The sequence below is a fragment of the Phocoena phocoena genome, chromosome X, assembly GCF_963924675.1.
Source record: "Phocoena phocoena chromosome X, mPhoPho1.1, whole genome shotgun sequence".
Lineage (NCBI taxonomy): Eukaryota > Metazoa > Chordata > Mammalia > Artiodactyla > Phocoenidae > Phocoena > Phocoena phocoena.
In genome coordinates this window covers 123,816,245-123,888,333 of record NC_089240.1, presented here as the reverse complement: position 1 = coordinate 123,888,333, position 72,089 = coordinate 123,816,245, and the positions used below count along the sequence as shown (strand labels likewise).

The 72,089-nt window shown below is 40.4% G+C and overlaps 1 protein-coding gene across 1 annotated transcript; it reads right to left on the bottom strand.

Annotated features, from left to right (window-relative positions):
• Positions 1-35,745: 35,745 nt before the first annotated feature.
• On the bottom strand, positions 35,746-69,860 carry FMR1 (fragile X messenger ribonucleoprotein 1). Its single transcript, XM_065901329.1, has 17 exons — positions 69,561-69,860; positions 61,081-61,133; positions 57,497-57,590; positions 54,840-54,911; positions 54,418-54,566; positions 53,125-53,218; positions 52,922-53,038; positions 50,454-50,624; positions 50,278-50,356; positions 46,793-46,902; positions 45,964-46,098; positions 45,395-45,457; positions 42,770-42,856; positions 40,072-40,267; positions 38,346-38,528; positions 37,767-37,849; positions 35,746-35,907 (listed from the first exon to the last, which is right to left on the bottom strand). The coding sequence occupies exons 1-17, from the start codon at positions 69,609-69,611 to the stop codon at positions 35,746-35,748; spliced, it is 1,899 nt and encodes a 632-aa protein (XP_065757401.1). The 5' UTR covers positions 69,612-69,860.
• Between the last annotated feature and the right edge of the window lie 2,229 nt (positions 69,861-72,089).

Here is a 72,089-nt window from a genome sequence, read left to right as displayed (position 1 = left end):
AAAGAAAAGATTGAATGAAATATACAAATAGTAATAAATGCTGAAAAAATAAGAGTTAAATGAAAAGTTACCACAAAGTTACTTAACATCACACATTTTCAATTCTAGATAAACTGCAGAAAAAGATAAATTGTTAACAGATCATTGGTAAGGTAGTTTTTGTTTTTTTGGTTTTTTAAAATTTATTTATTTTTGGCTGCGTTGGGTCTTCGTTGCTGCACACGGGCTTTCTCTAGTTGCGGTGAGCTGGGGCTCCTCTTCCTTGCAGTGCGCGGGCTTCTCATTGCGGTGGCTTCTCTTGTTGCGGAGCACGGGCTCTAGGCGCGTGGGCTTCAGTAGCTGTGGCTCGCGGGCTCTAGAGTGCAGGCACAGTAGTTGTGGCGCACGGGCTTAGTTGCTCTGCGGCATGTGGCATCTTTCCGGACCAGGGATTGAACCCTTGTCCCTTGCATTGGCAGGAGGATTCTTAACCACTGTGCCACCAGGGAAGCCCGGTAAGGTACTTTTAAAATGACTATAAACATAAGCTGAGTAGTAGTGATGCAAACATACAGAAAGGGCTAAATAACTAGAACAGGCCAAATGCCCTTAAAACTAACACCTTGTTAAAAGAATACCACAGATACACTCTCACTCAATTTTACTAAGCTGCAGAAATGCACTGAATCCATCAGTGAGACTGAATGTAAGTAAAATTCACACAGTTTACTGCTAGAGAGTAAAATAAGTAATACTACTGGCATTGACCTACTTTCTGTGAACACTTAATCATATTGGCACTGCAGTATGTTTTAAGATTCTTCCTTTTGGCCTTAAGTTACAACTCTATAATTTTGAATAGGCAATGATTTATGGCATGAACACCAAGATTCATGCAACTGTAAGAAATTCATACATATCTGAATCTGTAAGATTCACAAGCTGAAACAGCTGATTTTTTAAACATCCTGCTTTATATGAAAAACAAGTGACAACTAAAAACGCAGATATCAGATTTTTATTTGAAAAGAAAACCTCTACAGTATGGCTTAAGGCCAGCATAGATTCAGTTCAATCTCCAATACTATCAACAACTACAGACTTAGAAAAGAAATAAATGATGTTTTACGATCACTCTGAAGCACTTCAACATCAGCAAAGAATAATATAATGGTTATAAGTATATTATTACCTCTTGGTATATTTTATTATAGTCCTCTACTTTAAAGACTGGCAATTCCTGAAGCTCAGGTAAGAATAACAACAGCTACCATTCATTAGTCACCTATTTGGGCCAGGTATCTTGCTTTACGCACATTATTTCCAATCTTCACAACAAACTCTCAAAATTAGTTTTACAACCTCCATTTTTAAAATGAAGAAATAAAGGATCAAAGTAACTTGTGCAAGGTCACAAATTTAATGCGTTACCAGTTGGCCTGGATATTCATTTCCCAAACATTTTAGACATGTGAGAGCTTAGCCTACTTTGTTGTTATACTCTAAGCAATCTGTTCTTCAATTCTGCCAGGCCCAGAGTGACTCTCCTCCCCAGGATGGGCTGCATCTAGGATACCATGTTCAGTCCTGGACATCACACACTCAGGGAAGGGTGACAATTGTCAGGCCCTGGTCAGAGATCGGATGGACTTCCTGTGTGCTGAGTTCCTCACTAAAGATATTGTTCAAAGACCACTTTCCAGGAATGAAAATCATACAAGAAGAGATTTTAAATCATAGAAGAGACTGGACTAGATGATCTCTAAGGTCCCTTCTAATGCTGTGCTTCTGTTATTTTATACCTAAATTGCATCTGATGGACTTTATGCCAGATACTAAAATTAGCTTTTAGACTCAAATTACTAATTTTGAAGAATAAAAAGGGTAGAACAATTTTTATCAGGTTTAAGTGTATGATTTTATACAAAGGGAGAAGGATTGTGTGACCTCTCAAGCTTCCCTGCCAGTCTGTCTCAAGGTTATCATTTTAATCTGCAAGAGATGAATCTATTACTAACAACAGTCTAATGATGAGAAGATGGTCTTTTTGTTAGTGCTTAAGTTGGAAGAATATTCATTTTTAATTATATAAGGAAGGAAATACATTGGTTAAAAGTACTTCACATTTTATGAACTTGTAGTTATTCTTTTTCAAGAATACAGTATATAATATTTTATAAATATTTAATCACTGTTGAAAGAGTTGAATCAACCTAGGTATGATATTTCTCTTAAAATAGAATGGTCTGATTGTTTTGGGCAAAAACGTCATCTCATAAATTGATTTTGGCTCAACGTACTGCACCAGGTTGGAGGAGTATTTCAGAAATGCAGATATCTTTTTTTTTTTTTTTGCAGTACGCGGGCCTCTCACCACTGTGGCCTCTCCCGTTGCAGAGCACAGGCTCCGGACGCGCAGGCTCAGCGGCCGTGGCTCACGGGCCCAGCCGCTCCGCAGCATGTGGGATCCTCCCAGACCGGGGCACGAACCCATGTCCCCCGCATCAGCAGGCGGACTCTCAACCACTGCGCCACCAGGGAAGCCCAGGAATGCAGATATCTTATTCAGACTATTTTTAAAGGTGGCGTCAGTGTTTGTATAATGTACTTATTATAGGTAGCTATGGGACAGTTTACATCTGCTATCTTCTCAAGCTCTAAAGCTTAAATCATCATTTGTTGTTTATGACGAACTCCGGCGCTCACTATTCTTTCAGCTTCACAACATACGACCTTATCAGACTTCTCTTTCTCCAATCGATTTGACCATGGCAGTATTTTTAAATAAATTATTTAAGGAGTTTGTTTATTTTGCTATTCTCATTGGTAGTAGATGTCATAATGCTTGTTTTGAACTGGAAACCTCTTAGAGAAACATGAAGAGATTTATGCAAAATCACAGAAAAATTCAGTGGTAGAGTCGGAATTAAACAATGGATACAATTTTGTGCCTATATATGTACATCAGATTTTATTAGAATTCTGCATGATTTTTAATAAAAGCTTCATCTTTATAATTCACATATGTCAATTTATTTGAACCTTCTCCTTGAAAGGGCACCACATGCTGTACAAAATGAAATGTGTTTATTTGTGGGTAATCTCACGGGCCATCATGTGCTTGATAAACACATTATATTCAGAATCACAAAAAGACAGAGATGATGTGACTTGAAACCTGAACTTTTTATCATTGAAACAGATGGGAAAACATCTGGTATATTCCATAACATTAGAGCTACACAGTACCCTGATTAATGCCACAGAAGACACTAATTTCACAATACTGGATCAGTGACTAAATTTCAAGTAATGCCATTAAGGTAAATTTTGAAAGGTTTAGAGATTTGTAAAGGAAAAGTATTCTGTAAAGAGTAACAAATATTTATGGAATGACTTAAAATACTGTCTCAGTTCATCTTCGCAATTTTTTCTGGTAAATATTTTCATTTTAAAGATGAAGACGTTGAGGTTCAGAGGTTATCTTGCCTAAGGCAAAGGGCAGAGTCAGGATTAAAACTCAGGTTTGTCTCACTCCAATGCCAATAGACCACACTGCCTCCTAAACATTTAACTACTGTTTTCAAAACAAGGACATTGGGAGGAATAAAATAAAACAGGAACTTACTTGTTGGAAAGAAAAAACTAAACAGAGTTTCCCTGGCAGTAGTTTCTTCCAGAGGTTCCCAGGCAGCAGTTTCTTCCAGAGGTTGTCCATTAACATTTTCATTGCTCCACAGAATATTTTCACTTGGAGACACAGAATTCGAGAACCCTTAAGAAAAGTGAAATTATTAATCCCAACATATAAAGTATTTATCATTTTCTTTGACCCTTTAAAAGTAATTACCTGTGCTTAAATTAAATATGGAAAGTCTAAGAGCTAACAGACATTGCATTTAAAACCCATTAACAGCTTAGGTACAATTAATAATCAGAATATGTTTTTGCTGTGAAACTGAAAAATTGAGTATTAAGTTTAAATAAATTAATTAAAAAATAAATAAATTTCAAAATGCTTAAGCTGTAGGCTGACATCCCATTGTTGCACTGTAAACTAATTTACAATAGTGAACTTGCCTCTGACAGTCTTGACATTCGGAGGCCCAATCAACTAACAACATGGAAACAGTATGTATTCCAACTAAGTCAGGCCCCATCACAGAAACTCTTGGCAAATATGTTGGCTTCTTTATTTACGAATAAAAATCAAGGCCTTAGACACTGTAAACCTTCCTTATCCCTCCTCACTACTTCAACACAACTTGCTTTTAGTTTTATTTGCATGATTCCCTCCTATATAAGAGGAGAGGATATCTATCCTCATTCCCATGACATGGATTTGTCCATATCATTAAATATTTTCCAACACTATCTTTAATAATCTTACAGTATTACATTCTACGGCGCTTATTATAAATGAGTTAATAATTTCCCTCATACAAAGACATTTAAGTTTTTTACAATTTATTGATATTATGACGAACACTGCCTAGAAGAACACTCATAGATACAGAGAACAGACTGGTGGCTACCAGAGGTGTGGGGTGGGGGTAGGGGTGGGGTGGGAGAAACGGGTTAAGTGGGTCAAAAGGTACAAACTTTCAGTTATCAATTAAATAAGTCCTGTGGTAATGTAATGCATATTTAAAAGTTGCTAAGAAAGTAAATCTTTTAAAAATATTTATTTATTTATTTATTTATTTATTTATTTATTTATTTATTTATTTATTTATCTGTATGTGGGATCTTCATTGCAGCATGCGGGATCTTTTAGTTGCAGCACGCGGGATCTTTTAGTTGTGGCATGCGGGATCTAGTTCCCTGACCAGGGATCAAACCCAGGCCCCCTGCATTAACCACTGGGCCACCAGGGAAGTTCCAAGAAAGTAAATCTTAAAAAGTTCTCATGACCAGAAAAAAAAAATTTTGTAACTGTGTATGGTGACAGATGTTAACTAGACTTACTGTGGTGATTTCACAATTTACACAAATATCAAATCATTATGTTGTACACCTGAAATTAATATAATGTCAGATGTCAATTATACCTCAATAAAAAAAGAAAAAGAAAAAATAAAGAACTCTGCAATGCAATGATTTATCACTGTAGCTATATATTTGCAGATATTCATGAAAAATTCCTTAGGATAAATTCTTAAGGAATGGCTCTTGACCTTGGTCACACTACCCTCCAGTAAGGCTGCCCCAAGGTATACATCTACCAGCAGTGAAGGCAAGTGCCAATATTCTTGGACCCTCACCTTTTTTGTTGTTTGTCAGTTTGATGGCCAAACTAATGTTACCCCTTGTTTTAATTTGCACCTTTAGTCATCAGTGAACTGATCTCTTTCATATATTTGTTGTGTAATAGAGAACTTAACCCTTAATCTGCCACATATATTGTAAATATTTTTCAAGGTAGTCAGCTACGTTTGTGTTTTTTATGGTGTTTTAAGAAATTCAAAAGTTTAAAATGTTTTATGTAATCAAATGTATCAATCTCTTCCTTTACTATTTCTGCCTTTCAGGTCATGTTTTAAATGGCATTGTGGACCTTTTAAAGAACGTCACCTGCCATTAAAGTAAACAAAGGATGTAGCTGGCCACATACACCAAGCCATAAGTCACTGAGCCTCCACAGATGGTGCACCCTGAACGGATTCAGGATGGAGAAAAGCAGGATACTGGCCCTAGATAGTTAAGATGCATATCAAGGGAATGATTTCAATAAGCCCAGACTCTTGCATCTTCCCATACACAGAAAAGCGCTAAAGTCATTAACTTGAGATGTCTGGTTTTTCTTTAATTAGCAGTAATCTTTTGATCTTTGACTATCTGGGTGTTTTTTTGGTTTTTGTTTTTTGCCAAAACTCCTATATCCTGGCTCCTCCCTTACCTCTTTGGAACAGTCCCTCAGGGCTAATCTGAGAGGCTGTTTCCTGGGCTTAAGTCCTCAGAAAGTCTGCCGAATAAAACATAATTCTCAAATTTTAGGTTGTGCATATTTTCAGTCGACAGCATTCTACACTCTAATATTTCCTTCTAACACTTTTATAGTTTCACTTTTTATATTTAAATCTTTAATCCACCTCGAAAATATTTTGGAGTATGTTATGAAGTAGGGACACATGTTTTCCAGTTTTCCTAATACCATTTATTAAATCTATCCTTTCCTACTTATGACATCACCATCATATTCTAAGTCCTTAGTCATAGATTTGTTTCTTGACTCTCTATTCTGTTCCACTAATCTATCTGTTCATGCACCAATACCACTGTTACAATTTACCTTGTATTATCATATGTTTTAATAACTGGATCTGGCAATCTTTTCATTAGTCCTCATTATCAAAATTTTATTCTCAACTCTGAAGAATATTTTAGATGAAACTTAGAATCATTCTGTCAAATAAAAAAATCCTAATAATATTTTTATGGTAATTATGTTCCTTATTTAACAGTCATTCAAAAAACATTTATTGTGTGCCTCATGTACTAGGCATGAATTTACTTAAATATAGACTCATTTGGAGATAATTGATAACAGTACAAAATTATCTCACCCAAGAATCTCACTCATTCAAGTCTCTTTTTATCTCCCCGAGTATAGATTTATAGTTGCATTCATATAGGTCCTGTACCGTTCTTATTACACTTATTTCCATATGTCAAATATATTTTGTTGTTATGTTATGAATATGCTGTCATAAGAATATTCACTTATCATTTTTAAATCTCCTTTATATCAATGATAATATTCTCTTTCTTATTTTAATGAGACCAACTTCCATACATATACACTTGAATGTATATTCTCAGCCTGTAGGGTACTTTATTATAATATGAACTTTATTATATGAATATGAACTTTATTATACATGTTAAATCAAGCTAACTTGTATTATTCAAATGGTCAATATCTTTATTTTTTCTGTCAAGGACTAAAATATATGTATCATAGTCTCCCACTACGACTGTAGATTTGTCCATTTCTACTTGAAGTTCTAAAACCATTTTTTAATATATTTCAACACTATGCATAAGTATTCATTCATTACAGTTTTATCTTCATTGTGTAGTACATATCTTGACAATAACCCATTTTTTCCTGTTTGTTTTCTCCTAACCCCTACTCGTACAATAACTATGTATTTAATGCCTACTATATTCGAGGTTTTGGGGATGCATCAGTGTACAAATCAGATAAGATCCTTACCCTCATAAAGCTTACAATATAGTAGAGAAAACAAACAAAAAAGTAAACTAACAAATTAAAAAATTATAAATTGTAATGCATGCTATGAGGAAAGTGGATACCAATACAATATAAGGTAGGGGACCTACTTTAAATAGGGGCTGGCCTCTCTGAGATGATATTTCAGCTTAAAAAAAGAAAAAAGATTAGAAGAAACTGGCCATACAAAGGGCTTGGAAGAGTGCTTCCAGCACAGGGAACAAGAAGGGAGACTAATATTGCCAGCTATACTTTGCCAGGTTAGCAGGCTCACTGCCCTACATTATACAGGAAAGGAGCTACAGTTGGAAGCAGCCTTGACAGGACCTGTGTTCTGTACTGCCATTTGTTCACTCAGTGCCCCCCTCGCACAACTGACTGTTCTTGTCAACACGCCATCTGAAGGAAGTATTGGCTGGCAGTAGCACACAGTGACCTGAGTCTCCATACTAGGTTATCTTCTGCAGGGGGTGTGCTCTCTGGAGCCCCTCTAGGATGGAGATTCATCTCCAACTCAAAGTACCCTAGCCTCTAGACCCTGCCAGACAGGCTTGGCTTTAGCTAAAGTGAAACACGGGTTGCTGCAACTTCTCTCATTAGTGTCTGGCCTGGCCTTCTTTCTATCTTTCAGAAATCCCTCCAAATTTCTAGCATGTCAATAAAGATAGCACCTGGGACTTCCCTGGTGGTCCAGTGGTTAAGACTCCATGCTCCCAATGCAGGGGGGCCCAGGTTCGATCACTGGTCAGGGAACTAGATCCCACATGTGGAAACTAAGAGCCCGCATGCTGCAACTAAAAAGATCCTGCATGCCGCAACAAAGATCCCGCGTGTCGCAACTAAGACTCGGCTCAGCCGAAATAAATAAATAAATTTAAAAATTAACAAAAACAGGATCAAACTACACATTAACTAAAAAAAAGTTTTTAAAAATAAAATAAAGATAGCACCCTTCTTGGTTCTCTGGGTTTTCAACTATTACAGATCTTTTGGTCACTTTGATGGGTACAAAAGGAGGAGGCAATTAAACATTTACTCAGAAAAGCACCATCAGCAGCAGCCTGAACCCAAAGCCTCCAGCATGTTTAACCTGATCTCTACCACTGGTTTCTTCCCTACTCTGAAAGACAATTATTTATAAATTAACTTGAGCACTATTTCCCAAAGTGTGGCGTAAGTACCATCAGCATTACATGCGTTGATTTTAGGTGGAACACAGTTGAATATTTATGGATGTATTTAATTTTTGCTATTTAGGTATTTATTATGAAAAGTGTAGAAAAAATATACATGACTAGTATATCAAAACTACCATGACACCAAACATCATTTACCATGTGGCAAACCTTTATAAAATCCCCTTTGACATTCCTGTTCTTTCATTACTGGAAGCAACTGTCCTTTCCTCTCTCCAAAATCTTCCAACAGCCAGTGCCCAGGTCTTTTCAGAGCTTCCTCTTCACCTTATTAAGCTCCAGCCTCTTTCCCCTCCCCCACTGTTATTCATATGCAGAATAATTCCATCCCCTATGCTTCTAATTTGCATCTGTACACTCATTAAGCTCAGCAAATAAAAGACTAGGAGGCAGCATCCCTAGATGGCAGCAAGAAATGGTAAAGAACCAATTATGTTTCCCTGTCACAAAGAATTTTTATTTTTTAATTTCCCTGTTACCAAAAAAAGACTGACAACCTAACTACGTTTCAAAGGAAAAAAAAAGGCAGACTCAAAGCTGTGGGCTTCATGGGCATGTGACCTATGCAATGTACAGAATGTGGCTCTTAGAACGGTTCCACACTTGGTTTAATGTTCTGCTATCATCTTGAAATTCGTAATACATTTTGAACAAGGGACCCCCACATTTTCATTTTGCAAATCATGTTGCCAGTCCTGCTCTGCAGTGAGGTCTCTCAGATGAGGAACTGAATTAAAGGGCGAAGAGACAGAATGTGAACAGTAGCTAACGGTATCAGCTTGAAGAGGATTCTGCTAAGACTTAAGTTGAGGGTCTACCTATGCCGCAGTCTTTTCTGGGCCTTGTGCTCAAACAGACCTGAAGTTGCATCTTGGCTCTGCCACATACTGGCTGGTGAACTTGGGCAAATCAGTAAACTTCTCTTTGCCTCAGTTTACTCATCTGCAAAATGGGAATGATACTTATTTTGAAGAATTGTGAGTATTAAATGAAGTCATACACGAAGTGCTTAGTACAATGTAAAACAAGTAAATATTTTATCATATATCTTTCATTTTTTAAAATTGTTTCTAATTTTAAATTTAATAACATTACTTTGTTTTCACGATACTTATTTTTATAAATAATTCTCTTAATCGCAAATATGACCAGTTTCCCATTTATAACGGTGCTATAGTTTCCTTTTAAAATAAATATATTTATTTAAAAAGTGAGGCAATTTAAAGAAAAATATGAATAACTGATAGCATTAAGATAACAAAGAATTGTGAAGGTGCTATACAAATGACTGAGGCAGGAGAAACACCTGTCTAGTGAAATCTCCTCAATTTTTAGACAAGATAACTGAAGCCTAAAGAGGCAAAATGCCTCATCAAAAGTCACACAGCAAGTCAGTGGCAGAATCATGACAACTCAGGTCTCCTAACTTCTAGATCAGGGCTCTTCCAACTACACCACATACACAAATGGTTAAAGCAAGACCAAACTTGGTGCCTAGTGTGGTACAAGGCAGTCAATCAGACCTATCTAGGTGCACTGCCTCATTCACTCCCCAAAATAACAGATAAATGAAGTATTAATATAATAATATAGAAACCAGTCACGTGGTTTTTTCCTATGGAGCTAAAGCATTCTGAAAATATTACCTATTAGTCAATCTTTATTTCTCTCTCTCTTTTTTAATCTCCCCAAAAAGGATGTGCAATAACGGCTGACCCAACAGGTTACAGAGAATTGGTGGAGGAGGTGGGATCAGATTCCTAGTCCTGATCTACTACTCTCTTCATCCTGTATGCTACTAGTCTACGTGCCTTATGCATAAAAGTAACCTTAAAAACAAGGTCTAAAAGACTATACAACCTGGAGCTCTCCCAGAGTTAATTCAGATCCCTCAACCTCAATTCTCCTTGGTGGCATTAAGTCTAAGAGAACTCAGAAGGGTCTATCTAGAAAGAAGGGAAATTTTAGCTCTGGGACCAGATGCCCTGCTTTCACTGCAATACTCCAGGGGCATGGCCAAATTATTTTACCCCTCAGTGTATTAGTTTGCTAGGGTCACTGCAAAAAAGCACCATAAACTGGGTGGCTTAAAACAACATAAATTTATCGCCTCAACAATTCTGGAGGCCAGAAGCCCAAAATCAAGTCCAAAATCAAGATCAACCAATAGGGTTGGTTCCTTCTGAGAACTGTCAGGGAAAGCCTCTCTCCTTGGCTTATAGATGGCTGTTTTCTCCCTGTGTCTATTAGTATAGTCTTTCTACTAACAATGTCTATCTCTGTGTCCAAATTTCCCCTTTTTATAAGGACACCATTCATACTGGACTAGGGCCCACCTCACTTTAACTTGATTACCCCTATAAAGACCTCATCTCCAAATAAGGTCACATTCTGAAGTGCTAGGGGTTAAATGTCCAACATTTTTTGTTGTGGGGGGGACACAATTCAACCCATAACACAATGAGTTTAGTTACATTAATTAAGTTAAATCATTTTAAATACAAAATAATATTTAATCCATCCAGTCACATATTACCTCCTGAGAATCTGGGACATCTGACAACATTAAGAATGAATCATGGATTATTTTAGGAGAAAACATGTTAAACCTATATTGGAAAAAGTCCTCATGGAAATAAAGAAATCACACTGAATAACAGTATTCTCTTTTTATAACAGTTCTACTCAAAATAGGAGTAGAAAATGAAGAACTCACGGACTAAGAAAATAACACGTACAATTTATAGTTTTGTTTCTTAAATTACGTTTTCAGAGAATGAAAAAGCTCTCAGTTTGTAAGGTTCTCAGTTTTATTTGTAACTAACATTTACAAATACAGTAAAACTAATTCAGAAATACATTGTATTTTAGATGAACAGTAGGAAAAATAAATATGGATAATTCAAAGTAATATGATTTGTAGATGATCATTTAAAAGGCATCTTAAAATGTTTTTCAAGGAGTAGGAATAATATTTTTCTAACTTATTTAAAATAGTTGATAAAAGAATGCATAACATATACTTTATTTAACACTGAATTTCATCCCCAAGCAGCTGGGACACAGTGTATAGTGGTCTCTGTTCATTTTACTTAACAATGCCTCTGCCCAGTTTTTACTTCCTTCTTTGACTGTGGGAGGACCTTGGCTGAGGAGATGGAAGGCCTCTGGGTATGGCAGGGAGAGAGAAGTCATTGAGATTAGAGGTGGGGATGATGGAAAGTCTTTGGGCTTGAAGCTGGAGCTTGAGGGAGGGAGAGAGGGAGGAATACTATGGGAGAGCCAAGTCCTTTATGCGGAGGAGGAGATAGAATACCATTGTGAGGGGACTGGGAGGCAGGGCAGGTCAAGGGAGGTAAGGTAGAGAAGGCCCTTTTTTTGAGAAGGCTATCTTGGAGCTAAGAAGAGAAGGCTGTGGGGAAAGAAAAAGTATTTGAGTGGGGGGGGCAAGAAAGATCTGGAGGAGGTGGGAAAGACTTTGAGTGAGGAAAGTGAGGCAGCAAGAGCATTGAGTAGAAGGAGGAAAAGAAGACTTCTGAGGAAGGAGAGAATTAGCTTTGGGTAGTGAGGGAAGAGAAACCTGTGACTGGGGAGAATGGGGGGGCCTTTGGAGGGCTGAAACAGGCATCTGAGAGGGGGGTGAGCAAAGGTCTCAAGGAGGGTAAATAAGAAGGGAAGGGAAGGATTTTGACTGAGGAAGAGAAGGCCTCTGTGAAGGTAGGTTAGAGAGAGGACAATGTGACATAAGAGAATGAAGGCATTTTAAAAGGAACGTGAGGGGGACTTCCCTGGTTGTGCAGTGGTTAAGACTCCACGTTCCCAATGCAGGGGGCCCAGGTTTGATCCTTGGTCCTGGAACTAAATCCCACATGCATGCCACAACTAAGAGTTCACAAGCCACAACTAAGGAGCCAGCGAGCCGCAACTAAGGAGCCTGCCTGCCGCAACTAAGGAGCCTGCAAGCCACAACTAAGGAGCCCGCCTGCCTCAACTAAGACCCGACACAACCAAATAAATGAATAAATAAATAAATAAAAGGGAGGTGAGGGAGTGAAGACCTTGAGTGAGGGGAGTAAAGGGCTTTGTGAAATAAGGAAGAAAGGCTTTTGAGTGACGAGAGAGAAGGCCTGTAAGGTGAGCAAAGGAAAGTCATTGTGGGGACGTGAAGAATTAAAGGACCTTGACTGAAAGTTAAGAAGAACTTTCGGAGTGATGATGAAGAAGGGAAAGCATTTCTGAGAGTAAGAGAGGAAAGGGACTTGTCAAGTGAGGTGACAGACAGAAGGTCTTTGTGAGCACAGGTAAAGGAGGAAAGTTCTTTGAGTAAGGAGGTGAGGGAGTTTAGTACTCTGTGAGGAGAGGGAATTTCCTACTTTGTGAAAGGACTGGAAGGAAGGAGGTCTTTCAGGGGAACAAGTGAAGAAGGGAAGTCATTTGTGAGGGTAGAGGAGGCAGGGAAGGCAACCATGAAAGAAGGGAAGGCCTCTGTGAGAGGAATTGAGCAAGGTAAGTCCTTGAGAAGGGAGGTGATGGGGAAACGAATTTGAGAGGTGAGGTAAGGAGGGTTAGTAAGGTGAGGTTAGAGGTGGAAGAGCTTTAAGAGAGGAGGTGATGGAGGTCAGCACTTTGAGTGGTGCGGTGAGGGAGATTAGTACTATGTGATGGGAGACAATGAAAAAGCCTTAGGAGAAATGAGGGATGGAAGTCATTCGTAAGGGAAAGAAAGGTATTTGTGTAAGTTGGTGAGGGGATTTAGTAGTTTGTGAAAGGAGGCTAGGGAAGGAAGACCTTTCAGAGAAGACCTAGTATAAGTAGAGAGACTGAAACACTAATCAAAACCTCCCTGAAAAGAAAAGTCCAGGAGCAGATGGCTTCATTGGTGATTTCTACCAAATATTTAAAGAAGAATGAATACCAATCCTTCTTAAACTCTTCCAAAAAATAGAAGATGGAACACTTCTTAACTCATTCTACGATGTCAGCATTAATCTGATACCAAAGCCAGACAAAGATACTGCAAGAAAACTACAAACCAGTATCACATATGAATACAGATACAAAATACTGGCAAACCAAATGCAACAGCATATTAAAAAGAATATACAAAATGATCAAGTGGGGTTTATCCCAGGAATCCAAGGATGGTTCAACCTAAGAAAATCAATGGAACACACCACATTTATAGAATGAAGGAAAAAAACTCACATGATCATCTCAATTGGTGCAGAGAAAGTATCTGGCAAAATCCAACACCTTTTATGATAAAATCACTCACTCAACTACGAATAGAAGGGATTTTCCTCAATAGATAAGAAGCATTTATGAAAAATCAACAGCTAACATCATAATCAATAGTGAAAGGCTGAAAGCTTTCCTTCTAAGATCAGGAGCAAGATAAGGATGCCCACTTTTACCACTTTTATTCAACATTGTACTGGAAGTTCTAGCCAGAGCAATTAGAACATAAAATGAAATAAAAGGCATCCAAAATGTAAAGGAAAAATACAACTATCTATTCACAGATCAAATAATTATATATGCAGAATATTTTTTACAGTTCACAAAAAAACCTACTAGAGCTAATAAATTCAGCAAAGTTGTAGGGTACAAGATCAACACGCAAAAAGCAGTTGTGTGGGCTTCCCTGGTGGCGCAGTGGTTGAGAGTCCACCTGCCGATGCAGGGGACACGGGTTCGTGCCCCGGTCCGGGAAGATCCCACGTGCCGTGGAGCGGCTGGGCCCGTGAGCCGTGGCCACTGAGCCTGCACGTCCGGAGCCTGTGCTCCGCAACGGGAGAGGCCACAACAGTGAGAGGCCCATACACCGCAAAAAAAAAAAAAGCAGTTGTGCTTCTATATACCAGGAATAAACATTCCAAAAAGGAAATTAAGAAAACAATGCCATTTACAATAGCATCCAAAAGAATAAAATTTCTAGTAATAAATTTAACCAAGGAGGTTAAAGACTTGTACAATGAATACTACAAAACATTGCTGAAATAAATTAAAGAAGATATAAATAAATGGGAAGACATGCCATGTTCATGGATTGAAAGACTTAACATTCTTAAGATAGCAGTACTGCCCAACATGATCTACAGATTCAATACAATCTCTATAGGGACTTCCCTGGTGGCCCAGTGGCTAAGACTCCGCGCTCCCGATGCAGGGGGCCTGGGTTCAACCCCTGGTCAGGGAACTAGATCCCACATGCCACAACTAAGAGTTTGCGTGCCGCAACTAAAACAATTAAAAAGACCCCCTCATGCTACAACTGAAGATCCCACACGTAGCAACGAAGACCCAGCACAAACAAACAAATAAATAAATAAATAGAAAAGTGCTTTAAAAAAAATACAATCTCTATCAAAACTCCAGGGGCCTTTTTGCATAAGTGGAAAAGCTAGTCCTCAAATTTATATGGAATTGCAAGAGGCCTTGAATATTCAAAACAATATGAGTAAGGAACAAAACTGGAGGAATCACATGTCCCAATTTCTCAACTTTCTACAAAGCTATAGTAATCAAAAGAGTATGGTACTAGCATAGGGATGATCACACAGACCAACAGAACTTAGAGTCCATGAATAAACCCATAGGTCTATGGTCAACTGCTTTTCAACAAGGGTGCCAAGACTATTAAATGGGGAATGAGTAGTCTTTTCAACAAATGGTACTGAAATAACTGGGTATTCACATGCCAAAGAATGACGTTAGACCCCTAACATATGACATAAAGAAAAATTAATACAAAATGGGTCAACAACCTAAATATAAGGGCTAAAATCATAAAACCCTTAAAAGAAAACCTAGGCATAAATCTTCATGACTTTGGATTTGGCAATGGATTCTCAGATATGACATGAAAAGCACAAGTATCAAAATTTAAAAAAAAACAGATAAAATTGGACTTTCTCAAAATTGAAAACTTTTGTGCATCAAAAAGCTATCAAGAAAGTGAAAAGAAAACCTACAGAATGAGAGAAAATATTTATAAATCACATATCCAGAGTATATGAAGAACTCTTACAATTCAATAACAAAACCACAAACAATCCAGTTTAAAATGGTCAAATGATTTGAATAGATATTTCTGCAAAGAACATATACAAATATCCAGAAGCACATGAAAAGATGCTCTACATCATTAGTCACTACAGAAATACTAATGAAAACCACAATACGATACCACTTCACTCACACTAGGATGGTGATAATCAAAAAGAGGGGGTGGTAACAAACACTGGTGAAATGGAGCCCCTCATACACTGTCAGTAGGAATATAAAATGGCTCAACCACCCTGGAAAAGTTTGGGACTTCCTCAAACAGTTCAACATGGAATCCCCATACGTCCCAGTAATTCCACTCCTAGGTATATGCCGAAGAGAACTGAAAACATACTGACACAAAAACCTGTACATGAACATTCATAACAATATTATAGCCAACAACTGGAAACAGCCCAAATGCCCATCAATCTGATCAATGGATAAACAAAATGCAGTATATTCATACCACAGAATAGTATTCGGCGGTAAAAACGAATGAAGTACCAATACATATACAACATGCCCAACTCCCGAAACCATTATGCCAAGTAGAATAAGCCAGACACAAGGAAGGACAAATATTCTATGTTCCCATTTCTAGGAAATGTCCAGAACAAATCCACAGAGACAGAAGTAGACTGGCGGGGGCCAGGGGCTGGGAAATGAGGAGTAACTGCATTCTCGGTGGGTGTGGGTTTGAATTCGGGGTGATGAATGAGATAGAGGTGGTGGCTGCTCAACGTTTAAATATCTAAATGCCACCGAATTGTTCACGACCAAACAGTTAATTTTAGGTTCCGAGAATTTCACCTCCGTTTTTTAAAAAATGGCGGGAGGTGAGGGGGTAGGGTTTTGTGAGGATAAGTGGGGAGGAAGGGAGGGAAGGTGCTTCTGAAGGGAGATAAGGAGGGAGGCTGTTTGTCGTCGGACGGACGGGAGGGCAGACGCAGTGGGAGAGACGGGTGGCCTTCGCGCTACCCTGCAGAGCCCCGCCCTTCGGCGCCCTCCCCTCACCCTCCCGTCCCCCTGAGGGGCCCTCGCCCGGTGTACCCCGGGTGGCACTCACTGGCACTCAGGTAGCAGTAGCACAGCAGCACGAGCAGGGCGCAGACGCCAAACAAGAGCAGCCGGGAGTGTCTGCAGGCCCACACCTTCACCAGAGAGTAGCAGGCCTGGATGCCGCACAGAAACGCCTGCGGGCCCGGCTTAGGCTTGTCCGCCATGATGGCCTGGTGCTCGGGGGCACTGCCGCTAGTGGACGAGAGCATCTCCGTGTTCTTCTCTTGGTTCCCCGCCTGACAACTGCTCTGCTTGCGGTGCGACGCCCGCAACGCCCGAGTCTTCTGCCGTCTCCTCCCCCGCGCCAACTGCCCCTTGGAAGGCATGCCTCAGAGGGCCCGGTAAGCTGAGACGCTGCCGCTCAGTCCGCGCCCGGTACCCAGAAGCCCCCGGGGCGGTGACGCTTACGTGATACCCCCGGCAGCACGTGCGGCCGTCGTGCCGGGCCCAGGCCTCGCCCCTTCGTAATGGCCGGCTTTGGTGGCTTGTGCGCATGTACCGCTCAAGGCCTGCCCCTTCTAGGGTTTGTCAAACGTTATCCAATGAATGAACGGGGCTCCCAAGGCCTGAGCCAGTAGCGGGACTGCTTGTCACCCATCAACTAAATGGCCTCGCTGGAATCATACTCCAGCCATGGCTGCTAATTCCTCCTCAAATTCAGTCCTCTGACACCACTATAGCCTCTACGGTCACCACAGGCAATCACTGCAGCACCGCCAGATAAATATGGCTTTTTAAATGTAAATTTTCGTTATTTAAAATGAAATGGAATTAAGAAATCCCTTCTTCCTCAGTCCCAGTAACCCCATATCAAGTGCTCGGTAGCCACACATGGCTCAGGCGACCGTATCTGACAGAGCGAAAAAGGAGCATCTCCATCATGGCAGAGAGTGTGATGGGCAGCACTGGATGTGAAGAGTGACGATCGCGAATGTGGTCGATGTTCAATAGGTTGCTACACTGTGGTAGGAGCTCTTAAGTGGAACGAGATCGTATTTGTCTTTAGAGACCTTAAGGTTGAGTCACAAATAAATGAAACAATAGGACAATATGAGGACAAGGAGTGTGTGAGGAACACAAAAAAGCGACTCAGAACACTTCGATTTGATTCCCATCATTTGTCACCAGTGAATTGGGTGGCCTTAAGTGCCTTCCTTCTGCTGTGCCTTAGTGCAACACGTGTAAAATAAGACAGCGTTGTCTCAGAGTCCCCTTTTGACTCTAAAATCTGACCCTTGGGCAAAATGCCATTAACTCGCTTTGTGTGGGCACATCTGCAAAAGCACTTTGTAGATGATGCTGGAACACTTGTTCATCTACCTCCGTCTAGTTTTCAAGGGATGTGAAACGACCCCCTTCAACTGCATTTCCATCTTTCTTACTACATTTTACTCTGGCTTTCCAAATGGTTTTCTACTAATCATATTCTATTGTTTTTATTGTTCTTTCCAATGTTAATAAGCATTCCATAGGGGGAAGGAGGAAGGAATTTTTCCTATGTAAATAATTCTTGAAATTTAGCGCACTCCACTCTACCACCACATCTAGGAGCAATTCATAATGCTCTTTAGTTTATTAAAGGAGCCGGCAGGAAAAGAAGCTGCTTTCCTTTCTTAATCTTTTTTTGGGGAGGGAGGGCCTCAGCTTTTCCAAAATTAATTTGACCAGAGGACGCCTGTATTAACAGCTTTTGAAATTACTGCCTTCAACTGTAAGGAACAGGAAAGTGTCTGAGATTTTACTGTACTTCTGAGTAACAAGGCAGCCTGCCACAGTTTTGTAAATGCTGGCAGAAGATGCAAGACTACTGGGTCAGAGACTAAAGGACAAAAGCTCCCCTAGACATTCAGACACTCGAGAGACCCATGAACAATTGCCTCCCAACAGCAAACTTGTTCATGTCATAGAACCCGTGGAAAATGACCGTATGACCAGGTACCACGCAGCTGCCCTGAGGGCTCAGGGATTAAGCTAGAGCACACGGGTTGGAAACTCAGCTCTCTACCACCTCATGGGTTGTGCTCTCTGAGCCTTAGTTTTCCCTTCTGCAAATAATGGGCTGTGGACATACTGATTGTGAAGATTCTTTCCAGTTCTGGCTTGCTGTGACTCGCACTTGACTGTAGCGTTTGGGGTTGCTGTCAAGAGGCAAGGCATGACAGTTTATGGCAACAATGCAATACTCGTGAGCAATCCACATTATGCCGCTAGAAATACACATTACTAACAAAAACTCGGGGACAAAATCTCTAAGATTAAGCCCGAGTACTTCCTGGTTTACAAAACACTAATTCGAGATTGGGGGGGCAGGGCACAAAAAGCCATCCACTTTGTAGATTGTCAGATGTAGATTTAAATCCTGCCCTGGATTTCCTCTTTCATCCTATATTTTCAAGGGAACTAAATTTGATACTAGTCAACCTAGAGCTAATTAGGAAGGAAAATCTGTTGCATGAGCATGAATCCAAGGGACTGCTTCACAACATGGTACATACCACTGCTCAGAATGTAACTACCATTCTTGTGGAAAATTGACAATTGACACTTTTTTAAATATCACTATAGGCAGACATGAAAAGATGTTCGACATCAGGTAATCAGGGGAATGCAAATTAATCAACAATGAGATAATTTATGCTCATCGGATTGGCAAAAATTAATAAATACTCACAAGAATGTACAGAAATGGGAACTCAATCATTGCTGGTGGAGGTGCAAATGGATACAACCACTTAAGACAGCAATTTGACCACAACTTGAAAGGTTAAATATTCACATATTCTGTGACACACAAATTCCACTTTTAGGTATCTATCCTCTCACCCATGTGTACAAAACAACATGTACAAGGGCATTCATTGTTATAATGAAAGCAACATAAAGGATCTCTCAGTAGGGAAATGGAAACAAATTGTTGTTCATTCCTATAATGTATTAATATATAGTACTTAATGATGGTTAGGATCAATCACCTTAGCCGACATAGTAATTCTTTTTTTTGGCGGACCTGCCTAGTGGCATAAGGTGGAAGTTTCAGCTTCTAATTCAGTGGAACCACTGTTGTGTTCCCTGAAAGAGATATTTCTCTCTTGAATAATAATCTTCTAAAATAGCAGAAATCAGAGAATGAGAAGCAAAGTGCAAACATCTGTATAAGCATGTCGTTAGGCATCATTCTCACCATCACTCCCTTAGTCCTTAGCCCCACGTATTCTGGTTCTGGGACAAACAGTGCCTTATGTTGATTACTGGTCCTGGTTCAGAGTGCACAACACATCCTGCAAGACAGCACCACAAACTTACAGGGTGTTTTCTCCTAGGTGGTGTCATAGCTAGGTTTTTACTAGGTGATTTCATTGTTCTAGTAAGCCAACTTATTTTTTTTCCAGCTTTTTTGTGGTATAATTGACAAATAAAATTGTAAGATATTTAAAGTGTACACGTGGTGATTTGATATATACATACATTGTGAAAAGATTTGCACCATCTAGTTAATTAAGACATCTATTACCTCACAACTCTCTCTTTTTTTTGGTGAGAACATTTAAGTTCTACTCTTAGCAAATTTCAATTATACAATACAGTGTTATCAACTATAGTCACCATGTTATACATTAGAACCTCAGACCTTATTCATCTTACAACTGAAAGTTTACCAACCTCTCCCTGTTTCCCCTACCCACCAGCCCCTGGCAACCACTTTTCTACCCTCTGTTTCTGTTTCTGACTTTCACTTTTTTTTTTAAGATTCCACATATAAGTGATATCACACAGTATTTGTCTTATTTCACTTAGCATAATGCCCTCAAGTTCCATCCATGTTGTCACAAATGGCAGATTTCCTTTTTTCTTATGTCTGAATAATATTCCAATGTGTGTGTGTGTGTATATGTGTGTGTGTGTGTGTGTGTGTGTGTGTGTGTGTGTATCTCACATCATCTTTGTCCGTACTTCTTCAGGAGACCTTTCCTGACCCTCAGACCAGGTTAGAGCCCCTTCTTATACTTTCCTGTGAGGTTAGTGTGCTCCAAGCACGAAGAACAAGATAAACTCAAAGGGCCAATATTGCCAGAACAAAGGGCTACAGGACTCCTATCACTCTGTCACAATGTGACCGCTGCAATGTCCCAGAGCCCTCCCAAGCAGCATGCCCTGTCCCTTTACTGTCCCATATAGGGAAAGACATTTGCCCCGTTTTTCTCCCGCTCAGCACACTGAAAGTATACATACTCTGCCCAGTCAGCAGATGACTTACAGGTTCCCTGCCTATAAAAACAGACAAGCAGGGCTTCCCTTGTGGCACAGTGGTTGGGGGTCCGCCTGCTGATGCAGGGGACGCGGGTTCGTGCCCCGGTCCGGGAAGATCCTACATGCCACGGAGCGGCTGGGCCCGTGAGCCAGGGCCGCTGGGCCTGCGCGTCCGGAGCCTGTGCTCTGCAGCGGGACAGGCCGCAGCGGTGAGAGGTCCGCGTGCTGCAAACAAACAAACAAAAAACAGACAAGCAACCCATGCTCATTGTCGACTTTCCCTGGCTACCAGCAAGTCGGCCCACTGTTCTTGCAGCCACCCTTCCCTTTAATAAGCTCTATCTTCCTTACATTCTGCCTTGTGTCTGGAAATGCTTTTCCAACCCGCGCTCAGACCACGACAGGTTATAACATCATTAATCCTCTGGTGCTTGAATGGGAAAAATAGAAGTACAGTTGATTCAGAGAAAGAGCTGATCCATGTTTACTGCCTCCTCCACTCACTCTTGCAGGACAGGATGGACTGAAGTAGCCAGACATCTTTCTAGTGGCTTTTCTTTGTTTACATTGAGTTAAATTTTGTCTGTTATGCAAACATGCTTCCAAACCTCTCATCCAATTTTATCACCCCATCAACAAGGCGGGAGAGTGGAGAATTTGTTTTCCCCTATCTGGAATTGGCATGGGACACAAAAGTGTCTAGAAAAGTCCCCAGTCCTTCAGGGTTTCTGAGGGTGGCTAAAGAGAATAAAATGGCAATCTTGGTGCCTTCAAACAACAAAGGGTTATTGCTTGTTTACACTACCTGCCCGCCACAGGTTGGCAGGGGCACTCTGATCATTGTCATCACTGAGACCTGGCCTGACAGAGGTGCCACTGCCTTGTCATGCCACCACCTGCACTTGAGCTTCCAAATTGCCGTGGCAGGGAAGCGAGCGCCGAGAATCACAGGGCCCTGGTCTTCAACGCTTTGGCCCAGAAATGACACATAGCCTTTCTCTTTCCACCTCAATGGCCAAAGGAAGTTACAGGGCCACGCAGCACTCGAGAGAAGCACGTGCCCGGAAGGAAGCGAGAACCAGGAAATTTGGTGACCCCTAGAAACGTCTAACAGCAGCATCATTACACACAGCTGTCCTTTACTGAGGATGAGCCATGTGCTGGGCGTCCTGCGAAGCGCATTACATGCATCCTCCTTACAGGCCTGAGGTAAGTGTCAACATCTCCATTGTTAGGGGAAACTGAGGTTCAGAGAGATTGTGTGACCTTTTTGAGGCTACAGGTGATATTTAAGCTGGGGTCTGAACCTATATGTCCATTGCCTGGCAGTCCAGTACTGCCCCTCTTCCCACACACACCTGGCAGGTGAGTCTGGCCCTTCTGTGAACCACTACTGCATCGCCTACACTACACTGTAGTACCCAATGCCCTTTCCAGAACCCTGTGCTCTGGCACTTCTGATGCCCCTGTCCTGGCCAAAGTGGGAAAAGTGTATTTTGGCAAACTCCTGTTCACCCCTTGTGATCCAATTCTAACCACATCTCTCCATGAAACTTCTCTTGACTTCCTGCTGCAGAATTCATCGCCCCGCTCAGATCCCTAGCAGGACACTCATCACGAGGCTTTATTATTATTATCCGTTAACCTTTCTATTTCTTCCATTAGACTGCGGCTCCTTGAACAAGGGAACCATGTCCCATTTCTCTCTGTATTCCCAGGACAGGAGCAGAATAGCTTAAATACAGCCAACATTGGTCATACATACATGCGAGACACGGGTCTAAGTGCTTTACATACACTCACTGATTTCACTCTCATACCATTTCTGTAAGGTAGGTACTATTATTAACATCATCTGTTTTTCATAGATGAGGAAATTTAATGTATAGAGTTTAAAAACTTGCTCAAAGGCTCATAAGTAGTAAAGAGCTGTGCTGTGCTGAGATTAGGACTCAGCCCTTTGCTCCTGAACACTTCATGTGTTTTTTTGTTGTTTTTTTTTTAGAGAACATTCTCTTGGGCTTCCCTGGTGGTGCAGTGGTTGAGAGTCCGCCTGCCGATGCAGGGGACACGGGTTCGTGCCCCGGTCCCAGAAGATCCCACATGCCGCGGAGCGGCTGGGCCCGTGAGCCGTGGCCGCTGAGCCTGCGCGTCCGCAGCCTGTGCTCCGCAATGGGAGAGGCCACAGCAGTGAGAGGCCCGCGTACCGCCAAAAAAAGGAAAAAAAATAGAGCAGCCCCCACTCGCTGTTAAGTAGGCAAAGCCCGCACGCAGCAACGAAGACCCAATGCAGCCAAAAACAAATAAATAAAATAAATTTATTTTTAAAAAAGTTCTAAAAAAAGAGAACATTTTCTTATGTAATCATAGTACGATTCTCAAAACTGGGAAATTAGCATTGTCCTACTATGTAATCTACTTTATTCATAGCCAAATTTCCCAATAATATCCCTTATAACAAAAGACAACAAGATTTTCTGGTTCAAGAGCCAATCCCATATCACATATTGCATTTAACTGTCATGTCTTCTTAGTATCATTTGATTGCAAACAGTCCCTCAGTATTTGTCTTTCATGACCTTGATAGTTGTGACGAGCATAAGCCACTTATTCTGTAAAATGTCCATTTTGTAAGCTTGTCCGATGTTTCCACATGATTAGATTCAGCGTATCAATTTTTTTAGCTGGAACACTACTGAAGTGTGTTGTGCCCTTGTGCATCGTATGAGGAAGCACATATCTATTTGTCCCTGTAATTATCTTTCATGCTAATTTTTCTGTCTGCCAATGTCTTTTTCTTGTGTATCTCCAGCATCAAATGCCAAAGTCTGCCTGACTCATGGTATATGTTTAATAAACATTAGTTAAATGAATAAATCTCCCTTCCTCTGAAAGAAAGCTATAGGAGTTTTCCTGGTGGCACAGTGGTTAAGAATCCGCCTGCCAATGCAGGGGACACGGGTTCGAGCCCTGGTCTGGGAAGATCCCATGTGCCGCGGAGCAACTAAGCCCGTGCGCCACAACTACTGATCCTGCACTCTAGAGCCCAGGAGCCACAACTACTGAGCCCACATGCCACAACTACTGAAGCCCACACGCCTAGAGCCTGTGCTCTGCAACAAGACAAGCCACTGCAGTGAGAAGCCCGCGCACCGCAACGAAGAGTAGGCCCCGCTCACCGCAACTAGAGAAAGCCCGTGCACAGCAACAAAGACCCAATGCAGCCAAAATTAAATAAATTAAATAAATTTTAAAAAAGAAAGCTATAACTCAAGCCAAAAATCTGTAAATCATAATGCTAGTTTCTTCACTCTCCTTTTCCCCCACAAGTAATAATCACTAAGCCCCACTGATTCTATGTCCTAAATATCATAGCAATCCCACGTTTCTCCATTCTCACTGCCATTGCACTGGCTCATTACTCCAACATCCTAGCCTCCCTGCCTCCAGTCCTGCCCCCTTTTAATCTATCTTTGGAAGGTGAGTTAAAGAAAATACCACTATATCATGGAGAATGGGCACAATAATAGGTGTACTTGGGATAACGTACAAGCCCAAGTGTTAGTAAGAGGAGGTAGGTGGTTTCGAGTTCTGTCAGTATCCCACAGTGAGACCTTTGGGGACGGAAATTGATTGGCTTTTTCAGTGGGGTTCCTGAAGTTGGTGAGGATGGCAAAGAAGACGTTGTGAAACAAGGAGGCTCCTAAATAAGAGTACAAAGTTCATCATGGAAACTAGAGTTTTCTGAAACCTCTAGTCATGGACTCCAGACCAAGCCATGAGAAAAAGATCCCAGGGCTTAGATGGGGAGTGGTTTAGAGCCCTGTGGCCAGCTCCTACAGCTCGCAGTGAGGTATTCAGCCAGAAGTTGGCCACAGTACACACTGTCTAGTCAGTAAATAACCCAAAGCTATGCAGATATCCGACACAATCAGAGGCAAGGAGGCAAGAGTATCTTTGGTAGAGAAAGTCCCAGCTATCTCTTTGGTAATCTCCCAGGTGAGCCTTAGAAACACCTCTTGATGGGGGAAAATGCATGTAAAATGGTGATGAACTGCGTCCATAATGCCCCCAAGGACAGCCTACTGATTGCACCAGAGGCTGGGCATATATAGACTGTGCCCACTGGATCTTTGAATACCGAAGAGTTGTGTCGCTACCCGCATGAAGAGGGTCACCCTGTGTCCAAGTGGGAGGCAGTGGAGGCAAGGGAGGCTGTCTTAACACACAGAAAATCTAGTCCTGGAAGTGGGTGGGAAGCACATAATGTTGCTTTGAGTTGGGTCCAAGGTGACCCTCTGCATCCATTTAGCATGGACATCACAGGATATGGACACATGAGTGTAGAAGGCAAAGGCAAACAGTGGCTGAGGCCACTGCCTGGTAGAAGTGATACCTGAGGCATTGTTTGATAGTGGGATGCTGATAAGATCCCTCACAGACAACTGAAGTTGGGGGTGACATATCTAGCTTTGTGATAGTTGGCACTATGGTCACTGCCCCAGACGGGTACAGTCTGTCCATATCTGGATTAGGAAAACGGAGAAGTTATTCACTCCTCAGTGCTCTCCTTGATTCACAGGTTTGAATCTGTCCGTGCCTCACCAGTTGGGGCCCGTGAGCTACCCTCAGGAATGAACCAGACCTGATTTTCTATCCTGGAATGAAAAGTCGCACAGAGACCTGGGCTAACGATTCCTTTACCCAAGGCAGTCTGTTCAGATGAAGGAAGATGGCTTCAGGACAAAGGCGACTTTGTTCATCAGCATAAAAATCACAGAAGTGTCCCCCGACTTTCAGAGGAGGTGTGTGGCAAACCCAACGTCAGAGTTGTCTGCCCAGTGGCAAAGGACACCAGGTGCCATTCCAAATTTGTGTTTATCCACATTTCTGTGATCCATGCAGTAAAATCTTCTTAGATACTCAGCATGGTCAGTGCAGGTCCAAAAAAGGAGGGAAATTATTATTATGTAGTATGGCAGCCAGGCAAGTGTGCCACTCCAGTCCGTTGTGGAGAGCACGATTGCCTGATAGCCCCATGGTGATGCCCTGCAGGATCCACCACTGTGTTTGTGCCAAGGCCATATTTCCTATAGACTACTTGCAGTCAGTAATTGAGCACGGTGGAGGTACTAATGCAGATTCGGCTCAAGAACTCTCCATCTGCCTGCGATATTTGGAACTGCTTTATAGTCTAAGATCGTTCTTACCCAATTCTCCTTCCTTCCTTTTCCTTCATAGATGTCAGATCTGCATCATGGTCTGAAGTCTCTATTGACCTTCTCTGGCATGTGGCAATGGTAGTCCGTCAGAGCCTTCACTTTATGTGTGCTATGTGATTGGAGGAGGTGGGCGGCAACCCTATACCTAGAGAGTGTGTCCAGACTATGGAGGGGCAGGGGGGCTGTGAAGTATATCTGCCAGTGTGAGCCAGTCCTGTCTTTTGCGGTATGACCAAGCTAACCCTGAATGACGTGCTTGTGTAGCTGCCACCAAACACAGGCTCTGGGGGTGCCAGAAGTTTCTTTGTATGTCAAATGACAACCCTTCACGGTGGTTTTGTTACTGTGGTGGGTCTGGATATGGATCCCGTAGGTCAATACGGCTATGATGGCTCACAGGCCCAGATGAGTTTCTCATTGCAGATGCTTTGCTTTTCTCAGGATGTGCTCTTTTCTAGGAGACAAGTGCATATGTGACTTATTAACTGAGCTTGTGGGCGAGTTGTATTTGTTTCTATAGGGTATGACTTTAATAGTCCTGCGTGGCTTAGTGACCTGACTAAAGAGTGAGGCCATTAGCAGCAGCCCCTGAGTCTATGTAAAGGGATATTTCATTCATTGAAGAGTGGAATGCTTTATTACCAAAAAAGTACTGCACTTCCACACAATGTGCAGAGCAGCCAGTGCCAGGGGTTGTCAGCATTTATCACCACATAACAAATGGCTTAGCAGTATTCCACTGAACTTGCTCACCCATCAGTGAAACAGGCTTCCTTGTCTGGTACCAAGTCTCAAAGTTGAGGCCCACTCGAGCCAGTAGCTCAGGCAAAGCAGGCAATAGGGCCATCTCAGTACCTACTGGCTGGGCAGCCACGTGTTCTTGCAGTTGGCTTGACCCCCAGTTGGATGTACCATTTCCATTTCGCATTTTTTTCGGCTTGTTGCACTTTGTCAATTATTAAGCTACCGTATCTCAGTTCCAAACCATCCTTCTACACTCTACTCTATGAGGCTGGGGCTGGGATTCTGCACACCACATTGCTCCTTTGCCGGTGCTGCCTATTAGGGCCTGCCAATAAGAGGCTCTAGAAGGAGACTGGAAGACCATGGTTCTTCACTCTGGCAGGAAGAGTTTGCTCCAGTAGCAGCTGCTGAATCCAATTTCCAGATTCCGACCCCCGCCTCCCCGCCCCGCTCTCAGAACCAGCATTATCACGTCTCCTCGGTGCTCTAAGCCCAGCCACATGGGGGTCTGCCTGCATGTTATCAAGGTACCTGTACCGACTGATAGTACCCCTTTGCTTGAGATCTGGGTTTTAACTCTGTGGCCCTCATTTTTGAGCCTTTGGGTTCTCACCATCCCAGCCTCCTCCCTTTGTTCCCCCAGGCCTCAGGATGGTAAATGCTTCCCGCAGAACCCACCTCTGTGGAAACTTAATGCTTCTGTTTTGCATTTTCAGTCCTTTAAGGTCTGTTTAACCAATCCCTGTATTAAATTCTCAGTTAAAATCACTGGTGTGATTTCTGTTTTCCCAACTGGACCATCACTGAGACACCCATCTGATGGAATTGATTTCAGTAACAACCCCACTAGCAGGTTGGGAATGTTGGATCTGAGAGTCACACTTTTCCCTTCAGTGAGATAATCTGTCCCCAACAGGGCCAATAATTGTCATTCACAACGCATGTACCATCCAGTAGTGGTGAGATGACCCACCCCCAATATTGGCAGTCTTCTTGTCAAGAGACATCAGATGTGAGACTGGTCACAGATAATTAAAACTCCAAGGGATCAGAATGAGTTGGGGGCGGGGCGGAGCTGGTATTGTTTCATTGCTTCTGTGGCTGCTTACTGCTGGGGTCCCCAATCGAATCTGGCTACCCGTCTGGTGACTTACAGATTCTTGAGTAACATTCCTATGTGCAGGATGTGCTGCCTCTAATACCCGAAGAGGCCAAACAGGAGATAAGGGCTCCTTCTGTGTAGTTAGTGTTTGAAAGGTCAGCAGTTTTTCCTTATTAGCTTGTGGAATATCTCTTTGGGCTGCTGCTCAGATAGCCCCCAACTTACGCACTCCAGTGGCCTGGCTCCGATTTCTACCTTCATTCAAGGCCCTGCCACTTGCGCTTAGAGAGCACGCATTATGGTGAAAAGCTTCCTCTGGGCGCCGCTATGGAAACTGTCATCAGTGGAATGGAATGGGCTTTCCCAACGTATTATTGATATATTGCAGTATTGCTGGGGAAGTTCGACATGCCTGAGGTAGGACAGTAAAAGTGAGCTCCCTGCTCTGCCAAGTGAAAACAAAATAATTTTGTTTTTTCTTCCTGGAGAAATCTAGAGCAAGGAACGTGAGCAATGTCTAGGGCTATTCTGTCCAAGAGTAGTATAATGTGAGCCACACGCGTAATTTTAAATTTCCTAGTAGTCACTATATTAAAAAAAAGGTAAAAAGAGACAGGTATAACTAATTTTACTAACATGGCTCAGTTAACCCAATAGATCCAAAATATTAACACTTCAGCACTTAAATATAAAAAATAGGTATTTTTCATTCTTTTTCTCAAACTAAGTCTTCAAAATCCGTTCTAAATACATGCATTCTAAATACACTGAGAATTGCACATCTCAATTCAGACTAGCCTTTGATCGCTCGGCAGCTACACGTGGCTAGTGGCTGAAGGCCCGGACAGTGCAGCTGCCGGCCACATACCGAGTGCCAGTAATGGATGCAGTCAGTTCAGTCACCTACTGGTATATCAAGTGCTTTGAGTGACATGGCGGCCACTACTAAAGCTACAATGATCTGCAATCAGGGGCCACAGACACTGGCTTTACTCACTGGCTACACAGGCTGGGAGTTGGAGGGTAGTATGTGCTACCACTCCCTCCTGGCAACAGAATAAGGCTTGCGGGTTGTCTCACCTACTGGTACCTGATACTGTTTCAGCTACACAATCCCGGCAGGCTTTGAAAATACGAGACGCTCTGTGGTCACCAGGAGGGATGGCGATGACCACACCCACCCGGCAGATGAGAGTACTGTGCTGGGTTGAGGGAACCCAGCATGTCTGTACCAATCCTGCAGTCTGACAAAGGGACCATGAGCACGGTCCCATCAAAGGGGCCAATGGCATCTGAAGCAACTCTGCCAAGTCTCTGGGTTTAAGCAAAACCAGTCTCAAATCCTGCCAGAGAAACTTACTGTGGACGCATCGGGTCCAAGACCGACAGCTCCTTGGGCTCCAGTGGCTGGCAGGTCTGCAGAATCCTCCCTGCACCTACGTTCCGGAAGACATGGACTAGGGCACAAACTCAGCAATCCCTATGACGAGGGCAGAGGACTGGCCCCCAGGCCGTTTGCTCTTGAGGGGACTCAAATCTGGATTGAAGGGCCCTCTAGCAGTCGGGCTAGAAAATCAGTCTCCTGGGTAGCACAGAGGCCTGTGGGGCTGGGGAGTCTCATTCTAACTGCATTGATGTGTGCTTAACTGCTTCGCTTCCTCCCCTGCACCCTTCTCCAAGGACACAGGAGGCGGCTTTGGAGACTTGCTGTCCAGGTAGTGGGGAAAACTAACGGCCTTCAGCACCCAGGATCTCCTTGCGTCAGCTCTCCATAGGGGTCTCCTTGATGCCCGCTCAAAAATCATTCATTTTTGTTTCCTGCACCCCCACCTCCTCTCTGCAACCTCTTTAGAGTGAGTCGGGTTGTTTATCAGCTGACCACCCTCTTGGTTTTTCCCATCTCTCCTTCCTTAGCAATCCCTTTGTTCAAGGCCCAGAGCCATAACAGTGCTGCCTGAGGGAGCCTCAGAAGGACGCCTGGAGTTGGAGTTGTTCGCCTCCGGTCTTTTCATTTTTGCTGGGTCCTGGGGCAACTTTTACAGGGCCCCTTATCTCCTCTTCCTCTTTTGGGTGGGGCCTAAATCAGCACCGAAGGATTATCCCATCCCTCACTCCCGGGTAGAAGCAGCAAAGTTAGGGACGTCCTGCTCATGTAAGATCCCACTGGCTTCTCCAGCGTTCTCTGAATTAAGGTCACTTGCTCCCAAGTTATCCCTGACGCCCAGGATTTTCATACCGTCGGTCTATAGTGCCAACGTGCCTCAAAGCAGCTGCAACCTCAGTAGGGAAGTCTCCTCTTTGTGGCTACGTGAATCTGATTTCCCCGAGCATCCGATGCAAGCCCAGGGCAGGCACATGTGCTCTCTCCCCATTGGCTGGACTAGCCAATTCATTCAGCAAATGGAAATCTGGTGGTAAACCTCAAATGCTGGCCATTCAGTGCCACTTACCTCATGGGTGTAGCTTCTTCATCACGCAAGCCGTTCAAGCCTCATGGGACTGCTGTGACTATTGTTGGGAGTCCAGTTCCCTGTGTTTTGAAGCCCCTCGGTCTGGACCTCAATCCCTCACCCTCTGCCTAATGAGCCCCTGGGCGGTACACTGCACAGTGCCAGGTTTCATGTCTGAGGTTAGGTTGCATCTACTGTTCCAGTGGCACTTGAGACCAAGGGCTCTTTTCTGTCAACTTCTTTTCCCTTAGGGCTCACAGGGCTGACTAACTTGTAGGGAGGGCCAAGGGATGGAAGAGTCTCTATCTGCCTCACATGGAGGACTTTCCAGAGCCTCTGTGGCATATGGTATGGCCCTAGACCAAGGCCGAAACAACATGTTCACCAGCGATCTCAGCTCAGCTAGGCCTCCCACCACTAGCCCTAGGAGGGGTGTTGTGCAGCCCTCGTATGGCTTAGTTGATCCCTTTTGCAGTTTCCCAAAGGCCAAGTGGAGTTTGCCTCATGTGGGGCACGATCTGTGTGACTCGGTGGGTGAAGGCAAACAGCACACCAGCATGCAAGAGGGGAAGGTTTTAATGAGGGAAAATTACCAGTAAGGGTCAGGAAGAAGAGGCACGTGGACGCCCATTCTCTCCCGCAGAGACACATGCAAAGGCCGGGCCCCCGCGTGCTGCATCCCTGGGGCTGGGCTCCAGGGGAAGGTGTATCTTCCCTGGGAGTCTACCTTTCCACAGGGCAACGCTGATGGTGGTGGCCTTGCAGGCAGAGGATCAAACCAGGGCTCAAATGCCAGCTGTCAGGGGAGCTGTCTGGGAACACAGCCTGCTAGCACCTGTGACCTTTGGGAAGCTGGATTTGGACTGTGGGGCAGAGGAACTTCCAGGAAGTTGGATGTGGGTCCAGTCCCTCCTGCTAGGTGGTTCCAGGCGACCTGACAGAGGCTCCTGGAGTGGTGGGCAATCCTGCCTGTCCCTCCACACTCTTCAAGTGTAAATCTGATCTCGTTTAAAACCCTTCAAAGGCGCCCGAAAGCCAAACCTCTAACATGGCACGTAGGCCTTCCTTGGCCGTATCTCTCGTCTCACCTCTCTCACTCTCTACCTCAAATTCCGTGGCCTAGCCACACTGAAGCTTCGGGAAGCTTCCCAAACTGACTTTTTCATGCTTAGATCAATGGCCCCAGCCCTTTTTATCCTGGCTAACCTCTCCAACCTGTCCTCCGTCTTAGGTAAGATTTCACTTTACCCGAGAAGCCCTTTACTGACTCCTCGCCACCCCGATTTGGGTTGTTTCTATGTGCTCCCACCTCACCCTGTGCATCTTAGTACTTACTGTACCATGTGCTGGAACTGCCCACTGACTCACTGAGCTCTCCCACTCGACACTGAGCTTCTTGAAGGCCTGAAATATTATCTCTATCCCCAAGAAGCCTGTGAAGTGCCTGCTATATAGTGAATGTTCACTAAATATTTAATGAGAACCAGATGAAATCAGGTGGGTGCTTCGTTAACAATTACTCTGTAGTTTTCTCCATATAGAACATGAATACCTTCTTAATGCATATACGACTTTGGAGTTAGGATACCTTAGCAACCACTTACTTAACCCATGAAGAAACTGGAACTTGGAGAGGTGACATGACTCTTCCAGCAACCACCGAGCTAGTCTACGGCCCGGTCAAGTGTGGGATCTACCTCCTGATTCCTCCCTCTTCACAGCATAATTCCTTAGGTTCCTTTTTATCACGTAGTATCCATGCTGCACTTGCAACTTTTAATGATATATATTCCTTGAGCACTAGTACTCTGTTCTATGATGTAATACCTTACAGGTTTTGATCTCCAAGGAAATCTGACAAAGACGCCTTAGTATTTACCAAAAATAACACTGGATTTTTTTTTCTCCTCTTACCATAAACCATCTATATTCTGTATGATACTGAATAATGATGATATACCCCAGGTTCTCAGGATTGCATGTAACCATCTTTTGTTGACACTTACATCTTCCTTCCAGTTTTGGACCTGTAATCAAGCATATGGTATATAGAAATTGGTGGGAAGACCTTTAGGCACTTAGTTTTGAAGCCTATCTTTAATCATTTAGCAAGTGCAACTTGCAAAGACTTTTAATGCCTCTCCCATTAACATAGAACTCATCAGCATAAAATACAGATTTCCCCGTTTCTTCATGGAAAGTTCTGAGAGAAATGGAAAGTAAATCTCTAAATAGACCCCAATAAAATTTTTAAACAGCCCTAGATAAACCCACACAGGGAAAGACGATCAAAATTTAAATACTGGTACACATTAAGCCTTCTGAGCAATCAAGACTAGCATCTGGTAATGGCTATTTCAGAATAACTGCTTATCAGAGGCATCAGAGGGTCATGAGGGAAAGATGCTATTTATGGCCATGAACCAAACTGGCTCAAAAGTGATCAAATCGGTATATTGACTCTAAAAGGCACTATATTCCTAACCACCAGGAACAGGATGATCATGGTCAGATGGGAGAAATGCCTCTGAGTGAGCCAAGTTGAGTCTCAAGCCTGCTGCCACCAATAGGTTGTCCACGTGTAGCAAGCACTGAAATGCGAAACCAGGAAAACCCAACAAAGTTACTTGAGGATGGCTGCTATTTTTCAAAATAGACATATTTAATATTTTCCAAATGGCAAGGTAAGTTTATGTGTGCTCAGACAGGAGTATGTGTTTCACACGGTTTAGTAGCATCCTGTGTAATTAATGTGTTCAAATTCTCTAACTGGGGATATGTAGAATTATTTTCAAATATCTACTTTTCTGCTTTTTAAGGGCACATAAAAGATTATTTGCAAGGCATAATGTATGCTTTGCATGATTAATACCTCCCCCCATCGTTAATTTTTGTTATTTTTAGAAATTTAAGACCAGGAGCAAACATCTGTCAGACTAATTTTTTGCTTTTTCATAAGTGCAACTTTTTAATAAAAATTTACATCTAGATAAACAATCTTCAGATTTTTGAAACTTTAATAAGATTTTAAAAACATCATGACTTTGAACTGAAAAACATACACGTTTAGCACACAAATATTGTAATATGAATAAACTCCAACTCCGTTTGAAAACATGTGACTCAAATTACAGTTTTAGAAGTTAGTAATTCACATTTAAGCAAGTTAGCGCCTTGCTGAATTCAGCCTTTGTAAAAAAGAGACTTAGTGCATATTGTAATGGCACAATGTGCTTCTGTACCATTTTGTTGACTTTTTTCACCTTATTAAACAAGATCAAGTTCTTGAAAGTTGGTAGATAACGGCTAACTTCCTATGACATGTGAAATTTCCAATGGTAATACAGTTACATTTTGTAACAGAACGCTTTATAGATTTCTTTTCCTATCTTAAAATTTTAAAAGCAATCATTTGTAAGGATTGCATCAACGTCAATTTAGCAGAGGAAGATCAAACTTTATTGAAACTGCTTGCATACAAAATATATTGCACTATAACCAAACAAATGTCAACATAAAATCCAATCTGTTGTTGCTAATATGTACAGAGAATATTGCCCAAGAGCAGTTACATTACAAGGTCATTCTACCTTGGTTAATTATCTACAGTATTTTAAACCAAACAGCTTACAGATGATGTGTGCAAGGTACCAATTTCTGTTTTCAAATACTATACATTCCCAGAATAAATAACTAGAAATCAACATTAATGTTTGGCAATACTTTTAAAAGACTTTTTAATATTCTTGAAATCATGTGCAGTTTGTTGCCATTTTTATATGCTTATTTGTATGCAAGGAAAAGTAACCGTAAAATGAAAATTCAAAGAAACAAACCCACAAAATACATCAGAGGCAGAACTTCGGTTTGCACGGCTCTGTACAGATTCAGTGGTACCCCTACTTGGAGTTATTTTTTAAGAAAAATATAACATCTTAGAGTGAAGGTCCTTCACATATTTTTCCTCTGTAAATCTTGTTCATAAGAAAAAAAAAAAAAAAGAGAGACTCAAACCCAAAATCCAACACGTCAAAAAACTAAAGAAAAAAAGTATCATTTGTTAACCAATCCTAGTCTGCTTTCCAATTCTGCTTATACATTTGGACCTAATATTTCAAAGTTTACAAAACATTTAACCTGCTTCCATTGTTTCTTAGACAAAGTACCTGTACTTCACAGGATTATTATGCACACATGGAAATGACCTTCCTACCTCCCCCAAATAAGCTTGAAATTAAAGTATGAAAAACTTCACAAAACATGGGGAGGACAGAATAAAAACAGCTCTAATTTAAAACTGGTCATCAGGCCAAAGAGAAGGCATATCCTACTAACTTTTGACCAGGAAGATTTGCTCCTAGCTGAAAATGTTTTAGCCTCTCTCAAATGCAAAGACAGTTATTTCTTCTCCTGTCTATATAGAAAAATTACACATCCCTCTCAATAACACTATTTGTCAAACTTCAGTGCAACAAAACAAAAACAAAAACAAGTCTTATTCTTTATACTGCCTAACCTGATGTTTATGTAAGAAAAAAAAATATGGAAAGCATGCATTCTTCTATAAAGTACTAATGTTTGACAGGGTTTGCTACATCTTTTAACATTTAGTGTTTCCAACTTATCTTCCCTGAACTCTGCATCCAAATATAATATTCCTACCTGCCAAGATATAAAAAAGGCACAGATCATACAACTTTTTTTTTTGCTAATGAAAATGACAAACGTCACATCACACACATCTCAGGGTCCACTAAAATACTGGAAAAGTGGACCAAAACATAAACTGACACAGGACATGAAATGTCATTGGCCTTCCGTATGAGACTGAAAACAGAAGTGTAATATGATTACCATAAATGCTATTTATTCAGAAAAACTGAAATGTACCAGTGAGTTATCACCCAATGCAGGGTAACGGTCCAAATTAAGAAAGAATACCACTGCTTGGTATTTAAAAAATAAACCAAAAGAAAATCCTGTCCTGAAGTGCTAAGTATACTTAATTACTTAAAAGTAATGTTTCAGGGGCTTCTCTGGTGGTGCAGTGGTTGAGAGTCCGCCTGCCGATGCGGGGGACACGGGTTCGTGCCCTGGTCCGGGAAGATCTCACATGCCACGGAGCGGCTGGGCCCGTGAGCCATGGCCGCTGAGCCTGCGCATCCGGAGCCTGTGCTCCACAACAGGAGAGGCCACAACAGTGAGAGGCCCGCGTACCACAAAAAAAAAAAAAAAAAAAAAGTAATGCTTCAAAATTTTAAGATCTGTTTCTTTGTGCAAATCTGAAAACTGTTGCTTATGGCCAATATGACAAAAAATAAAATTCTTAACAGAACTGGTGTTCATTTCATGCCCTGTGCCACCTTGCCTACTATTTGTCTTTGGCCTAACAAAGTTTCTAATATGGAATAAGAATTACGGAAATGGTATAGGGAATATAACTCCAGAATTATGCCGTTTAGGGTACTCCATTCACAAGTGGTTGCTGACCATCCACGCTGTCTGGCTTTTCCTTCTTCTGGTTACGATCTTTACCCGTACGCAGCCGGTTACCTTCACCGGAGGTATTCTGTAATGTTTTAGTGTGGACACTCCTTTCATTATTGCAGTCAACTCTGATCTAAAACAAGTTACAGTTGTTATATACACAGACCATATCCTACTGTAATCTGTAATTGGCCTGATGAGAAATTTAAGCCCGAAGGGTAAATTCCACATCTTAAAAGGGGGATATGGGGGTGAGAATAGAAGAAGTGCAAGAAATTATGGTCAGGTAGGATCTTTATTTGGTTTCTGATTTTAAAACACTCTTCTTTAACTGGAACACACTGGTCATCTCACTGTGTCCAAAGTTAGATAAAAACTCACAATCCTACCATGTCTTTTTCTAAGCTTTAGTTGACATCTTTATGTCTATCATGAGTATAATTAAGTTTCCTTACACTGAGGGCTCTCACTGTCTTACAATTAAAAAAAATACGAGCGTTGGTTTCTAGTAGCTTCAGTAAGGCTACTTACTTGCCTTCAGTAAGGCAAGTCAGATGATCATACAACTTGAACTCTGAAGAATAAGAATGGTACAGGGAAATTTGAAGACACTAATGTGTGGAAGAACTGGAATCCCAGGAAGAGTGTAGAGATGAATACAATTTAAAAAATAATATTCTGAGATTTATGCAATATTTTAAGTGCCAACACTGAACACTTAAACACTGCTAAATAGACTTCTAGATGCTGTACAAAAGGAAGATAATATTGACAAATGGGCCTAAAACAATTACAAATATTGATCTGCTTCAAGTACAAATGTGACATATAATCCCAAAATGGTTTGCTGTAATTTCAAAGCGTGTTTAAGTGTTGGTCCTGGGTGACTGTTTTAACTGTTGGGTTGTGAAGAGCGGAATTATAAAACTGGTACATAAATGCCTTACATCTCTGTAAGGCACATGTGTGTGCATTATTTCATCGATCTCTATCTACGTCTAAGGTCTTTTCTATGCTGGTCCTTAAGAACCAGCCAACGGTTAACACCTACTTACAACCACTATGAATTCTAAGAAATACTCCATCATGGAGTTTCTGCCCTTAAAAATCATCTCTCACTAATCTTGGGTATTGGTCCCAAACCAATCCATAGGCATGAAGGAACCCTAACTACTTGGATTAAGTCTTCAGAATTAAAGCAGAAGAGAACATGGGTTCTGGGAATTAGATACCAGTATTCAAATATCACTCTACCGTATGCCATCTATGTGATTCAATCTTTCTAAACATCAGTTTACTCACCTATAAAACAGAATAATAAAACTTTTTACACTTCAGGGGGCTGCTGAAAGATTAAGTAAGATAAAACACACACAGAGCACTCAGCAAAGGTGTCTGTCTGGACACGCTCAGGGGTAATTTCCAAATTACTTAACAATGGGTTCGGCACAGGTGATTACCACTTGAGATGGGGTTCTCAGAATAGAGGCTGGCTGTATATAAGCAGCTGACTGATTCAGCAAGTACCAGCTGAGTGTCATCAGCCCTGTGTATCATGATTATTACCCTTGAGCCAGACACCTTTTTTCCCTTACTTTCCACTCAAAGAGGACACTCTATCCAAGCAACTCAGGGGAGGAGGGACCCACAGGGCCGACGCAAGTCTCTCTTGGTTCATTCCTGGATGTTTCTTTTCTTGGGCAGTTGGTGGGGGGTTGGGGGGGCGGTTGGACCACCAATGTGGTATTGAAGTCACACTGAGGCTGCAAAGTCTTCAGAAATACTGAGACTGCATATTCTCTCGAGAAATCTTCTTTGTGTACTTGTCGCAAAGGACTAAGACTGCCCACAAATGTAGTGTTGAAAGGAAAATATTTCAATGTACCAAATTCACAACCTTTGAACACGCTTAAAAATCAAGTAAAATAAACTCATACATCTCAAAGTACTGTAACTCAAACAATTTAGATGGAAAGAGGCACACAGGTTTACCTGGAGGGATCCATCTGCGGCTCTTCCTTTAGCCTCTCTTGGATTACGCGGACGATTATCTGTTCGGGAGTGATCATCGTTTCCTATAGGGACGTTTTTAAAAGGTTCGATGGTCACTGATTCTGACATGCTTATTGGAAGTTCTTTGTTCCCACATCCTCAATTTATTTAGATCCACCACAGAATCTAACATAGGATCAACAACCTAGTGATTCCAGTTACACACTGGCTAATAACCTAGCATGCTACCAAAGAACAGAAAATATTTCTAAGGCATCACAATTCTGCATCAGCTGTTACAGGTCAACCTGAGCTAATGATCAGACTGGGATGTTTAGAATACCAGAAGAGGTGAAACTAGTTATCAGTGTTTATTCATATATTTATTCTATGTGAACCAGAGGGAAAGGAAGGCTGTCTAATATTGCCGATTGCATGAGCCTTTCCCATGGTGACCAGTACAAAACCAGAGAAATGGGGGTCTTGGTAATACATCACTGAATCAGCAAGGTTTTTCACAGAACTTCAGATGGCTTTTACAACTGACCTTCATTTCTTGACAAATGAAAACCTCTGTACCTTTGAAGCCACCTCCGCGTCCTCTTCCTCCCTGTCCTCTTCCTCCACCTCCACGCCGTCGCCCGTCTCCTCTGCGCAGGAAGTTCTCCCTCTCTTCCTCTGTTGGAGCTAATGACCAATCACTGAGTTCATCTCTGTGGTCAGATTCTGTTTCAGAAGCATTTGATGCTTCAGAATTAGTTCCTATCGAGAGTTAAAAGTTATATACCGTTGTCCGACTTAAAAAAAAAAGTTAGGTTAACAGAAGCTTCCAGAGACGTTTCAGGGGTAATCCATTACTCTTCCCAATTTATAAGCCCACCAAAGAGTATTATCACCTTCCATTTTGTAAAACAAATTATCTTAAATTCAAAATGAAGGCTTCCACAATATTTGAGGTAATCTTTGTTTTAAACATTTTTGGTTCTCATTAAAAAAAATAAAAGATTTTATTAGCCATCTAAGTTCAAACCTGAGTATGCCACATCATTAAACAGCTGTGCTCCTTTAAACATCTGTGCTCTCTGGAGGAAAAGTTGTCTACAACAGTTAAATGCAATACCTTGATCAACGAAACCTCTATAAAGAGGGTTCCTTTTAACGAGGTTTGGCCCAGGCACAGAGGGGAATGCATACATTTTGGTCACCTCAGAGAGGGTGGCAAAGGTGGCCACCATGGCTACTATCTCAGGGAAGGGTCTCTTGTGTGATAAGGGATTGGACCTAGCTGAATGGGGATATGCTTGCCTGATGCGTGGTCCACACCCTTCCCTCCCACTCCCACTGGAATAATTGATCATTATAAAGGATTTATTGTAATAAACTTGTTATGCCTGAGGGGCTGGGTTAATGACATAAGGGATGGGAGTGGGGAAAAGAGCTCCATGGTGACGGGGGACTTCAACAGCATAAAGAACAGACTGCTGGGAGAGGGATTAGGGGTTAGGTTCAAGGTTGGCCTTAGGAGTAGGTGTCTCTCTCCCCGACTCCAGAATATCAGCTCTACTACCTCTCTCTCTTCCTCTGTTGGAGCTAATGACCAATTATAGCTTCACCATTATAGCTTCATTCCTGTGGATCTTGAAGGCTTTTCCATCTTAAAGAGTTCCTTTTTGAAATGCAAATATTTGTGAGATGGATTATACCTTATACCATCATAAGCAAGTTACATAGTAGATACACAGTTGAGCAAGAAAGACAGTAGGCACTGGCAGTGGGACAGCGTTCAATGAAAGGTACTGGGAGAGAAGAAAGAAGCGCTGAAAGAAGAGCTGAGAAGGCAAAGAGAAGCTTCGCCTACTTCTTGACTGTGCCTAGGGCTGACTTTGGCTATGCCACTCAAAATCACCTTACGAGCCACAGGATGCGGACCCCTGATTTACACAGTCCATCCAGCAAGTATGACCAGCACATGCCTGACGAAAAATGAGCCACAGTACACAAATGAAAAAAGTTTTGGCTATACAGTAATAAAATCAGGAAAGGCCTTAGGAAAGTCATCAACGTACAAGGGCTTAAGCAGATTTATCCCCAGTCAGAACGTGGACAGACTCACACCTGCCCTGTGAACTCTATGTGTTATTATCAGGTTTTTACTCTATGTCTCTTGCAACACAATTTGACGCACTGTGAATTGGAAACCATGTAGTGAGAAACTGTTATAATGGGGTTCTAATGAGTATTAGAGATTAGCAGCTATTAAGTCTAGGAACAGATAAAGTTACTGAGTAAAATGCTTAGTTTGTACCTGAAGTATATCCAGGACCGCGTCTGCCGTGCCCCCTATTTCTGTAAGGTCTACTACCTCGACCCATTCCTTGACCATCATCAGTCACATAGCCTTTTTCCTTATCTGTACGATTTGGTGGTGGTCTAGAACTAGCTCCAATCTGTCGCAATTGCTCATCAATTTGTAATCTCTCCAAACGCAACTGGTCTACTTCCTATTTAAAATATACAAGATAACAGTAAAAATAGTTTGACATTTTACTTAAAAATACCTTTCTCCTTTTCATCAGATAAAAAGTATACTGGAAATATTTCAATTTCAGTTCTAAATTTATAGTAAACACTGTTACACAGAATTATCAGGAAATTGAATGGTCTCCTTAAAAATAAATTTACTATAGATAACATATTATTGATGTCCAGAATTAGAGATATAACAAAAATACTGAGCATTAAAATTATACTGATAGAATTTAAAGTTATTTAATTTGGCACTATTATCCAATAGATCTGCTAAGGCACAAATATGCTAGTTTTTGGACCTCTTGATAACAGGATATTGAATAAAACAACTCTAAAACGTATGAATACAGATAAATGACATTTAAGGTTTAACCAGCTAACCTTAAAAATCACACATTGTAAATAATCTTAATTGAAATAGATTTGCCACTTAATATCTTAATTAACAAAACATTGAGTCTGGGCCATCTTCTGCTTTCAAAGAACATATACTATGGCAGGTCTTTGGACGTGACTATACAATTAAACAATTATCTTCGATGAACTGAAGATGTTTATATTCCTTATATAGGGGAACTATTTAATAGTTGACAAAAACAAGTTGGATATCTTATATCATGCCTTGAAAACCTCTTAAAGACTACAACTCTGCTAGAACAAGTATGACGAACAGTATAGTCAGTTGATCAAAATATACACCTGGGGTCCATTAACAGACCCTCACACACAATGCTTCCAATATGCTGGGTTCTGTCAAATCCAGATGAAGTCTCAATTCTAACCCTTCTTCCAATCTACCCATAAGCATCTATTTACTAGCTATAGGGAACTGGATCCACAACTAGAGTAGCACTGGGTGTCTCAGTCAAGCAGACACCGTCATAGGGACCGTCCACATGAACAGTCACTGGGGAAGCCTCTGTAAAGCTAGGTTCCTAAAATCTTGGTTATGGCAGCCTCAGGAAAAGGGCAGGTAAGAAACTAGATGAGCTTCATCTGTGCTCTGAACCAGAATTTGTTTTACAGAGGACTTGAACAAAGAAGAGACTGCAGCTGAGTGAGTGGCTTACTCCAAAAGTATAGTTAGAGCTCATGGAATGGGTGTATCTTGCACAGAATGGTAGTCCAGGTTATCCCACTGGGGCAAAGCAGTCACCTTTTGGTGAGAGATGCCAAGCCCACTCGAGGGAAGATCTGGTGATGGAAAGAATGGCAGCAACAGGACAGCTGCTGATAACCAAAAAAGATATTCAACTCAACTGTGAAGAATAAATCAAAAGATCTAAGGAAGAACATTAGTCAAAAGAACAAGGGACTGATACAATGCAACCCTAACTCTCCAGGTCTTCAAAATTATTTAAGCTAAGAATGTGAAGAAAAACACATACAACAGATTACACATAAAACACACTTTAAAACAAAAGTGAATAAGCAAATCAATGGGGTATCCTATCCATGCAAACCTTGCTGGATGAAACCTCCCCACTTGCAATTATTAACTGACCACCATAAGAATGATAAGAAGTGCCTATTTCTCTTCCTTGTTTACATATAACTATAAATTATTTAATTTTATTTCTTTAAGAAATCAGCCAAAAATTCTTATTAAGATAGCATCATAAATAAAATAGAAACTTGGATTGCTTTAAAAATACTATTTAGTACCAGTTACAATATATTTTTGATACATATGGATACAAAGAAGAAATTATAAAAGTGACATGGGTGAAATTCTATTTTATCAAATTACAGAACATTTGGCCAAAAGAAATTTTAAAAAGCACCTAGTCTAGGGAGGTGATTTGCCTATAGACACAGAGCTAGTTCATGGCAGAAGAGAGACCACAAGCAAATCACTGGATTGCCAATCCAGTGCTCTTTCTGCTACGCCTTGCAGCCTCCTGGTTCCTGCTTTCCAGTTTGTAAGCTAGAGGAGGCATAACCGTACAAATACTAACTAAAATGTGCATTTATAAAACAATACAAATTGTTTCTATTTTGTAATAACAGAGTATAGAGAAAATTACGAAGGGTAAACATTTAAACAGAGGACTTCATGAAACTCTGGGATTTCCTTGATAAATGACATAAAAGGGACAACAAAGGCAAGTGTTACAGACACGAAATTTGTCCTGGAAAAAACTCACAAGGGCTAGAAAGGATCAATGGGATGAAATGTATTTTTGACAGGATTGTCTAAAGTGAGTATAAGGGTTTAACAGAAGAATAATGGGAAATAGGGGAGTTTCTTGAGAACTGGGATACTGGTCCTTAATTTTATAATGATGGAAAACTGACTTGTGTTTTCAGAAGGAATATAATAAGCTAAACGAAATGAACATTTTTTTCTATTATCTTTTACAGGTCTTTGATTATCATGTACAGGCTAGTATGAAAATTGCTTTAAGACTTACTATGGAGTTTTTATATTTTAGTGCAAAAGGTTTCAACGTTAAAGTTCTTCCTGTCCTCACCTTTAAATAGTTCAGGTGATAATCCAGAAGAACAGTGGCATTAGCGATGCTGTCTTTTGTTCCCACAAAAACAAATGGTACCATACCCTGAAAAAGAAATGGCAACAATAATCCTATAAAATTAATGGTGAATTAATCTGAAAAATGCAAATAATGACTAAATCCCTAGCACAGGGTCTGACAAACAGTAAGTACATGAAAGTTTGTTGAAAATATAAACCAATACCTAAAAACAAAAGTAGTTGGTAAATTTTACCCACCTACTGTGTATAAGGACAGATCAGTATAGCAACCCTTAAATGCATCAGGTTACTATGATATAAACACTACTAATAAATGTTGGTAAACTCATAAATTATGTAACTCAAAATTATATCAGCTTTAACATGAGAAGCATAAACAAAACAAATACTTTAAAATACTCTAATTCATTTACTACAGATTTTATCTAGATCAAATTCTTTAAAAAATAATTCAAAATTAGATACCAGGGTACAAAAGTAGAAACTAAACCAACTTTGCTAGCTGAGTCAACAGAGTACAAACAAAACACAAACAAGAAGAATAAGAAATTAAAATGCACTTAGTAATTATTCTGTGGGGGGCGGGGGAAACCTAGGCACATCCATAAGCATAAAATTTAGCATTTCAATATACTTCCATAATGCGCTCTGAACATAGTAAAGGACTGAATCATCAGGAAAGTTTGATCTATGGTACTACTTTATTATAAGGATAGATTTTAAAAATGGAGTAGACTAAAAATGTATACTTCTAGCCCATCAGTACAAATGAGAAAAAAACTATTTCTTGTCACAGTTATAGGGAAGCCTAGGCCAGTTGTGCAAACTAATAGCTGGCAATTATGACATTCAAAGTTAAGAATAATTCAATATTCGGCTACTGATGAAATTCACATGGTTACTGATATTCACAAGTGACTAAAGAAAAGCACACAGGAGCTTTGATGTAGATACATTAGAATTCTCTAGGTGAAATTTCTAGGTGTGAGAAGCCAAGAAGCTTACAAGTATCACCCTTTTAAAAAGAGCATTCAGGGCTTCCCTGGTGGCCCAGTGGTTGAGAGTCTGCCTGCCGATGCGGGGGACACGGGTTCGTGCCCCGGTCCGGGAGGGTCCCGCATACCGCGGAGCGGCTGGGCCCGTGAGCCGTGGCTGCTGCGCCTGCACGTCCAGAGCCTGTGTTCCGCGACGGGAGAGGTCGCGGCGGTGAGAGGCCCGCGTACCGCATATTAAAAAAAAAAAAAAAAAAAGCATTCATTTGATAGGTGTGGGTACCGCTGGGCTGCTTTTGTTTGCTTGCGCTCAGTACACAGAGTCTTACATGCATGTGGGGTTGAAATAGGTTTTTTCTTTTTCCTTCCACATGAACATGGCTGTTGATAGGGTACAAAACTAAACAATTAGGAAATACTGCTTGCAGACTGACATCCATCTGGTAAGCAAGGCACTGCTTCCTAGTAACTACAACCACCTAATGAATCAGGTGCCATTGAAAACCCATGGGCTTCATATGGATTTTTTTTTGATTGAATAATATATGAACTATGGAAACAATCAGGCCTATGACTCAGATCTTTTTTTCTCAAAAACATTTCTGACGGTTGAGTTTTTTCCCCAACTTTGTTACAAAGCAGTTAACCATATTATTTTCCAAAATGCCCTACGATGAAATGCTACGCCCTTCCCCCTGGATCACATATGACCAAAATAAGCTTGAAAATCCTATGTCACAGATTTAGTTGATCAACGGTGGAGCAAATAATGAAAAAAAATTCTCTTTCAACATTTCCAAACTGTTGATGTACCCAAATGCCACTCTAATTTAAGCACATTACTAATGGACCAGAATGGTTAAATTACGACAAAGAAAGGCAAGAGCAGACACCAGGAAAAAGTGATTTCCTGTTCTGGGATGAGAACTGGCCTGCCCAGCAGAGAGGAATATCCAATCTACTTGCGGTTATATTTCTTTTTACAAAATGGCATTTTTGCTTTTAATCTCTTGTGAGTCATAATATTCTCCCCATAAACAGTTCTCACAGGCCAGGTTGAGGGCGGGTGTCTGCCCTCAAGGAACTAACAATGTGACTAGATAACTAGTAAATATCTATGTAGTAAGCGCTACGATAGGGGCGAACACATCAGGAGCATGAAAGGGGGAAAGGCTCTTGAGCCCGTCAGGGGGAGGAGACCTATGGAAAGTATACAAGGAAAGCTGCACAAGGAGTAAGGTCAAAGCAAGGTGGCAGGTTGGAGGAAAAAGAGTGCTCCAGGCAGAGGAAACATGTGCATACGTCTAGAAGCAACAGAGGGCAGAGTAGTGTTTCAAGAACTCTAGGTACTTCAGGTATGGCTCAAGCCTCTCTCAAGTACAAGGGAGAGGAGTGGTAAGAGGTGATATTGGTCAGGGGACTGTGAAAGAAAGGCCCTTATTATAAGCAACAGGAAGGAATATGAGCTTTTTCCCAGGACAATGGGTCCACGAACCCAGACACTCCTCCACATCCCCCAACTCTGACGATCATTTGTAGTCTTTCTTAACCAGGGGAATAAACATTAAAATATAAAATTAAAATTTATTTTTCAAGGAATGTTTTCCTACCTGCCAAGCCTTGAGTTCAGGTTTCTGGGATTCCCCTGCTACAGTTGATGAAACCACTAACACCTAAAGCAGTATAAGGAATGCAAGTGATGTCATTAACTATAACAAACGATACACAGAAGCCTGAACGCAGGACTTTCACTGCAGGACTTCTAAATCCATTTCTAAACAATTAGGTTAGTTCAAATATTGAAAGTCAGTTTTAAAAATATGGTTTTAAGTAGTAACTTATGCATCTAACAGAGGGTACATTTTGAGCTACTACAACCTGTAAAATTTCAAGAGCTACAGCATGAAAAAATAAAAGTCCACCCTCAAAAGAAAAATGTGACCACTGAATGCAACCCTGTATTTTATGTTTACAGCATAAGATTTGTCACTGTGAATAAACTGAAAAGTAGTTATCACTTTGGTTTGTAATATCTCATAAGCTGGCAATCAGATTTGAAACAAATATAGCATGAGTAGCCTTATGAGCCTAACCACAGAAAATACCCAAAACACCAACTGTAACATTTGGGCTGAAGAAATTACTTTTAGTATAATTCAAAGTGACCATTATTTCTTACCCTCTGGACTTTTGTGCTGTTAGGCTGAGAAAAATGAGTGCTGTTTTCCTTTACATCTATATGCTTTTTTTCTTCTGAAGGAGTAGGTCCAACCCTCGAGTTACTGGAAGGTAGGGAATTTGGTGGCATAATTTCCTTGGTGAAAAACACAAAAGAGAAAAAAAAAGGACCAATTTCTAAGACTTTATTTAGCTCCATTATTGTATCAATGATATTTTTAAGAACAGAAGCTATTATTAACAGGCTTGGTAAACAAACTTACAGAATGCAAACATTATGCAGTAAAAACGCACAAAGATTTAACTTCAGCTAAAAGAACCTTGACAAAAGATTATGAAATATGTGAAAATTATGGCAATTTGAAAGGATTTTATTTTAAACAGTACCATTGTACAGAAGAGCACACCCTTACCCCCCCGCCCCAAATACTTTAAAAAATGTAAAGCACACAAAATAAGCAGACACACAAAGTAAAAAAGCCAAAGGATGAAAGCCAGAAGACCTAACTAGTGTCCCAATTTTGTCTCTGTCAGGAACATTAAGTAATATGTGAAGAGTGCTTCAGACTTTTTTTTTTACATTTGTGATTACTCATGTTGAAGATCAAGAAATAAGGCTTAAAGGGGTTAAAGTTACTAATCCACAATCACAGCATTAGAGAATAAACAGAGGCCGTTATCTACAACTGCAATTAACTGGAATGCCTGATAGACTTTTTACATTCACATTATGTGCATATCGGAGGCCTCTAAGTTACTATGTCAAATAAGACAATAAAAGACTTTTACTTTTATTAGAGAAACCAGAAACATACGCACTAGAAACATACCTCTTCTTGTGGAACATTTTTCTCATTTTCAGCTTCAATTCTCACCCTCACAACTCCTGACTTGTCCACAATCTCCTGAATCAGTTTTCCATTTTTTCCTATTACTTTGCCTAAGGTAAGAAATGAATAATTCATGTTTGGTTTTAAAAACACATACCTCAAACCAGTAAGCACACCCCACCATAAACGATCACATTTTATATATACGTATAAAATTTCATATAATTTCAGTTCTTTCTTCCTCCGTATCTGTCTGTCTGTCTATCTATCTCAAAACCAAAACAGAGACTCTTTTCAGAAAGACAGAGTCAAACTGGCTTTCCATTTTATGAGGTCATCATTGTTCAAACTCCTCTGGTCAGGTATTAGAGTTGATTAATACTTGTGAACTGATAATACTTGTGAACTGATACAGGCAATTTTGAATTTTTAAGGCAGTTCAAAGATAGGCTCTTATTTGGCATAAAAGGGCATATTTTAAATGTTCAGGTATAGTGGCGTGTATCATTCTTTCTGCAAAGTTCTATAAAAGGAATTAAGGAAAAGGACAGATAGGAGAAAATACATTCGCTTCGTTCTTTGACAATTTCAATTCTATCTGTACCTGATTTAAATCTGCTTCTTTGCCCATGGCAAATATTTTTAGAATTTTATATGGCATATTTATAAAAGGTACTCTAAGTTTAAAAGTGGCTTAAGCAGCTATAAGTACATCTAAAAGTACACATTCTTCAGGCCAATGTGTTAGTGGACTACTCTTGTGCATTACTCACAGATTATATTAGTATGTTAGAAGGTAAAGGGATTAGTCAGAGTAAAAGATTAAGAAATCACACTTTTAACTTAAAACTACAATGGAAAAGCTTAAAACCAATTCAAGATTAAGTTTTATCAGTATCATCTGTTAAAACTCCAAAGACTTCAAATACCAGTAATGAATCGGCACTCGATTCTCTCTCATTTTATAAAATTTAATCATATACTTAACTGGGAAATGACTGCTTTCACAGCCATCATCATGCATTAGTGTAAAGCAAGACATTACAAATATTAAGAACAACTGATTCTAGAAATCTACATGTGAATTACATCTGATTCCAAGGGCTCTCCCAAGGTTCTTAAAGCACCCAGCACTGGCCACGCCCATCATGTGCTTGCCCCACCATTTCACCTGAGGTAGGGATGGGGAAAAAACTGGAATCGAAAATTTGCTGAGCCAATCCTAAATAAGAATGCAGGGAAAGCCCTGTCAAAGCACAACCTTGTGGTTCTTCTAATCAGCATAGCCTTGGCACTCTTGCTGTGTGTGCCAGCCTCACTCACCCCCATAACCTCTTTTGACTGGTCATAACCTGCATGACTGGTCAGTGGTCAGGGAAAAGGACTGACACCACTAAATCAGGACTCCTGAGTTAGGTCTTTCTGTCAATTATTTCAGCTCTTCCTCCCTTCAAATGAAAAGGGGTGGAGGGAGGAGAGAGTCTTCTCATGGTTTTTTTCTTTATGTCTATAACACTTATTAGACCAATTCACTGTCAAAGTGGGTGAAAAACAAGCAAATTTTTAGAAAAGAAAGATAAATCAGTGTACGTACCAAAGAGAGTTTGTGGGAAATAAGAGAGATCATAAGTCATATTGTGGGACTTGAAAACTCATACAATACTTATTAGACATCTCCCTATAGATCTGCCTTGCCAAATTTTATACAAAAACGCTTTCTGAAAACTCCCAACATTCCCAGTGCTGGAAGAGACAGCCTCTAAAACAGAACAGTCTTATTTTTCTAGGTAGGAACAAAATGAAAATCAGGCTTTCTGGTGAAAGGTCACTGCTGGGATCCTCTTCTGTTTAGGTAAGACCACAGGTAGAATCTACTTTTAATAGCAAATAATCCAATTCTACATTACATAGTTATTTCCAATTCCCAACTGACAGCTTACTATAATTCTGCTGTACCGAACTGGAATTGTTTTGAATAGGGGAAGGAAAGAGAACTACATTTACAGAGTCCTCTACTATATCCAGAGCTTATGTAATTATATTTTTATCTATAACTATCTATCTATATCTTCCTATTTAATTATCACAATCCTATACGGTAGACACTATGATCACATTTGTTTTAGAGGTGAGGAAAGTAGACTCAAGGAGGCTAAGTCAGCTGCCCAAGGCCAAATAGCGACCAAAAAGTGAAGTAGAGCTGAAATCTGGATCCAGCACCTACACCCAAGACCTTTCCCTATCATCAAGCCATCTCTAAAATGAACTTTCGTGAATCTGATACATAAGTTTTTATTCAGTAATTTTTGAAAAAACTGTCTAATGGTTATATTTTCTAAGAATTTCTAAATTTAAAATAACTTTTCTAACTATAAAATGTATGCAATTGCTTGACAAACTGTAAATAAGAGGAAAATAAATATCATTCACAACCCCACTTATCCTGAGGTAACCAGGATGGTGCTAATCACACATTTCCCATACACACAACTGGTGTGCAAGTTACCTCAATAACATTACATAGTCATGCTCTTCAGTTGTCTGTAGTATATAGTTGAGAAAATAATTCTGCATTATTTCACTAGTATTTTATACTTCATCTTCAAACTAATTGTCTTTGGGAGAAAAATACTATTCCAAGTGCTTTTTAATGGCATAGGAAGACGTTTATAATTCTATGCTGACAAAAAGAGCAGGCTAAGTAGAACTGAAAGTACGTGAAAAAAATGCATAGAAAGTCCTTATCTTCTCCTTTAAACATTTCAAAGGGCATGCATTAGTTTTTATAATCAGTCATGATATCAAGTTAAAAATTTTTTAAATATATAGGCAGTGTGTCCCAATTTTATTTATAAATTTAAAACATATGTAGTATTCTTGATAAAACTGCACTTTGTTGATATGTTCTACTAAAGATAAAGAGTTCCCATGTATTTGCTGGTACTCGTGATTGGTGATGATCATGAAACAACTCAAGTCAAAATGAAGAATTACTGTTGACGTTGCAGAAAGCCCTAGAGACATTCGGAATTACTTCTAGCTTTGGAACTTATTAGATTTAAGTAACCTATATTCAGATCTTCAACTCTGAGATAATGAAGAGTGCTATCATTTTATAGCCCCATTAGAGAGATCAAATACCAGTCTATTCCAAATTATAAAAAGCCCCCAAATGTCATTAATTTTGAAAAAAACATATTTAAGATATAAATACATATAGTGAAGAGGCTGTGCAAAATTTATCCTTCCAGGGACCAGTAGGTTTGAACTAGAAATGCAGTATCTTTTGCACACCTTCTGATAATGTAATCTTTGACTGTATTTACCAAATATTTTTTGTACACTGTAGCAATAGACTATTTCAAAGACTAAGCTTCAGCTAAATGACTCCCCAAGTGAGTGAAAATGGAATTCTATCGGTATAAATAAACTGTTTACCTAACTTTTGCTTTTGTAGTGTGTGTCAAAAGCAATCGCCGACTCACCTACTAAGTTCCTTGGAACTTGTATGACATCTTCAGCAAATTCCAGAAAGCTTCGAGCCTTTTTCACTGCATCTTGATCCTAATAAAAATGGGGAAAAGATTTAAATCAACAAAAGATGAGCCAGCTAAAATACTATTTTTTATTTTAGAAAAACACTATTTAGTAAGATATTTACCTCCCCATAAATATGAAATGTGCAGGTATCTTCATCTAGATCGATAGCTGTGACCCCAGGTACCTTTCTGGCTTGCTGAATATTAGCACCATGAGTACCAATAGCTAGACCCATCAGATCTTCTCGTACGATAAACTGTTCGTGAAACCTTGAGGCAAGTTGCCTTGAACTCTGAAGAGAAACACACATCTGATTAGTATGCTTTATCGACTATTAAGACAACTGTATTTAGGTCAGCCATGTAAATTATCTTGACCCTGTATATCAGGGACCTATAAATCAGTTTCACTTGGAAACTAAGAGGTTTAAGAAAATATTTCGCACAGTGTTAAGTACTTTTTAGGTCACTAAAGGTCTATGCCATTTGATATATTTTTGTTAACAGGAAAGGGCTTGTTGACAATTTTCCAAGGTAACTTTTGCAAACCTATTTGCAAGGCTGCCTTAGTTAACCAATGACATCAATGTAATACTTAAGAAGCAGATCAAATGTTCCCAAATAAAAACCAGCTCACTGGGTCTGACAGACTCAATATTAATTAAGTAAAAAAAAAAAATTTAAATACCATCTTTACAGAAAATTGTATTCATTTCATTTTTAAAATTCATTTTCATTGGAGTATGGTTGCTTTACAATGTTGTGTTTCATTTCATTTTATTAAAGGATATTGGTGTGTGTGTGTGTGCATACATTTTTTTTTCTAGAAACAGTGCCATTTACATAACTTATCACTAGATACTGTGGGCCTAGATAGTCCTCTGATGAAGCGATGACATTAGAAGGACACCCTCCCACCCCTACCCCCAACCTGAGTAAAGGAATCATAAAAATTTTGGTATAGTAATTAAATTGAATGATCACAGAGTATCAAAGATTTACAGCTTATCTTACATATGTGCCTGCAACCTAAAATGAGATCAGAGTCTGTAAGACCTTGTGATCTGGATCCACAAGTAAGATGAATTCTTTCAAATATTCAGTGATGACTGAACTAGGTTATACTGACACCTCAAACTTGTGGATAATCACTCTCTTTAGATAGTATTATCAAAATTTAATGTTTAGTTCTAGCATGCCATTAATGAAAACCAAACATATTAGTGGCTCATGTTGAAAAATGGAAATTTCGTATCTGAATATGTGGATCTCTTTAATATTAGTAGTGAGAAAAGACAGGCATGCACGCTAGTTTCTCATTATTCAACATACCTGATAATTTGAATGAATGAGTGTAACTACTATAAACAATTTAAAAAGTATAAAATCCTTTTTTGTAAATTAGAGCAACAAAATGTATCAAATATTCCTAGGACTTTTCAAGAGGTCATGTTTTTTGAGTCCTGGTTCATTCACCTGGTTCATTCTTTTCAATTGATAATTCACTGATAAATGATAAGCCAAAGGTTTGATAACAGACCATTTAAGAAGAATTAGATGTTTAAGAAGAGGTAAATGAGTATATTTCCACAATACTCACAATGAAAGTAAGGAGGCTGTTCTGGCCTAAAAGCTATGAGAGAATCACTAAAGAAACCACAAACTTGTGAACACAGGGACATCAAGAAAGAATGAGAGTAAAAACCAATTAAATAGACCTCCATATGGCCGTAAGGAAAACAAAGTAGCAGAAGGAGATATGAATGTCTCCTCTCCTACTGAGAGTTCAGCGATCACATATTAAATTGGAAGGTGGCACGTTTCACAGGGTTTTACAAGAATACAGCCTTTAGTAGTAGTCACCTTCTCTCTTAAAATGCAGTTTGGAACTCCTTTTTTTCTTTACTATTTCAACTGCATGGTGTTTTCCCTCTAACGAAATGAATAATGATGAGGAACTCTGGAATCTGACAATAATATACTTCAGTTGGCACATTAAACTAAGATCCATTTAGTTTCTATGGTAATGGATGGAAGTACTAAATAGTTATCAATGAAAATAAATGTATGGTGATGGAAATTATTGGAGGATTAATAAAAGTAGATAAAATGCACCTTAAGAGACGAAATAGTAAGTTAGGGAAATAGCCTCTGGCAGGAATCTGAAGACAGGAGTTTTAAAGAGTGACAACCAATTAGAATGAAGAAGTTCTATACCCTTTTAAACAGAGATAAACATACATAATGAAAGGAATATGATTAGATATTTAAATACTCTCTAGTACTTTAATGATAACATGTTATATGGAAGAAGCATTGCTTCATTTTATTAGCAGCTTTGATGAACTTCTAGTAAAAAGTGAGCTGGCCAGAAGTTCCTTAGCATACATAAACTGCTGCTTAATTCTGAAACCTCAGGCATAAAAATTTTAGTACGATTATGCACTGTACAATTTAATTTTTCAAAATATAGAATATAAGGAATTGCTAAGAAACAATAAATAAAGGACAAGCTGCCCATATTCAAGTTTTGTAAACACACAGTTATTTCTAGATAATCTTACAACCATGCCTAGGGAAAGCCACATACCTCTAGCTGCTTACTGGCTTCCTCATTTCTCAGTATCAGAGACAGCTTAGTGCGCAGACTCCGAAAGTGCATGTCAATCAGCATGTGTGCACGCTTTGAGGTGACTTCATTGATAGACTAAAGGATATAAATCAACATCATTATTATCAAAGCAAATGCCCTAAATGAAATACACCAAAAATAGACAACTCAAACACACTCACCAGAATGACAAGCTGATAGTTTTCTGCATCATAAGTTACAGAAAAGGCACCAACTGCCTTTTTAAAGTCCTTATGTGCCGATTCTTTGGCACACCTAGAAATAAAAACAATATCCACTGTGAAGTTCAGATGACTGATTACCAACTACTGGTACAAATATATACAGAGACATTTGCACTTAGTAGAACTGTAGATTCATCTTAAACTTGATTTATGCAAAATATGCTCTACCCATTTAACAGTTTAGTTCCTTTGCTGTACATTTCTGATATACTCAGGCCAGTCAAGCATATAAGATTACAGAGAAAGGAAAAAACCAGTTATGTTCTTAGGGGATTACTGGTGGTCTTAGATGACCAGAGGTGACATCTTTAGGGGAACCACTCTCCCCTGCAGGCTTCCTGATTTCAGTTACATATGGTAGGTCACTAATTTTCTTGAGTCAACTGTTGAACACTCTTGCGGATAGCTACAGGATACCCAATTTTGTTTTGCTGTTTCTTTTCTAAAGAAAAAGTACTGACCAATTGAACGGAGAGAAGGAAATGATTAAGAATCAGAAGGCACAAACATACATATGCAATCTCTATAATCAAGAAGCAGGATTTCTGTGTATTGTGAAATACAAGTTACTGTTTATCTAAGGTGTGACATGTCCAAATCAAACTTAATATACGCCCTTGATGAAATCTTTAAAAAGGAATTTCTTCTCTAAAAGGTCTTTAAGCATTACTTCAGATCAAGGATTATAAGAGAGATGACCTTTTGAAGCTTCTTTAAGCTCTACTTGTTACATATTTATCTGAAAATACTAGCTAAAAGGGAAAAAACCTGGACAAATCTCCATTGCCTAGAAATTGATTTGTGACTTAGGACAGAATATCTGTATTAACCAGTTTCAAAATCTTAAAATTCTATGAACAATGTGTATTTTAGAAAACAAATGTACATTAGCCATGTATGTAACCAAGTAAGTTTAAACAAGTGGAATGTTGGCTTGATTATATAACTGGAAAAAGCTAAACATGTTTTTTTTTTTTTTTTTTTTTTGCGGTACGCGGGCCTCTCACTGTTGTGGCCTCCCGCTATTGTGGCCTCTCGCGTTGCGGAGGACAGGCTCCGGACGCGCAGGCTCAGCGGCTAAACATGTTTTTTTTCACTACTCTTGCAAACCATTTTTGCCAAAGTTCACCGAATTTAAACACTGATTTCTATTATTTGAAAACTTATATTCTTTTAAATTAATTGCATAGCACCTCTAAGTTCTCAGCCTTTTCTTGCATACCAACTTACATTTGTCGTAAGTCTTCTGGCACGTCCAGTTTGATTTTATGGAAAGTATCTTTTGTGGCAGGTTTGTTGGGATTAACTGATCGTAAACGTTCAATTGTGACAATTTCATTGTATGTAGCATCACATGCTGCATATTCTATCACATAAAACTGTGAGAAATAAATGAAAGTCATTCCTGGTCACAGTGTTTAAAGTAAGAACAAGAAGCTATACCTATTCAGTTGTTTTTCAATTCTCTAGAGGAAAAAAAACTATTTGATCAACTAACAAACACACGAAATATACTGAACATGTAAACATTTAAATAAAATGTTCAAGTTAGATATTACTTTCAAACAGAAATCCAGACTGAAATGTAGTATACCTGGCTTTAGAAAAGGGAAATCGCATAAGAAAAAAAATTTAAATAGGCATTTTCCTACCTCACCCTTTATCATCCTCACTTTAGCTAACCACCAACAGCAAGGCTCTTTTTCATTTGCTCTGGAATAAACCTACACAAAAATTACAACATAGAATATTTCATGATTAACATCATTCAGAAATCTATAAATTATCAGACATCAAGGAAAATTTCTTAAAATGACCTTAGGTGTCTTTCAAGCCCATAAGCTGTAGACTTTAAGCCAGATTGCACCCCTACTTCTAGACATAGACACACACTCAGAAACTACCTGATTACCTGGGAGAGTCCTGTAAAAAGTGCTTTCCTATTTCTCTATGCTGCCTCAGTAATCTGAATATGAATGCTCAAGAAAAGATGACCATTCATAAACCTGGGCATACTTTCCTTGGGTACTTTGAGAGCTATGAAAATGTATCTAAAAAATGTAAAGACAGATTTGTTTTTGTTTTACTCTAATAAGCAAATAACAAATTGGAAGTTACTGACCCTGGCCTACTTCCTGGCTGCATGGTCACTGAATGGGTAAGGCCGCTGACTACTCAGCTCACTAAGGATACCACCTGGCATTCACGTATCCTGGGAACTAAACGGACAGATCCTTGGTCACTCTCTGGTCTCCTGTCCCCTCTCCACTAAAATGGACAACTCCACGCTGGCAATCCTCTGGATACCACGTTCCTGCTCTCACACACTGTGGATCAGTTCTTCTAAACTGATCTCTCTGGCGACCACTTCACAGTTCACTTATGATGTGCAGCACGGAACCTTTTGTGAAGACACTAGCAAATCAAGGTTAATAGGAAAAGAGACACATGGAGAGAGACAGAAATACTCAGAAGCAGAAAGACAACACAGGGAGGACGAGGAGGATGGGGAGGAGAGGAAAGGAGAGAAGACCGGCAACTCAAGGCTCCGACTCTCATCTCCCTTTTACTACTGAAGTTAATAGTTACACAACACAAAGATGAAATACAACTGAACTCAACCTCCTTTCCCTCTTGCCCCCAACACTTCCTCTCACCTCTGCTCTAGCCAGAGAAATAACCTCAGTTATTTGTTAATTGTTATGTAACACAATGAGGTCATCCTGGCAACTGTGGTTCATTGGTTCCCATCTGTTGTGTGACTAAGTTGGGAAAAAAGTCCCCTCTATTCATCACTATTATGAGCGTTTGTGGTACAGACAGACCAAAAGACCTAAGTTAATGGTTGTACAATACAGTGACTCAGTACAACTTGATTTAACCTACATTTCTCTCTTGAGACCATCAATTCCTTTCAGCTCTGCGCTAGCTAGAGCGACAACCTCAGTTAGTGAGGTCACTGTAGCAAGAGCATCTCACTGGTTACCACCTGTCATGTGACTCAGTTGAGAGGGAAAAAAAGAAAAAACAGTCCCCTTTATCCATCCAAACACCATTATGAGGCCTTCTGATATAGACAGACCAAAAGTCCTGGTCCTTGACTTCAGGAAGCTCGTAGTCTCCTGGGGAAGTGAACAGCTAAAGGTCCTCAAGTACAGACACTGTTTGTGCTCCCTACTGGGATCCGTCACAAAACCAAGCCCAGTTCCTTTCACCTAGTAAGTACTGAGTATATTTTTGGTAAATAAATAGCACTTTATTCTATTTCCACTATAAAGCTGTAGAGAAAAGAACACAGGCCTGGACATCCAGAGACTTTCTCTGAGCACTCTCTAAAATAGCACTCCTGCCCCTACATCACCTTTCATCCTCTTTTTCTCTTCCTAGGACTTACAACTGCCATAATATTAGCTATCCTCACTAGAATGTGACCTTGTCAAGGCTGGGGCCTCTTCTGTTTCACTGACCATCTGTACCTAGCACAGGAAATAAGAATTCAAGGACCTAGTACACCTTACCTGACCTGTACAAATGGATTCTTAGCTGCTTCCATCATACCACAAATGCTCATGAAATTCAACTGTTAACAAGGCATCGTGGAGAAGAGAAGAAGCTTAAAATGGAGTACACGAACAGGGAGGAAGAAAAGGATACTATATAGACCAACTACAACATAAAGCAGACCCCAAGTGCCTTAAGTGTCACAACAGTCCTCAGCGGCTAGAGAAATCACAAATATAATGTTTTTGTCAATGTGCTACATCTCCACAGCACTTTTTGGTCAGACATCAATGGCACATAAGCAGTTGGTTCATAGCATCTCCTGTGAAAAGATGTTTTACCTGTATGTGTATAGACTAAAACTCGCAGACGAGTTTTTACAAATATCCCAGGAAGATTTTCTGCTACTTAAAGCAAGCCTAGGATGCTGCTCTATCGTTAAGGAATGATTTTTTCCTAACCCATTTTACTTAGAATGGGGACACAGTTGTAAACTAACAATATATTATTCAAACAAAAGATTCAGAGAATGAGGGAAGGGGGAAAAGAAATACTAGTGGGCAAAGGAAATCAGTGGTGACTTTCAAAGCTGCACCCTGAGTGCTGCTCAGGCAGCCACACTTAAGCATCCATAATGTATTATTTCCAATCATTATTAAGATGGAGCAGTCAAAAGCACATATACATCAGAGCTATAATTCTCAATGCAGATTGAAAAGTGTTAAAGACAAGGGATACAAAAGGCACAGGCAAATTAAATGCTCCCCCTTCTTCAGTGCTTAATAACTTGATGGCAGGGGAAACTTACCTCAACTTCATCGCTTTCATTTATATCTTTATTATAACCTACAGGTGGTGGGAATCTCACATCATGGAATGGAATCTGCCTCTCTGGCTGCCAGCTGCAAATAAGCAAATGCAATTATTTAACATGTTTTTTGGTTTAATGGAAACAATCACCATGCTGCCATCAACTTTTGGTTAAGTGTGACCCTTTGGTTTTCTAGTTTAAAGAAGCAAGTGCTTTAAAACTGTCAGTGTTCTGCCGAGTGGGGCACAATGGCAATATAGACACATTTCAACAAACTCTGCATGCAGCACAGCAGCCTTGTAGTTCTAGTTGGAATATTTCTCTAAACACAATAGATCAACATTACAGTTTTCCAAACAAGTCTTTCTTCCAATAATTTCAACCTCTAAGAGTTCTAAACTTAGGGCCACAACAGCAATTTCCTTTGATGCTTAAATACGTTAGTATCAGTAAGTGTTAGTAACGTCATCGCCATACTTCCACTTGCAAAGGAATCGTAACCACATTCCGATGACCACAGAAACTGGTCCTAAGTGCCCTCTAATTCCCAAGCAAAATGGGGCAGTCAGCACATTAGCAAGTCACAACTCACTTTTCCCCCTTTAAATTTTAGATCCCGCGAGGTGGTCAGTTCTTGCCATGGATAGATGGCTGCTGATCAGTATGACGTACCAGCAATGCACTGGCCTGGTGGGGTCTCCTAAACCACAGAAACCCGATGGAGACAGCCTATAGGAGTTCAGTAAGTTGCCTATGTTTTTTAATTTAAAGTTACGTGGAACAATTTTGAAAAATACCAAATTATTCTTTTATATCTACAATGATATAGAATATTAAAAGATAAACTTTGCAGAAACACTGGAGGATTCAACTGCTAGAGCAGTCATTTCTGGGTTTTCTGCTAAAGGGCTCTCTAAATAAAATCCTACTGAGAAAACTGCTTTTTTTTTTTTTTTTAAGAAGAGCTATTATATAAGATAGCAGCGTAGGTAAGTCAGAATTTGTGGAAATATGATTAGGGCCTATATTACACTGAACCCCTTTTCTGTATTATTATACACCCTTGAAAACTCTGAAATGTAAAAAAAATTGTCTTTAGGGAATTCCCTGGTGGTCCAGTGGTTAGGACTCGGTGCTCTCACTGCCAGGGCCCCAAGTTCAATCCCTGGTCAGGGAACTAAGATCCCACAAGCTGTGCAACGTGGCCAAACAAACAAACAAAAGTCTTTACTTCAGAAAAACTTTTTAATATACTTACTGAATTCAATGACTTAACATGTTAAAGATTCATTGCTAAATTTGATTTGTAAAGCATATAATAATAAAGTTTCTTCATTCCAAAGAATTATTTTGTCTTAAGTATAGAGACAAAAATCAAATTTTTTATTCAAAAAATACGAAATGTGGAAGGCAAAAAGAAAGCATCTAAAATAATGTGGTATTATAGGAGTTTCTTTATGATTGAAAGGAAAGAAAGGGTAAATATAGTCTGAAGTTTTACAAAACATCAGGTCTGTTTTTTGTTTGTTTTAAAAAACCAGAAAAACAAAAAGGAAACGCAAGGAAAGTACTACTTTGGTAGGGACCTATCAAATCCTGGTGACATGCTCAAACCCAGTGTTGAATCTCATACATACTACACAAACACAAGGAAAAAGTTGATCTATTTCAAATTCCCAGGATGACAGCTAGAAGAGAAACTTGTACACAGCTACAGTACAGCAGACAATTAGGAGGTCCACAGAAAGAATAATTTTAAGTTTATAGTAAAAATCTGGTTGAAAACGAATGAGAACTGATCTATCACTGTATAAACAAATACAGATACATTCTTGAATGCACAGAGGAAATAAGTGTTTGCTTAATACCTTAGATTAAGGACTATAGGAGAAACTAAAAGAGTAGCAAATAAAGATAACTCTCCCTTTATGGGAAACAGTGTCTACCTAGTGATGGAAGCAAGCAGATAAGAGTATAAGTACAAGACAAAAAATTACTCTCCAAGTTATCAAAGATTCCTCTGTTAGAGGTGTGATGCTGTTATCTAGTGTATAATGCATGGATAATCACGCAGAGGCACATTCTGGAACTTTTGGCTCTATGTATTCAGAGAAAGGTATTCTATTATCCAAACTTGTATTTGGGACCAAGACTATTTGTCTAGAGCTGAGAATTGGGCTGGATACTCTAAATCCTTTTATCTATCTCCCTAAATGCGTTTTAGGCATCCGAGAAAACTACAGTTGACCCTTGAATAACTCGGAGGTTAGGGATGCTGACCCTCTGTGCAGTCAAAAATGCACAGATAACTTATAGTCAGCTCTCCGTAGCCACAGTTCCTCCATATCTGTGGTTTGCATCACGGATTTAACCAACCCTGGATCGTGCACTACTGTAGTATTTACTACTGAAAAAAATCCACATATAAGTGGTCCTACACAGTTCAAACTCATGTTGTTCAAGGGTCAACTGTACTTTGCCCTGTTGGCAGCTACAAGATTCTGCTAACATTCTAATTATAGCACGTCTGGGTCAGATACTGTATTTTAACAGATTTATTGAGATATAATTCACATAACCATATAAGCATCCACTGAAGTGTATATACAAGTCAATGGGCTTAAGTATATTCCCAGATATGTGCAACCATTACCAGTCAATTTTAGAAAATTTTCATCACTTCAAAAAGAAATCCCATACTCTTTAGCTATGGCTCTCCATCCCCCACCAGCCATTAAGCAACCACTAATTTATTTCTTCTCTCTGTAGACTTGCAATCTGCTTTTGATACGCTATTAATTTCTCTTGGTAAATAAAAGCCAAACATTATAATTGTTGGCCAGACTTCAGAGTTCAGTAAAATCCTAAGATCATGACCACATCTATACTCTGGTTAAGGAGTTTATATGTACTTTATATTCTTGAATGGCTACTCTGAAAATAGCCGTTATTAGCATTAAAAAAATTCAGTCAAGAGACCTGTCTCCCCCAATAAAATGCTAACATCTATACTACTGATGCCTTTGTATAGCTAATGTTCCTAGGCCTCTAAGTATTTTTATTTATTCACCTAGCAGAAGAAAGCAGAAACGATCAGTTACTGCTATTAATGATTATAAACATATGAAACAGATAAAAATGTTAATGGGCAAACACAATTATTTCCAATAAAATATACCAGATGACTAAAACCATCAATTTTAGATTTAACATTACAAAACTCACATCGACTTTCCCAGTACCCGTGAATCCATTCATTTTCATCTTTTAACATTTACAAATATTCCTATTCAAACCCACAGTTACTAATACAGAAGAATCTGGTTTCTTTCTTCACATTCAAGGGGACTGAGGTGTAAGGATCAAGATTATACAAAAGGGATCTCTGAGGTCATTAGCAGGAACAGTCATTCCACTGGTTTAATATTGAGTTGTTCACGAACTTCCTGGTCAGTAACATGAAGATCCATTCCTGAAAAACACTCAAACTACACTTGAATTTTTTAAAATGAGGAGTAAAAGGAAAAATTAGCATAAAATATTAAAGAACCTAAATATTAAAATTATATCAAGACACTTACTTGTTTTCAAATGCCACTGTTATTGAATCTTCATGAACATCTTTTACAAATGCCTATAAGAAAAAAACCCACCACAGTTAAATTAACTTCTAAGCTTAAACATCATTTTTGTTTTCAGTTACACTTTACAGATACCAAACATTTTATGTTTAACAACAGAATGAAGCTTCAAGTGAAAGTTTGTCAGTTTGTGAGGATCACTCATTCATGAATCACATCTATATTTAGATACCTACTATGTGCTAGGCCCTAGGAATACTCATTAGTTAAAATAAAACACAAAGAATTGCTCCAGAGTTCAGCTTCTCATAGGACAAAGACAGACAAGTAAATTGAAAATTACAATGCAAAGCTGAAGGTATACTTCAGGCTAGAAGTACTGGAAACTAAGAAACTTGTTCCAGAGCTATATACCAGTCAGTGTAGATCTGTTGTAACCTATCTTTTTCTCCTTAATACAATTTTAGGAGAATACAATAGTAAATAACTAAATATAACCTCAAATCTATATATGCACAAGTACACTAAGTTCTCTTTAAAAGCAATGTGCTGCTAATACCACTAAAAGTCCAATTACCAGAGTTTAATTAAATTCTCAATCTCGCAGGCACTTGGCAAAAAAGAAATAGTAATATAAAGTACAGAGGTTTAAATCTTTTAAATCTGATGACGCAATTGCTAATAATCTGCAGAAGGACATAACACAAGTAATAGCTAACTAATTATCAAGAATTCTTTAATCAGCATGCTGTCCATAATTCTATAAAATTAAGTTTTTAATAGGTGCAGGAAAGGAGGTTTTGTTTTTGTTTTGACAATTAGAGGAGTAGAATAAAGCATAAAGAAACCCAAGGGGCTTTATATCTTAATTCATTTTAAAATGGCTTTAGAGATTTAAGCTTCTTACTCCAATGTGTTCTGTACATGTTTCTGTCCTTTCGTGGTTTCTCCCTGTCTGCAGGATTATGGTCAAACTCCTCTGCCTGAAAAAGGCCCTTTGTGACCTGGCCCCACTGCTCACCACTCCAAGCTTCATCTTTCACATCCTTGTAGGCTGTGATCTAGCAGTGCTAAACTACTTGGGCCTCTCTGTACATGCTGCTGTTCCTTCTTTCCTATTGTCCTTCCCCTATTTTCACCTAGCTATCTCCTACTGGTCTTTTACAATTCAGTTCAGATGTCAGCTGCTATGGGAAAACCCAGAAGACTAAGTTAAATTCTATCCTCTACATTCTTATAGCATCTTCTGAGTATCCTCACTATAAACTTATCCCACTATAGTCTTTTGCCCATTTTCCTACCAACAGTAAGCTTCCTGAGGGTGGGCGATATAGGCCTTTTATTTACTGTTGAACTTCAGAGTACCTATTAAGGGTTCAATGAATAGGTATTATCATGGATCATTGCCTAAGGGGTTCCTATCCTAGCCTCGGAGGAAAGGTATGTGGGTGGTGGGGTGGTAGTATGTTGGTCAGGAAAGACAAACAGAAGAGGACGAGGTTCCTATCCAACTTAGGGAGTGGAGGATGGGGAGGCCCAGCAGGCCTAACGGGCAGCAGGAGCAAAGGCTTAGACCTGGAGCAACAGCTTGGGGTGCGGTAGAAGTAAATCCTTTGTGGACAAGGAAGCCAAGACAATTCAATGGGGAAAAAAGAACACTGTTTTCAACAAATGGAGCTGGGACACCTGGATATCCACATGCAAAAGAATAAATGCAAAGCTATGCTAGAAGACAGTTTCCTTGTAAGATCAAGGTGGACTATAATGGAATCTAGGTGTTCTTGCGATACTCAAAATGGCTAAATTGTTATTTCTAAATTAAGCATGTATGAGTATCTTTATAGTTGCTGGTTTAAAGTGGGGGGGGGAATCCACATTTTCTTCCTATCATTTTGATCTTGCTTATTTTTCCTTAGCCATATTTAAATCACACCCATTCTCTTCAGAGTATTTCAAGAACTCTAGTTTAATACTGACCATGATATTTCAGAATATACTAGATTTTATAAGGGCGCATGCCCCCAGTGCTCTCAGGGGTTTGCCTATTACTTCAGCAACAGAAAGGCTTGATTTTGAGTTAAAGTTGGAGGAATTCGACGTTTAGTTCTATAAAGTAAGTCCCACAAATTACGGAGAAAGGAAAAACAGACTCCCCCACCCCAACTTCTCCCTTGTGTTTACATGATGGCGAATACCAAATTAACAATCTGCTTTTTGAGGGTGGGACTCCTATTAGGAGCTAATCCCTTATTTACCAAAAAATGTCTTTGCTCTGTCTCCATCCTTGTCTAAAATTTTATGTTTGCATGCCTTGGCAGTAACTAGTATTAGTTCTTTACTGTATATTATATGCTGAAAACGTTAAGTCCTTTAGTCAGCTAAGAGAACCTTGTTACAGCTGGGTGAAGAACTGCTCTCACTAAATCAGGTACCTTTCCAGTACTACTGCCCTTGTCTAAAACCGTGCTGTTGCTCACCACAGAAGCTGCTGGTCATATGTACATATTTTGATTTAATTAAGTACAATTAAATAAAATTAAAAATCAGTCTGAGTCACACTTGCCACACTTCAAGTGCTCAAAAGCCACACAGGGCTCAGTACCTACTGTAGAGGACAGCGCAGGTAGAGACCACTTCCATCATCACAGAAAGTTCCACTGGATAGCACTGATTTAAAACATTTACAAATGTTGGGGACTGTTTTCAAATCCACCTTGAAAGCACTCTAAAAGTTAGTCTCATTACTTCATTGCTCTATTTTAATTTTTTTCTATTTGCCAAAAAGTTATTGTACAGTTTAATCACACTCATTCACCACATTTACCTATTTCCTAAAATTAAACGTCCCTTCAAAGGAAGAAGATCTGCAACTGTGTGACAATTAAAAACCAAAACAAACAAACAAACAAACAAAAAGCTTCCAAGTTTTCAAAGACACTAAAAGCAATTCCGGATGTAGTGTCAAAAATGGTTTGAGTAATCATCACAGCTTATGGCGGCCACTGCCTCGAGTTAATGAGGCCTACCTGTATATGGATGTTGGCGTGACTGTTCCCAAACCAGTCATTTTTAGCCACGGTTTGCATATTATGTGAATACAGAAGGCATGGAATACCTTCTTGTTGCTGCTATAATAAGGGGAATAAAAGAAACTCAGGTTGCAAAGGTCTCCTCTGACTCCTGAGGCCTTTTGCTAAAATTCCAACAAAGGTCCCACCTTTCTGCTTCTCATCATACTTTCTCCAACAACCCTCCTTTTCGGCCCTGCCCCTGCCTTACCCCAACACTCATACCCTTCCCTTCCCTGGCCACCCTGGAGCATTATCACCCCACCCACCAACAACTGGGAAAACTATGTTTTGTTGTGCTCTCTACCTATCTACATCAAGCAAAGTTGATGAGAAGACAGGTTCAGCGGATTCCTGAGGGGTTGGTTACCAAAGAAGGCAACTGAATGGGTTTGAATGAATACAAGAAGGGAGCTGTATGGGACTGGATGAGAGCTAGGGCTCTTACAAGAGTCAGTAAACTTAGTGGTTAAGAGTTTTGCTGTGAATGAGAGATAGGTTCAAAATCTTGGATCTAAGACATAACAGCTGTGGGACTCTCCAATAAATGGTCTCTGGGCCTCAGATGCCTTGTCTGTGTAAGTAAGGAATGGATACAGGGGAACTGGACTTGCCTCCTAAAGCTGTTGTGAATAATGAAATCACACATGTCTAGTGCCTAGCACGATGGCTGGCACATAGTTGGCACTAAATAAATGAGAGGTAAAGCAGAGAGGGGCATATTTTATAAAAGATGCAGAACCATAAACACTCTTGCATCTGAGAAAGTTACATCTCAACAAAAGCACACTTTAAAAAAGATTTAAAAATTAGGATAGAAAGAGAAAAGGCTGTTTTCTCAAAGATACTAAATACTAAAAGATTATTTAGACTTTCAGAAGAAAAAGTGATGAACATCTTTGGGGTTTGAGAAAGGCGCTAAAAGTGCAGTTAAAGACAGACACAGTGGGACTTCCCTGGTGGGGCAGTGGTTAAGAATCTGCCTGCCAATGCAGGGGACACAGGTTCAATCCCTGGTCTGGGAAGATCCCACATGCCGCGGAGCAACTAAGCCTGTGCACCACAACTACTGAGCCTGCATTCTAGAGCCCACGAACCACAAATGCTGAGCCCATGTGCCACAACTACTGAAGCCCACATGCCTAGAGCCCGTGCTCCCCAACAAGAGAAGCCACCGCAATGAGAAGCCCACACACAGCAATGAAGAGTAGAGAAAGCCCGTGTGCAGCAACAAAGACCCAACACACCAAAAATAAATAAATAAATGAAAAAAAGAAAGAAAAAAACAGACACAGGCTCCTTATCAGGGGGAATAAACAGAAAATCAAAAAATCATTATGGGATCCCCCACCTGGCAACTGGGCCAAAGAGGCAATCATAAAATCATACTAACCAAAGTGTGTAATGACTAGAGATATCTAAGTCAAACATTACGTCACCGGGATTGCTGAAACTAAAAGAAAGTCTGTCCCTATTTGGGTGAAGTCTTACTCTCCCACTACACCTCACACCCTAGATTGTACAGAGAAATTTCAATGTAAGCCCCTGACCACCAATGAACACAACTACTACATTATCACTGAAGACAGCACATGTAGTGCATTGATAATTCTCATTAGAGAAAACTTAAAAGCATTGCAAGATATCCCTCCTAAAGAAAATCTGTAGGAGATAGACAATAAGGACATATGAAATGTGATAAAATACGATTCAAACCCAAGGCTTCACATATAAAGCAAGTTATTGCTTTGCCGCCCTTTGAATGTGGGAACTAACAATGTATGAGAATGAACAATGGGAAGGGAAAAGTACAATAAACCTCATCAACAATTCTTCCAACCACAGTGGCGTGACTAGGAATACTCGCCTTCACTTGGGCATTTACCACAAATTCTGAGAAAAATGCATCCTTTCTGGTTCACCTTGACGCAAAGACAACACACAGGTATAGAGAGAATAGTATTAAATGAGTTATTAATTTTCCTGTGTTTATGTATTCTAACTTTTGAATGCTTCAGTTCTTATGTGTTCCCAATGTAACAAAAGCAAACTTCATAGGAGCATTAAAGATTTCTAACTTTATCTTTCATTAATAGGCATTCATATGAAGAATTACAGTGTAATGTGTCAAGGTGCAAGAGTTAATAAAAAGGAAGCTAATACATAAGCTCAGTATTTTGTGATGTCTTTGTGTCAATGGTAATATCCTTGCAACTGTACTTACAAAATAATGCTAAGGCATTATTACAGTAACAAATACAAAGTTACAATGAAATTTACAAAAATGGGCGGGAAATCCAATCCAATTCATTTCTTTAAGCTAAATTTCATCATTTCAGGAAGTCAGATTACCTGATCTCAAAGCCCAGATCTGACCCTTACTAGCTCTGACACTTAGTAATAACTCACTTACCTCATCTATCTGTACATCTATGTCCTCATCTATAAACTGGAAATAACAATGGTAACTCAGGGTTGTGGGAGGTGATTAAACAAATTAAGAGAGGTAAAGCACCTAGAACCCTGCCTGGCACCTCAAGAGCTCTCAGCACCTGTTAACAGTTAAAAGCACGATTGTAGTCATCTCAGGAAGCACATTCCCATAGTGGGCAGGAATCAGAAAGCCAATTCTTATACCACTGAATTTTACATTTAATGAATAATCTGGAGGTTTTCAGAGTGTGTGAGTATGAAGTTGGAAAATGCTCAACTCAAAAGGGGAGTACTGATGCTTCCATAAAGATACTAAACACTAAAAAGGTAATTTAGACTGGGAAGAAAAAAACATGTGGTTGACCTGAACAATTTACTTCCTTGAAGTACAGAAGACTTCAGAGAAAATGTGAAGAAAATTTTCATTACATGACTTTTTCTAAGTCAAAGAAATACCTAAGCACAAAAGTAGTGGCTCTGACAGTTACTAAATCCAACTTTCGAGTTTTTAAGAATAAACACCAGAGGGAAAAATAGAAATGAGCTGTTACCTTAGGGTTTAGGTTTCATGGTTCTGGTAATTCTGAATCCTAAGTTTGAGTTAATGTTTTAGAGGAAAAAACCCAACTGTTCCCAGCATATACTCTACCCAGTTTATACTGCAAATTTGGACCATGTGCTCAGAAGATGGAGAACTGTACCTTACAATATGGTGGTTCTGTTAGGCAAATCAAAGTCTGAATTCAATTATACTGAAGCTGTTTGAGTTGTTTAGTTCTTTAAGCCTTTTCAATCAATCCGATGAACCCAGGTTCCCAATTTTTTCATAAATGTAACATTTCTCCATAATAGTTCATTTTTTATTCATCTTTATTTCCCATCTTTTCTGCCCATCCCACTGGACAAGTAACTCAGTTTACTTTTGCTTTACTTTTATAACTCACATCAATATTGAGCCTTATAAGAATTTAAACCTTTTCATTATAGAAACTATTTTTCTACCAATACAAACCATTTGAGGTTTTCTAAAAAACAAAACCTTAACTAAATAAACATAACAGCAATTTCTCTGCACACGTTTGTTCATGTTTAATATTTCCCCTCAAGGAACTAAGGGACAACCCATTCCTTTTATTCACCTTCAAATTAAGCAACTTCGTTAAAAAACAAAAATAGGGGGAGATTAAGAGCAGAGATAGAGGGTCTTTCTTATATTCCCGTCAGTTTGCAAGCAAAATCACAGAAGCAAATCACAGGTTGCTCGAACAGAACAATATATCCTTCAAGACCACGATGTACTACTTGCCCTCTGTAGCAAGCAAACTCCACTAAAAGACAGTAAGTGGCATCTAATCTAAGCTAATATCACAGATCTATTAGAATACCGCTCAACCATTAGCCCCTGCTCATATTTATTACAGTTAGTGCCCCAAATCTAGTGAGTAAAACTACCAATCTAGGAAGCAGAACGATTCTACACAAACTAACCAGCAGAATATGGATCACTGAAAAAAATGCAACCAGAATTTTGACTGCATCATTTTGCTAAAAGTATGGAACAGTTTACATACTTTACTCACTCATCAAATATATTGATCTCCAAATATCTCCATAAAATTGGTAAACACATATATAGTTAAGTCAATGTTTATTTTCCTATATACCTCGTTTGAAACGTTTATGTAATCCTATATAGATTTAAGAATTGCATTTGGACAATGGCAATATTTAATTCCCATGCTTCCTTCTATATGCACCTTCTGTCGCCAAGATACTGTAGTAAGGTGGGACATTACTTACAGAAGTTATAGAGAGACATTCAAGAGGAAATGAGAACTTATAGACTGCTAGATCTACAGCAAGTATGGACCAAGAGACGCACTACCGACATATGAAAATATTTTTAAGCCTCCTTTTGAAAATGTAAGATATTAGTAAGATCTGCAATGGTGTAACTTAAAAAAAGAAAAGCCCGCAGCAAAACCATGCATGCCTATTTAAAACCTCAACAATGCAGTTCACTGCAACATTACACAGAGGAGATAGTCAAGCCCTTGGAGCACAGAACAATTATTTCCACTCACTTAAAAAAATTCCCCAATAATGATAATTTCCTGAAGTTTCATGGCATATATCCAGGCCTTTGGAGGGTTAATTTTTTTTCTTAAGTAGCAGAGCTGCCAATGTTTTTAGACGCTGAAGCATCTGTATTCCTGAATTTGCCCACATTTATAACAAGGGAGGAGGGGCCACGAATATTCAAGATTACCAACTTCTTTAAACCATTACTCGGATATGTCTGGGTCTTCCTGAAACTTTTGAACCTAAAATCTTTTCTGAAATCCACAAAGAAAGGTCACTAATAATCAGTTGCCATTGTGATTTGGTACCGACTACAGCTTCTTACTACTCTTTCTTCACACCGCTCGCCCAGAACAGTGGAGCTCTCCGAAGTCCCAATGCTGGACAGGAAAAGAGAAGCCAAAGGAGATGGCAAACCCTCTTTGCAAGGCAGGAGGCGGCTTGACGGAAGCGCCCCCCGCTCCTCGGCAACTACCCACACGTCAGGCCCGGATCCCACTGGGAGAGGATATTTAAGAAAACAGAAATAAGCCGTCACCGTCACTTCGCGCGGATACCGGCCCTTCCCGCCCGTATCTCCTACCTGCCGTCGGCCCTCGCCCATCCCCAGCTCTCCCTGCCGGCGCTCGGTCCCCGAAAGGGCACCCTCTTTTCCTTGCCCGCTTCTCATTCCGACAGGCGCCGGGGCCTCATACAGGAAAGGCAGCGGGGCTCAAGGGGCTTCCTACAGGCCCGAAGTCCGGTCCTTCCTTCCCTCCCAAACAACATCCCGCCGAGCGCGCCCTGGCCCCGGGCGCGGCGTTTGGGAAGAGGGCCCCAGGCCTGCCTCCGGCCGAGGCTAAGAAGAAAAGGGAGGGAAAGAAGGGCGAAGATGGGGCCTGCCCTGGAGTCAAGTACCTTGTAGAAAGCGCCATTGGAGCCCCGCACTTCCACCACCAGCTCCTCCATCTTCTCGTCCGCCCTGCTCGCTCCGGGAGCCCGCCCCTGAGAGGTGGGCTGCGGGCGCTCGAGGCCCAGCCGCCGCTGCCGCCGCGCTGCTGCACGCCCCCCGGCAGCGGCGCCGCAGTCACCGCCGCCGCCTGCGCTCGCCGTCGGCTAACCACCCGCTCTGAGGCGGCCCCTCACCGGAAGTGAAACCGAAACGGAGCTGAGCGCCTGACTGAGGCCGAAAGCTCCGGCCGCTCCGCGTGTAAACAGTGAAACCGCATCACATGACCGACGCCGCCTCTTCCCTCAGGGTTCGGCCCCTCGGCCCCGCCCTCCTTCCCCTCGCGGGCCCAGAAGCGCGCGCCTGCGCGCTGCTGGGGAAGGACCGGGGGCGGGCCGAACGTAAGGCGCGCGGGCTCGGCGTGCGCGGGCTCGGCGGCGGGCGGGAAGGCGGGAAGGGCGGAGACAGGTCGCCCCGCTTCGCGTCGCCTGGCGAGGACCAGGGCGCCCGTTCCTTTAGCGGGGGCAAGCCGAGGCGTGGGAAAGGGCCTCCCGTAGCAAACTAGTGTGTTCACTTATCCAAGTCCGGGCTGGCTTAGGTTGGAGGTGTTTTTGTTTTTGTTTTTATTTAAAGTGGGGCAGAGCCTAATTGAGCTGGAGGTGGAGTGGGGGACAAGAATGAAGGTGAAGAATTAGATTGAAGAAGACTTTGAACTAGTGACAGTGGCAACCGCGGTGACTCAGGCTTGTGTGACCCTTAGAGGCTGAAGGTGAGAGTAACGCCCTCCCTTCCCCAAGAGATTTTGGGCCGTCCTGTGGATGCATTCTGTGTCCTCGGAGGGGCAGTGGAGTGTGTCAGGACCTCTGGAAGTGTTAGTCCTTCCACAGACCCAGCACTGACCCACATACTTCCCTTTTCTCGATTCAGTTTCATACTTTTACTTGACATACGTAAAAAAGAAAATGTGTTAAACACTTGTTAATTTCTTTACAGTTTATTTCCCTACTATTTCACGCCTACTGTATGTCCACTGTGCACCAGAGGCGACTTGTCTACGAGGGCCTGTGCACCTGTTTTCTTGCAGCTCTTTCCCTTTACCCTCCATAGTACAGCAAACCCCAGTTCTTTCTCATTCCTGCTTCTGCGTCCTGCTTGTATCCACCTTGACCTAGGTTTCCTTTGGAAGGCTTGTATTCAACTGAGAAGTTTACTGAGCCCCTACTATATGCCAGACACCGTGCTGAGTGCTAGTGAGACATAGGTCAGAGCTGGGAAATGACTCCAGCTGGAATGTGACCAACAGAGTTGGTGGAGGCGGGTTGAACCGCCCCAGGCAGGTGCCCCAGAATGCGAGGCATCCTTGGGCCTCCAGTTCCCTTCCCACCCCACTCCTAGCCAGAGCAGCAGCATTGCTGCTGGTGGAACTCCAGCATGAAAGCCTCAGATCAAGGGCCACATTCCTTGAGGCCATGGTAAACAGGGATGATCTATTGAACTAGGGTTTCTGGAGTAGTCACAAGATGCAAAGATTCCAATGAGGCTGAAAGAGAATCTCACCAGTTGGCTGCATGGAAACAGAGCAGAGCATGAGCTTTAACCCCAGTGTAGTAAAGGGGGACAGATTGATTAGAATGGTTATACCTTCCATGTGTAGGGTGTTGTTCAAATATTCAAATAGTACCAGCTCTTCATAACCACTACAAGCTGCACTAAACCTGGTGGTGTTCCCTGAACCGCTGATGCACTTTCATGCCTTCATGTCTCCCCATGCTTCTTGGCCCCCTGAATATTCTTCTCATTAGGGTTATTGGCTGGATTCCCATTAGCTTGTTATTTGTATCTCAGGTGCAGAGAGTTAACTTTGCTCCTCAATTCTCAGCACATTGTCATCATCAGTCCCTGCAAGGCCCCTCTCTTATTTATATTATTTTACATTGTTTAAATTATTTGTCCCCGTCTTTCTCAATACCCACTCTCATTCTTCTTCTAGACACAAGCTGCAATATGTTTGATATAGATCCTTGATCTTTTAAGACATGCGGTGTTTTGTGTACGCCTTTTACATTTACTAAGATGGTGCTGGGCTGTAAATCTCTATTTCCCACTGTTTTCACTCAACACTGCGTTCTTGAGCTATATCCACATTGCTGTGATTTCCCTAGTGATGGGCGTCTAGGTTACTGCCAACTCCCTGATGTCACACTGTGGTGAAAATCCTTGTGAATGTCTTTACAAACCTTTGCAAGAATTTCTTTTGTGCTCTTAAAGAACTTTGTACACACCTCCTGCTTCCTCACCATACTGCTTGGCATATAGCAGGGACTTGGTAAATGTTGAATATGTCACCCATGATGCTTAATATACTAGCATCACTTATTTATATTTCTGTTTTCCTCGTTGGACTGTTAGTTCCTTACGGGCAGGAAAGACGTCTTATTTATCTTTGTGTCCCTGGCACATTCAAAGTGGTTGATTTTAGGAAATGTTGGATGAATGAA

Bases quoted from the DNA above. Each gene is read 5' to 3' on its own strand.
- FMR1 (XM_065901329.1), bottom strand. From the start codon at position 69,611: ATGGAGGAGCTGGTGGTGGAAGTGCGGGGCTCCAATGGCGCTTTCTAC. The intron at 46,099-46,792 runs GTATGTTTCTAG...TTTTTCACCAAG, and splicing joins AAAATGTTCCACAAGAAGAG to GAAATTATGCCACCAAATTC. The intron at 38,529-40,071 runs GTACAAACTAAG...AACTCTCGATAG, and splicing joins CGGTCCTGGATATACTTCAG to GAACTAATTCTGAAGCATCA.